General features: G+C 38.6%; 3 protein-coding genes and 1 pseudogene across 3 annotated transcripts; all 4 read right to left on the bottom strand.

Annotated features, from left to right (window-relative positions):
- Positions 1 to 808, bottom strand: part of LOC101393925 (vomeronasal type-1 receptor 4-like) — a 1,023-nt pseudogene extending 215 nt beyond the window's left edge.
- Positions 809 to 33,184: 32,376 nt separating this feature from the next.
- On the bottom strand, positions 33,185 to 34,210 carry LOC101400904 (vomeronasal type-1 receptor 4-like). The gene has a single exon (XM_004439034.2). The coding sequence runs from the start codon at positions 34,208 to 34,210 to the stop codon at positions 33,185 to 33,187; it is 1,026 nt and encodes a 341-aa protein (XP_004439091.2).
- Positions 34,211 to 45,528: 11,318 nt separating this feature from the next.
- Positions 45,529 to 46,547, bottom strand: LOC101401174 (vomeronasal type-1 receptor 4-like). The gene has a single exon (XM_004439035.3). The coding sequence runs from the start codon at positions 46,468 to 46,470 to the stop codon at positions 45,529 to 45,531; it is 942 nt and encodes a 313-aa protein (XP_004439092.2). The 5' UTR covers positions 46,471 to 46,547.
- Positions 46,548 to 69,740: 23,193 nt separating this feature from the next.
- On the bottom strand, positions 69,741 to 70,721 carry LOC147912785 (vomeronasal type-1 receptor 4-like). The gene is given in 1 exon segment (XM_087422084.1): positions 69,741 to 70,721. A coding segment is annotated over 1 exon segment (942 nt). The 5' UTR covers positions 70,683 to 70,721.
- Between the last annotated feature and the right edge of the window lie 1,368 nt (positions 70,722 to 72,089).

Genomic DNA, 72,089 nt, shown 5'->3' on the forward strand with positions numbered 1-72,089 from the left:
GGTGCTCACCAGGAGAAGGATGGTTTTGGTAGCTCTGGACTCAAGGGAGGATCTGGAGGAGATGTTGTTCCTATTAAGATGTTGGTCCCCCTGCTTGTGCCTGTGCAGGATGAAAACCATGGAGCCACTGGCTAAGAGCATAAGCCCTAAACAGAGAATATCAGGGAATGATAGCAATGCTGCATATAGTGAGTCTCCAGTTTTCTCATGATGAACAGCAAAACAATATCCAAAACTTTTTCTGTTTGTGATGTTTTTGTGGCTCCCATTGCTAGTCAGAAACAGGGTAAATGACATTTGTCAGCATTTGCAGGATCCAGCACAGGAAAATTCAAGGGACAATGCACTTGAGAGCTTTCACTTTAAGCTCTGCCCACCTGGAGTTCCTGGGGCTGATGGTGATGGCCTGGAAGACACTCAAGGGGCAGGTGGTGCCAATGGACATGACCTTGTTCACTCCTTGAACATAGGGAACAAATCTGCATCCAAAATCATTATGGACGTGATACCACCCAAAAGATGTTGATGTATAGTGGATTCCACTAGAGAACAAAACTAGTAAGTTGGCTAAATGCAGGTTCTTGACAATCAAATCTGTGGACCTTGTCCTACACCCACTGAAATAAAGGAAGAGATAATGGTAAAGAAGAGAGAAATTCCTCAGGATTCCAAATGTAGTCTATAATAAGAAGAGCATTGCTACTGCCAAATCCCTGACAGCAATCCTGTCAGTTCTCAAAGATTTATACTTGTCTTCTGAGCTGGAGGATCCAGCAGGGGAATAGGAGGTATGGGCCACACGTACCATGTCAACTAAAATCCAATATTCTCCCCTTACCAACAATTCCTACTTTGAAATAATTACTTAATGTTTTTCTGTCTTTTAAAGGCTTCCGAGAGTTGAAGAGTAATTATCAAAGAACACTTGCAGTTTATAAATCAGTGCTATAAAGGCCACACATGATAACTTTTTTATCCCTCACAAATTCATGAGGCAGGCACTGTTACATCCCTTATGAAGACGAGGACAACACAGGCACAGAGAGGTTAAGTGTCTCCTTTAAATTCACTCACTGGTTATTGGCAGAGTGTGGATCTGAACCTGGCTGGGCTGGTAATAAAGATAGTGCATTTAATCCATAATATATTAAAATACTAGTTAGCTGTGTTCTTCATATAAACCAGATCTAAATTTAGTTTTGGTTTTGCAGCTTGACATTTCAATTTAGATTGGTGGTATTTTATTTTAAAACTTCAGTAATGAAGAGTTTCCGGTTTTTATGAAGACTTATTCCACAGGCAAATATAACCTTTGAATAAGACTTTGGAGATTTTAATGAAATGTAGATGTCCCGGTGGCAGTATAAAACTGCAGGATTCTGCCCCATGAGAAGTTGTTTGTAATGAATGCAAGAATGCCTTGGCATTAGGATGGCAACAGAAAGACTCATTTGCTTTTATCCCAGGAACAAAAGTACAATGGCCTGAGTCAGGGGAACTATGAGACAGGAGACACTGATGCCTAAAGAACAGTGTATTAGTGAAAACAATTATTACTAATTTCAGATCACATACATGTCTATTTATTAATACCTGAGTTAAATAAAATTATTAACACTAAGGCAAGATTTGTGAAATATATAAAATACAAAACACATATGCAGCATGCAATGTTAAGTCAAAAACCTTGTGTATTGTATAAATGACATACTTTTTTTGGATTGGTATTATAATATTTAAAAGCAGCAGAAATACCACAAGATACATTTGAGCCTAAAAATATTGCCATAACTTAAAAAGTTATAATTTTCTTAAATGCTGCTTCCCTAACTTTAAGTGGGAGAAGTCTCTTCATAATCAATAGAGACACAATTATTAAATCTCTCAAGCACTTCATACCCCCAGAGTTAGAGAAGACATTTCTCCTCCAGCAACTGCTATTAGACAATTTGTTTCTGCAGAGGATCAGATGATTCCTGTAGGTTCATCCCACTCTTTATTACTAGCATGGAGGTATTATGAGTGCATCTCGAGAAATCAGAAAATTATATCTATGATTCTTGTAAAGTAGAATAAACAGCAGGTTGACTCCAGAACAACAGTCCTTAAGCACATTAAAAGTCTGATTTCATTATTACTCGGATTAACCACAACAATCAGTGTCAGTGGGGATTATATCACATAACATTAGGAGACATCAGGAACTGGTGGAAGGTCTAGGACCCCATCTCTCTTTACTATCTCAGCTCATGCCTCAGGATTTATTCCACCTCCCTATGTGTCTTTGGCACTGATCCAGGTTCATACACAGAAGCTTCCCTATGTCCAATATATTCATTTGCCTGGACTCCTGATACAACTCCTTTTCTTACAGTTTCCATCTTTCAGATGAACATAGAGAAAACCCATTGACTTTTCCTGCTGCCTTGATAGTGGGCTCAGCATGAAGGCTAAAGTAGTCAGCAGGCATGCAAGAGGGGTAGCTAGAACCTGAGATATGAGTTTGTGATTCTGTGACCTCACCTCCTCTCAGAACCGCGGTTATCATTTCACCTGCCGCAGCATTGGCAGTAACAGGTTTGGGAGCTGAGAATACTTTTGAAAACTTTTTTCCCAGTTGCTAATTACCAAAAACAACTACAAGTTTGTAGGTAGCATCTCTTAAAAGACTATTGGAGTGTTTGTGAGAGACTCTTACTTTTCCATGATCTCTGGAGGCTGACAGTGGCTCACATGGAGGAGAGCAGGAAATACTTAGATCTGACACGTGAGGGACTGGTGGCAAGTACTTGTGTCTCACTGGATGTTCTACTTCACCCAGAAGTTCTACCCAAAAGTGAGTTCTTTCCTAGTTTCATGCAATGGAGCTGCGCCATCAGTTAAGTTATAAGCAAAGAAATGGAATGAATCAAAAGATCTGAGAAAGGTTTAAAAACAGATACAAGTAACAAGAAGAACATGATGCCAATAACTACACTAGATATCATTGCACTCATTTGCACAACTCAATATCAATTAATATGTAAACTGTTAGGAAACTTTATCAAAACTGACCCTCACTAGTGATAGGAAGCAGAAGCAGATAATATCCATAAAATAAAGAGAGGATTCCAAAACAGTCCTTCACAAAGAAAGCACCAGGATCAGACGGTTTATCTGGGAGATTCCACCATATTTGTAACTAGCAGATAAGCCAATGCTACTTACTTAATTCAAGATCATTTAGTGGTTAACACAGTCCCCTACACTTATTTTTTGCTGAATTTTCAGTAAAGAGCAATGGCAGCTTTTGTAATTAATTAAGAGATATAAATTCCAAGTTGAATTTAATTCTTTAGTTTTTCCTCATTCATGATACAATCACCCCCAATTTTCAGTTCACTAGGAGCCATAATAGTGGTGGATAACCCATGTTATGAACACACCAACTAATTTACACACAGATGCAAACTCATGGTGCATGCACCCATACACTCTTGTATATATGCATATACAGTCATGCATTCACACTTTCAGTTGCACCCTCACAAATATTTATACAATCTCATGCAAACAAATTCATGCAAACTCACACTCACAGTCATGAACACTAATAATGACAATACATTCACAAAAACTTACAGTTGCAGTCTTTCATAAAATCTCACTCACACAGTCACCAGGCATGTATGAATCTCAATAACATGCTCTTACGCAGAAGAATAGTTGTGCCATAGACTTCTGGACATCTTTCAGACTTCTGAAAAGGAGAGGCTCTTTCTTTTCCATGATCCCTGGAAGCAAACAGAATCTCACATGCAGGAGGGAAGAAAATGCTCAAGTCTGACACATAAGGAACAGCAGTGAGGTTGTGTGTCTCACTGCAATCGTTGTTTCCATAGAAGTTTTTCTACCCAAAATCTAGTTCTTTCCAATTTTCATTCCACTGAGCCGAACCATCACTTACATGATTAGTAGGGAAATGGAATGACAAAATACTTGGTAAGGATTTTCAAAGAGATAGAAGGAAAGAAAAGAACATGATGCCAATAATTTATATTAGAAACAATTGAACTCATTTGCACAAATCAATAAATTAATTTGGATTCATTTGCACAATTCAATGCCATTAATAGCAAATTTTGTAGAAAAATATAATTTACGGTTATTGACCTCCATTAGTGATAGAAGGTAGAAGCAGAACAACATTCATAGAAAAAAAGTCAGAAGGTTCTCAAAGAGTCCCTCACAAAGGAAAGCACCAAGATCAGATGGTTGAACAGGCAGATTCTATCATTCACATAACTATCATACAAGCCAATGCTACTTACTTAACTCAAGAGCATCAGATGGTTGCCACATGCTCTCCATTTCCTTTTTGTTGAATTTTCAGTAACAAGCACTTGTTGCTTTGATAATTAAGAAATATAAATTAGGAACCGAAATGCATTGTTTGGTTTTTCCTACAAAAAAATCCACAACACGATCCAGTTCCAGTCTCCAATCACCCCCAAGTCAGGAGGTTGAGCCATAATGGTAGGTGATCCAGACTACACACTCATAAGAATTCATTTACACACTTAAACACAGATGCAAATATACATGTGCATGCACACTCACACCCAAATAGTCACAAACACATACTTATGCACATACACACTCACATACCCACAAACTTTAGTTGCACATTCACAAACATGCTCGCACACTTACCACATACAAACTCATGCTCATTCATAAGCAGTCATGACACACACACACTCACACAGTTACACATACTTTCATAAAATCAGCTTATGCAGTTACCATGCGTCTGGATGACGTGTTCATTTCTGAAATGATAATTGTACCTCTAGACCTCTGGATGCTAGAAAAGGGGGTCCTTTCCCTCCTTTGTAATACTTCCAACCCTGCAATAACCCACAAAAACAATATTTACAATATACAGCCTAAAAAACTGCGATAAGCATTACCTCCTTACATCGAGATCCTAGAGGAAAAGTGGGAGCATTTGCAGAATGACACTGTATGCGTGTGTATAGAGTGGGTTGAGAAAGAGACCACAGGGAAAGGGGGACATAGGGATAAGAAGTTGGTGTAGAGGGCCTGGAGGTGTGGAGGACCAGAGAGTGCAGGGGAAGAGACAGGGCAGAGGGATAAAAGGAAAAAGGGTGTCATATGTCACTTGAGGGGTTAAATAGCATTGCTGTGCTCGAGGGTTCACAGGGGCAAAGTGTGCAGGGAGATTAAGGATAGGAGGCATATTGGGTACTGGGGTAAGCGGTGCAGCGTTTCACTGAAATGAAAGAGAATATGAGGATCAGATGAGTCATTGGGCAAAAATGGTAATGGTCAGTGGTTGGTGAAAGCGACAGGAGACAATGTCTACGAGGGGTTAAAACCATTGCAAGGGAAGGGGAATATGTGTGGGTAGGCAGATCCTGGAAGCAGACAGTGTTCCAAGGCGACTAGAGAGTGTGGGAAGTGGAGACTGAGAGCAGGGGAGGTAAAGGGTATGGACAGTGAGGTAAATGGGCCCCAGACGGGAAGCAACTGGACAGGACGTGCGCATGAGTGAGGCATGGAGCCCAGGACAAAGGATCAGGGATACTAGGAGTTGGGGGGGCATTCTGAGACAACATCTGCACATGCGGAAGCACTCATGCACAGGGCGTAGTCGGGACAAGTTTGGAGACGCAGGATGGGGCTGGGCTGCCTCTGTGCGCAGGCGCATGAGCGCCTGTGCGCAGAGCCGGGGCGGGGCGCGTCTGGAGAGGCGGGTGGGGCAGGGCTACCTCAGAGGGCAGCCGTCCGCCTGGCCTTGGTCCTAGATTAGGTCATCTACCGGGTTCTCCGCGGCAGTTACCAGCTAAAGACTTCCAGCAAGAATGACAGGCAGGGTTAGAGCTGCGGATTCTCCTTCTGGGTGGTTAATTTTGAGGGAATCTGAGATGACCATCCCCTGTTAGGACCTCCGGACTCCAAAGAGGTAGGGTACAGCATACCAGGTGCAGTTCCTGAGTGCAGATGAGATCTGTGCTCACAGTTAGCGTCAGGCTGCACATGTGAGGCGGGAATCCTAGCATCATCTGTAGGGGGACCGTTTTGGAGTAAGTTCTGCTGCAGGGCTTGTCTTTGTTTACATTCAGAGTCCGGTCCCAGGACCTTGGTGCCGCCCTGGAGTACCTCTAGATTTTGGGAGGAGCTGCATCCAGGTCCCCAAAGGGGTGCCCTGAGTACTCTTTGTGAAGGATGCGTGAGAGTTTGGGCTGGAAGGAAGAGTTGGAATCGAATTATGCTAAGCAAAATAAGTCTGACAGAGAAAGACAAATACCATATTTCGCTCACATGTGGAAGATAAAAAAACAGATACAGAGAACAGATTGGTGGTTACCAGAGAGGGAGGCGGTGGAGGGAGGGCAAAAGGGGTAAAGAGGCACATAGGTATAGTGACAGAGGGAAACTAGACTTCTGGTGGTGAACATGATGCAGTCTATACAGAAGCAGAAAAATAATGATGTACACCTGAAATTTACATAATGTTGTAAAGCAATGTGACCTCACAAAATAAAAAAAGTCACATTATAAAAACAGTTGGGGGGCTGGCCCTGTGGGTAGCAGTTAAGTGCCTGCGCTCTGCTGCTGGTGGCCCGGGTTTGGATCCTGGGCGCCCACCGATGCACTGCTTGTCAGGCCATGCTGTGGCGGCGTCCCATATAAAGTGGAGGAAGATGGGCACAGATGTTAACCCAGGGCCAGTCTTCCTCAGCAAAAAGAGAAGGATTGGTGTGGATGTTAGCTCAGGGCTAATTTTCCTCACACACACACAAAAAGTTGGAATTGAGAGTGCTCTGAGACCCTTGGGGAGTGGGAGGGAAGTAGTCCAAGTGTTTAGAAGAATTGGTTTATGCTATAGATGCTGATTCCAAGTAGAGCTGAATTCTGAGCTCAGGGCTGTGGGCTCGCAGAGAAGCAGAATTCTGGATGGGTGGTCCGTGGGCCCAGGTTGGTGGAGGGATCAGTTTGCTGCTGCAGATTCTGGGCTGGGAGAGGATGACACATTCCAGGAGACCTTTGGGCACAGGTGTGGGTTTGGGTAAGGAGGCACCTCTAGTAAAATAGATGCTGTTAGGAGGGATTCCTGGCTGCAGTCTGGTTCTGTGAGGGGTGGAGCTATGCCAGTGACCTAGGTGCAGGTCTCAGTGTTGGCTGGGAGCAGGACATGTGGCCTGGAGCAAAGCACGCCACTTTTAGGACTCATCTTCCACGTAGCAAGCCCCAGCACTCAGGTCCAGCCACGACTGGAGGAGATACACCCTGACAGCCTGTGTGCAGATACTGGAACCTCCTCGCCCTGCCCCAAAGCCAGCCTCACTAGTGCTTGTCGTGTCTTCAGCTCCACCTGAGATCATGTCACCAGAGAGGCTCTGTCTCAATGTCAGAGGTCTTAGAACGATGACTGCACATTGACCAGTGATTTTCTCATAGTTTGTCATCCAGGATTATTCCAACACACCTTGAAGGTGTTTTCATCACAAATTTGTTTGAAAATGAACAGTGAAAATATTTTAAACAGGTAATGATAGAAGATGTTTGATAATTTATGAAGTTAACAGACTGAAACCTTTGACAACGTTATCCAGCTGCATATTTGATGAGATACAAAGGCATTTGTGACCCATGTTAAGCAACAAAGCTGGTTATAACAGAGCATTTAGAGATTGTGAGATAATTATTGTGGAAATTCATAAAAGAAACCTTAACTAAATTGGAGTCAAGTAGGCTGTAGGGGGAGCCCTCATGCCCTCTCATACATCATCAATTACACCAAACTGGAAGAGATGGATACTCACATCTTGAACAGGAAGTAAAACTACTTCACTACTGAAGGAAGACTTCTCTCCCCACCCAGCAACAGCCCAGCCAATGAGAAACGCAGCATCTCAGCCAATGAGAAACCATATCTGCCCTGAACTGCTACTTTCCCCCAGAAGACTTTCATTTAGAAAAGCCCCTCCCTAGTCCCCTTTTTATCTGTAAAAGCAGCTCTCCTCTCTTTTCCAGATTTGCCAGTGGTTTACCATAGCATGCACATCACAAATTGCAATTATTTTGGCTATTCCCAAATAACTCATTTTGAGATAAAATAACAGGAAAATTTGCTTTTTAAGTTGACATTATCATCTTTTGAATGCAAAACCTGTATCATAGGTGTGTCAGGCATAGAATATAATGTGTGAAGAGCACATATATGACCATCAAAAGCGTGGTTTTCGCCAAGTTATGGTACCACAGACTGTTTTTTTCTATTTATTTATAATTTCTTGGTTTTGTAAAGTATATTGGTTAAGATAAAGATTAAAAGTATGATCATTTCCCTTTTCTAGATATTTATAAGAACACTATCTCTTTCAAATGTTGCATCAAATAGTGTGTTTCATTCTCTTTATAGCATTGTAGCTGAATCAAAACAGTATAAGATTAAGGCAGGTTGACTGTTTGTGTGAGAAAATTAACACAATTTAATGCTTGTGTTCCAAAAATTTTTATTAAGTGATTTTCAGAAATCTTTGGCCTAAGATAATGATTCTCACTTGGGTGTGGTTTTGTCCCCCAGAGAACGTTTGGCATAATTTGGACACTTTAATTTTTTTCAGGGTGCTAAGAGGTGTAGGTTTCTACTGGCAACCAGTGAGCAGAGTCAAAGATGTTGGTAAATATCCTACTACGCACAGGACAGCCCCTCACAACAAAGAAATGTCTGGACCAAAATGTCAATTAGTGCCATGGTTGAGAAACACCGGTCTCAAGAGTCAGAGGATTTTTCCCTTATGAAATTTAAATTCTCATTCTTTCACATATTGATGGATTCAGCACATAAGTAAATGCATTTACTTTTTCTGTGTGAGAAGAAACACAGAAATATAGAACAAGGGAAGGAAAGGAAGAAACCTGTGAGGTTGGATTAGAACTGAAAATATCAGTATGAGGTCTTGGCTTTTATTTTTCTTTTTTATTTAAAGACTTTAATTTTTAAAGCAATTTTAGGTTCACAACAAAACTGAGAGGAAGGTACAGTGATTTCCCATATATCCCCTGCCCCCACACATACATATCCTCCCCCATTATCAACATCAGTCACCAGAATGGTACATTTTTCACCAAGGATAAACCTATATTGATACAGCATAATCATCCAAAGTCAACAGTTTACCTTAGGGTTCACTCTTGTATGTTGTACATGATGTGGGTCCCAACAAATGTATAATCATGTATATCCATCATTCTAATGTCATACAGAGTACTTTCACTGCCCTAAAAATCCTCTGTGCTCTGCCTATTCATCTCCAACACACTCACCTTTGAGAACCAGTGATCTTTTTAGTGTCCATAGTTTTGCCTTTTTCAGAATGGTATGTAGTTGAAATAAAATACTATGTAGACTTTGTAGATGGCTTCTTTCATGTAGTAATATGAATTTAAAATTCCTCCATGTCTTTTCATGGCTTGATAGCTCATTTCTTTTTAGCAGTGAATACTATTCCATTGTTCTGGATGTACAACAGTTTATCCATTCACCTACTGAAGGGTATTTTTGTTGCTTCCAAGTTTTGGCAATTCTGAACAAAGCTGCTATAAATATTGTGTGCAGGTATTTGTGTGGACATAAGTTTTCAACTTCTTTAGGTAAATATCAAAAAGAGCAGTTGCTGAATCACATGGTAAGACTATGTTTATTTCTGTAAGAAACCATCAAACATCCAGAGTGGCTGTACCGCTTTGCAGTCCCACCACTAAAGGTCACCCACACAGAGAATATGAGATGAGCTCCAGTAAAACTCTGGGCACAGGGCTTGCATGAGTCTCTGCGTTGTCAATATTCCATATTATCCCTTACTTCCCTCTCTTCAGGTTCTGTTCTCTGAGCTCCCAGGGCCACAGACCCTCTCCCTTTCTCTCTCCAAATATGCCATCTATGGACTAGTAAACACCTATTCATAAGAACCGGTTAGATCTCTATACCTAGAATAAGAGGAATGTTGAAGACATATGTAAAGTGAAAAATGTGTTGACACAAAATAACAAATAACCATTCTATAGGTAAGAGAGATAGGTGAGTTTTACTTGAGCCAGAGTTAGGATTATAACCCAGGGAGGCCATTTCCAGAAAGGAAGAAAGCATTCTGGAGAAGCATAGTTTTCAGCACAGTCTTACATACATTTTTAGAACAAAGAACATACATTAAATGTGCCCAGGATACATATTCATCAAAGTTTCAAAGAGATATTCAGTCATAAATTAGTAGGTAAACCTGACCCTGATGTTTATAAAGGGACTAATATTGACATTACCAATAGGGCATTACTAATAGGGCATAGGAGGGGAAGTATACACTCTTATCTCAAAAGGGTGCATTGTTTACTCTAACGGTTAAAGCAGATGTACAATTTATGTTTGATAGGCCATAAATCAGGCTTCTTTAGTTCAAGCTGAATTAGTTTTTTTAACTTGAATAGTTACCCCATACACCTCAATATGTGAAAATTTCTTGTGATTTTACCCCTCTGATCAATAATCTTTTGAGAGAAAGCATTGATGATCAAAATATTGTCCCTCAGGGCCAGGGTGGTTGCTGCCTGCCCTGAGTCCTTCATGTCCCTCAGTGCTAGTCTTATTTCATTGATTTTCCCAGTTATCCACATTGGGGGGAAATAGTCAGATATAGCGGACAAGCATAGAGGTACATATTAACAGGGTACACATTTCATAGGTTTTGTAACTTGTCGATTATTTTTAGATTATCACACAAACATAGTACATGTGCTTTTATATGAATTCCTATAGTTACATTATTTATAACAATTATAGAACAGATATTTCAATACTTGAAATGATTCGTTTAAAAATGAGTTCTTAGGCATAGTCTTTATCAGAAAAGGAAATTTGTGCAGGGTTGTAAGATCGATTGACCATCTCAAGTCACTGAGAAATCATTACTCTAGCCTGCATGATAGTCTTACAACACTGAGTAAAGAAAACAGTAATGAGTTTGAATATTATGACTAATACAAGAACTCCAAGGAGTAGTAGAAATAGGAATTGCAATCTAGATAGCAAACAGAAGCCTATACTGAAAGGGAGAAACTAAACAAATCAAGATTAGATGTAGGGTCTCTTAGGGCATTCACCTGCTTTTTCATGTGCTTTAGCAGAGATGACACATGGGAAGATTCAACAGGTATAAAAGCACAGCATTCAGTTTGAATGATTGTACATGTACCACCTTGGGCTGCAGTTAAAATATCTAAGGCCATTCTATTTTGAAGGACAGCCTTTCTCATTAAAGACATTTCAGTATTTAATAAGGGTATTCCTGCTTGACTATCATTAAGGGGCTGTTGAGTAAATTTATTCAGGGCTTCTATATGTGATATGACATCTTCTAGCCCCAAGGAAGGAACAAATATAGCCACTAGGAGGTCATACCATTGGAACACTGAATGAACCCATCTGGCCTTAAGGAGAGGAAGATTGGTAACAGATGTTAGCTCAAGCTGACTCCTTCCCTGCATCCCAGTGAAGCTCAGGGTGCAGCGTCCTAGCCATCCAGGTGGTAGCCAAGGCTAGAGGTTTGTTCCACAAATGACCATTGAGTTCCATTAAGAACCACCCAATAAATGCCTGGCTTTCAAGACCAGTCTGTTCCAAACCAATCACTTTCTTTAAGTATGATAATGTTCTTAAAAAACTTAAATAGAACAATTGTAAAATAAGTATATGGTTTAAACATTACAAGGGTTTAAATGAAGAGATACAAGGTTGGGAATACAGGCCTGGGCCAGAGTGTTGGGACAGCTGTCTAAAACAGATACCATCTTCTCCTCATCCTGGCTTGGAGGTATTTATCTTGGCCAGTGGAAGTCAGGATTTCAAACAAGAGTTGAAATCCACTCAGGTGGAGGAGTCTCTTTTTATGAGAAATGTGAATCCATGAGTCTATGCCCCTTAATTTGCAGCACATGAATTGATCAAAAGTACCCGTTATGGTTATTTCCAAAAGGGCTGCAGAGAGTCTTTCATTTGATGCCTCTCCCAATAAATAAAACCTGCATGTTGTAGTCTATGACCTTTAAGGTCTTTGTCTCCTGGGAGCTCTCTGTGAAAGTAATCATCTACCAACATTTCATTTCTTTTAAGCACCTCAATGAGACACCCACAAAAATGTAATGTATCTCCCTTAAACAAAGTTGGTTCATACCTTCCTTTATCTCATTGCATAGGCCATCCTGTTATTATTTCAAAAGGAGATGATCTATGTTTACCAAAAAGTGCAGGTATAAGATTGAGAAGTACTAGCAGAAGAGCGTATGGCCATGAGAGATTAAATGCTTCTGAAAGCTTTGCCAATTGAGTTTTGAACATGCCATTATTTAAAATATTGTATTATTGGCCAAATGTCACAAATAGGTTTAATTACTCATCTGGAGGAATGAATTCCCCAGTCACTGAATAACTCAGTAGGAATTTCTTAAACAGGAATTATCCTTTCCAATAATTTACCTACTACTAAAGCCATCACTCTTCTGCAGGGAAAGGCCTCAACCCAATGTGAGAACAGATAGATCATTACTAAGATATTTATATCCTTGAGATGGTGGCATCTGAACAAAGTTCAACTGTCATACCTCAAAGGGTCCCTTAGGAAGGGGAAAGTGACATTGCAATCCATGAAGTGTTTTCTCCGGATTATATTTAGGCCATATAGTACAATGAGCATATGCTGTATGAGCCACTGTGGGAGAAAGTTTCCAAAAATATTGTTTTCCTCACAAAATCATTTTTTCATTTGTGCAGTGGGTTAATTGATGTATATGCTGGAGCAGTGGCAATTGTGCTCAAATAGGCACTAGAGTTTGTTTTCAGGCCCAAACCACATCTTCATAACTGTGTCAAAAAAATCCCCCTTTTTGTTGCTGTCTTTCTCTTCTTCCGTGGTGATTTCCTGAGCCTGTAGAAGGAAGTATTTCACTGGGGCAGGCATGGTTAACAGAGAGCAGTGGACATTCTCATGGCTAGACAAGAAATCCAGCCCAGTAATGCCTCTGCTTTTCTTTTTTTTTTATTCATTTATTTATTTTTTTGTGAGGAAGATCAGCCCTGAGCTAACATCCATGCCAATCCTCCTCTTTTAGCTGAGGAAGACCAGCTCTGAGCTAACATCTATTGCCAATCCCCCTCCTTTTTTTCCCCAAAGCCCCAGTAGATAGCTGCATGTCATAGTTGCACACCCTTCTAGTTGCTGTATGTGAGACGCCACCTCAGCATGGCCAGAGAAGCAGTGTGTCAGTGCATGCCCGGGATCCGAACCTGGGCCGCCAGTAGCAGAGCGCGCACACTTAACCCCAAGCCACGGGGCCGGCCCCTCTGCTTTATCTTTTAAGTAAGACCCATCTGCAAACCAAATTAGATAATAAAATGCTGTTACAGTCATTTTTCTCCTGTGGTGCTGGTAGCAGGGTTAAGATAATGAATAACATATACCTATGCAATATAACCTAAGAAGGTTTTTCATCATTTACTTGACAATGCTTCTCCTGCAATCTAACATATCAAATAAGCCTCAATAGTTTAGTATCTCCCTCTTTATAGGAAGAGAGAACAAATTCTTTGACAAGTCCTAGGAAACTGTCCTTTTAAGAGCAAGAAAACCAAATGCTAACTTTGTACCAGCTTACTTTTGATAATAAAACTCATTTACTTAAGTTTACTGCAATCATAGACAACTTGACCATGCACAAAATTCTTTCCTCAGTGTTCCTCTTCCACAAACCTTCTATAGCTTTCTTTTTACATTCAGAATTTGTCCCATGACTTTTTTCCCCCTATAACTTTAGGGCAAATTTGTCTTTCTTAACAAAACGAAAAAAAAATATTTCCATTATTTGTACTTCTTTACCGAAAATGTACATTTTACTTTCTTTGATTACAAAGAGTTATTCCTTACTAAATTTTGGTAGCTTTAATCACATATACTAACTAGAATTCTTAACCCCTACAGACCTTAATTTTTAGTGGAAACTAAATAGAAAATCATAAATTGTCTTTTACATTAGCATTCTGTGCTTTGGCAAATTTATAAATACTTTTTATAATTTCTAGAAACATGCTACTTTACAGTACAGTCTTTTAATAAAATACAAGACATGTTTACTTATAGACCCAAACATCTTTTGGTTTTACTGTAATAAGAAGCCATAAGTAGAGAAGCCTATATTTAGTAATTAATGTCTAATATTTTATCTTATTTAGAAATGATCTAGATATTCAATGAATTTTCCATCATTTAATTTAATTGAGCAAAACTTCAAACTTGCAAGTTACCAAAGAGATTTTGGAAGTTATTTTAAACACTCATGCTGTAAAATATAATTATTGCTAAAATTTTATCTATAAACTCTTATCTCCCTTACATCTAAATCATTTGCTCCCAATAATTATGTTTAGATTACCCACAAAAACTTCATGATTAGACAAAATTAGCTTATCATTTTAAGTTGTTATTTTTGCTGACTAATTTTGTAACAGAGATAACATGAGCTTATTTGACTAATAAAGGCTGCATGTCTATATCTTATCTGATGTTGATAACTCTGAGAATATGCTTACTTCCATCAAACCAACAAACAAATAAGCTTTCATTTACCAAAGGTTAATTTATATCATGTTAGCTTGAAAAACATTTGAGTTAATTTCTATTACATTTAAGAATAATTTACATAAGCACTTAGTTTAAGCCAATTAAACAGAGCTCTTTTAGAAACTATACCATATAGAGGTAGAAAAATATCACATATATATAGACACACACATAAACACACCGACAGATGCAGCAGTTTTATAGCCTCCGTTTTTAAAATTTTCCCTAGATTTTTGGGCAAGGGTGCTTTCACAGCAATCTGCCTTTTCAAAAGCTTCTTTTCGTATTTTTTTTTCTTTCTTTCAGTCTTAGGAATCTGGTATCATCTAAATAATAGCTCCCAGAGAGGTCACAAGAGTTTTTTTTTTTTTTTTTTTTGAGATAAACAGGGGAGGTTAGTTACTTATCAAAGGACTGACACACCTATCCAATTACATTATCCTTAATTTGATTCTTTCCCTCTGAGTACCTAGTTTTACCTTAATTTAGGGAAGAAGGCCTAAAAAATTCCTATCGGGATTTGAATATAAGCTTCCAATTTGGCCAAATTTCTAATCATAAGTTACTAAATCCTTTCAAATATCTTGTCAGGTTTCAGCCAGGACAAGGAGTAACTATTCCTGGCATCATTAAACAACTCCATTACTTTTTAAATTTTAGTTTCCCTTTGGCTGTTTAAGGGGGGCAGTTTCCTAGAAAATCTCTCACAGTCTCATCAATCCTGGGAGGGGCTCATATTGGTTCCTCCTTTGAAGATAGTCATGACTTAGTAAGTGTGCTTCTTAAAAGATCTTATCTAATTGGCACATTCCTTCTAATGGCCAATGTATAAGTTTTGGAGGCTCAAGGGAGCCCCAAAGTGGTCACTGTAATTTTAAATTATCCCAGGTTATCCTGATCCAAAGATCCAGCCATTTACAGGTATCATCATTTTGTTAATCACTTGCACGTATCCACTCTGTATGTATTGTACATGAAGCCAGCCAGACTTCCAGGGGAGGCTGCTTGTTTGGGAGCTGGTCAGCTTTTAGAAGCATGATTTCCCATTTTCTTTTAGTTTTGTTTACTATAAAGTCTGAACAATCTCTAAGGACAGTGTAGTGGTTCAGAAGTGTGCTGCTTTTGAGTGTCACTCCCTAAAAAGGTTGTGAACATTCTCTTATGTGTCTTAGTTTCTCCTGTCAGACTACCATGGGGGCTCGAAGTGCATGGATGACCAACCCTCATGTGTGCATTCCCAGACGAGCCGTCAATTACTTAAAGTAAAAAACCACGGTGGAATTTCCTATGGGACCGCTGCAGGTCTTGATGCTCAACCTCAGACACTCTCACTAGGTTCTCAGTCACCTGAGACTATCTTCTGGCTGGGAGGAGCTGTTGTCCCTTCTCTTCAGAGCCGACCGAGTTTTCAGTCTCTCATTTTGCTATTAAACAATTTGTTCATAATTTATAGACAGAATTCTTTCCAATTTAAAGCCAAATTTAATAAGTCAGCCTGCCCATTCACTGCAAAGCTCCTCCTAGGCTCCCCTGGCCTAGGAAATTCCCCCTAGTTTTCTCTTACCTAGGAAATATACCAGTATCCCCTTGAGACACCTAGTCTTAAGACTTGAAACAGCTCAAGTAAAATTGAGGACCCATGACTTACATAAGGAGGTCTGGGTTTCAGGAGAAACTTACCAGGGGGCCTGAAGAGTGCAGTGAAGCTAGAGGGGCTCACTGGGCCCACGTGGTACCAAGCACTGGTTCAAAGTAGATTCCAGGTAGTCTCTGGTAGGTTTCCCTGAAATCCTGCTGACTATACAAAGAAATGTTGAGGCAAAATAGCCAATAACCATTCTATAGATAAGAGAGATAGGTGAATTGTACTTGAGCCAGAGTGAGGATTATAACCCAGGGAGGCCTTTTCCAGAAAGGAAGAAATCATTCTGGAGAAGCATGGGTTTCAGGACAGTCTTATACATTTTTAGAAGAAAGAACATACATTAAACATGCCCAGGATACATATTCATCAAAGTTTCAAAGAGGTATTCAATTGCAAACTAGTAAGGTCAACTTGACCCTGATGGCCAGAAAGGGACTATTACAGGCATTACCAATAGGGCATAGGAGGGGAAGTATGCATTCTTATCTTAAGAGAGTGCATTCTTTACTTTAATGGTTAAAGCAGATGTACAATTTATGTTTGACAGGCTATAAATCAGGCTTCTTTAGTTAAGACCGAATCAGCTTTTGAACCCAAGCAGTTGCCTCATATACCTCAATATGTGAAAATCTCTTATCAAATGAAAGTTGCAGACAGGAAGCTCCTGATATCTTCGATGGGAAGGATTATGTATGTGTGTATGTGTGTACATGTACATTTCTGTACAATAAAAGAACAGCTTCATAAGAATGCAAATAAAACTATAGCATTGCTTACCTTGGAGAGATGGTGGGAAGTGACAGAGTTAAGGGAAAAACTGGGTACTGTTGCTGTTAACCCTATTTTGTTTTTATTTTGTCAATCTGAATGCTTATAATAAACGTAATGCTTTTGTAAGTAAACCAAAGTTAAATAAGGTAAAAAGAGTCTCCACAAACTTATGATGTACCTTAAAAACATTAATCACCCTTTTGCTGCAAATATGCTATCTGTTAAATAATAGGTGTTTTTACTATTGTTCTGTGTATAAATCTACTTTCCCCATTCATATCCATTTCACTTTCCCTTCTTCTATCTTCTGTTACTTCTAAATTTATAAATTGCTCTCTCACCTAGGGGTTTGATAAATGGTTTTTTCTACCTTCTAATTTCATTGTGGTTTTTGGTTTTGTTTACTTTCATCCTTTTAACACATGTTGCATTTATTTAGGACTATAGTTTAGAGTGGAATTGAAAAAAACCCAGAAACACCCTCATTATGTATAATTTCATATGTGATAAAGACAGAATCACTGATGATTGGAGAGAAAGGTGTTATTCATGCAGTAGATCTGGACTGGTGGGCTAATATATGGGGAGAAAAAGTCTATTTAGACCCTTCTTCCTTCCTTTGGCTATCACACTGGTAACTCCTCTCTGTCACAGTCTTATTGCTCTGTGACTATGTCTACCTACACTGCCAGTGGATGCTTCTTAAATGGGTAATTAAAATGATTCTATTAGCAATTCCAATACATGAGTTTTTCCCCACACCATCAAGCAATTCTTTGACACTCATTGGGATATCCTTAATTCAACTCAATTCTGACGCTATCTACCTGGAGATAGCATCAGAACCCAGAGGTTAAGGGCTCAGTCCTACAAGACTGCTCCTTCCCCACTCACTTTAGACACCAATTGCCAATCCAGGTGGTCCCTGTGCTTCTGACCAACCAGTTATAAAATTGGAGGTTCTAACAGAGGTTGATTAATTTGCTAGAGCTGCTCAGAGAACTCAAAGAAACATTTTACAAACTGGATTACCTGTTTATTATAAAAGGATATAACTCAGGAACAGCCATATGGAAGAGATACATAGGGCAAGGTACGTGGAAAGGGCGAGGACCTTCCATGCCCTTTTCAAGTGCAACACTCTATCCAAATCTCCACACGTTCACCAACTCGGGAGCTCTCCAAATCCTGTATTTTGGGTTTTCTTATTGATGATTGATTCAATATCCAGCCTCTCTTCCTTCCCCAGAGGTCATGGGGTGTGACTGAAAGTTACAACTCTCTAATCACATGGTTGGTTATCTTAGCCAACAAACCCCATCCTTAGGTGGGATCCAAAAGTAACTTCAATGACACAACAAAAGATGCCTTTGTAACTATCATCATTTAGGAAATTTCAAGGGTTTTAGGACCTCTGAGTCTGAAGTAGGGTTGAAGATCAAATACATATTTCTTATTATAAATAAAAATATCAGAGCAATGTACAGCTGTAACTCATTCCTGGATCTATGCTGCTCTGTGCAGGCCTGGCACTGAGATACAGGCTCAAAAAATCCTTGTTGAATAAATGAACAAATTTGGAGGAGTAAACTATCTCTAATACAGGAGCCCCATTAAGATGAACACCTTGCAACACTTCTCACATATAAGGTATAGCAGTCTAGATAAGGGGTCAGCAAAATTTCTCTAAAGGACCAGTTAGTAAAAATATTAGGTTTTGTGAGCCATACTATCTCTGTCACAATTATTTAACTCTATCCTCATAGTGTGAAAGCAGCCATAGACAATAAGTACATAACTGGGAGTGTCTGTCTTCACATTAAACTTTATTTATAGACACTGAATTTTAAATTTCAGTAGTTTTCATGTGTCATGAGAATTGGTCACTCTTTTGATTTTTCCCTGCCATTAAGAAATGTTAAAATCACCCTTAGTTTTAGTTCATACCAAAAAGGCATCAGGAATATCAGCAGAAATGATGGAGTAAGGACCTCTGAAAATTTTCTCTGCCATGAAAACAACAAGAATACTGGCAAAAATATTCAGAAGCAAATTTCTCAGAACTTTGTGTATTAACCAAAGGCCTTCAGCAACCCAGGGATCATGAGGGATTGTGTCTTTGTCCCCCATCATCCTGAACCACCACCCAAGAAAAACATCTGGATCTCAGTAACACCAGAAAGCTTTATGGTGTTTAAAACTTGCTCTATTCCCATCTCCCTTCCCTGATCTGTGGTAAACTTGAAAACCAACGGTCCACAATCACAGTGAGAACCAGAAGCCTGGCAATGACTGGAGGGGAAATAACAGGGTTGGAGGTGACTCAAAGTCTCAGTCCGAGAGAACTGTCATTATTTGACCCGTCTAGTGGTTCCTGGGAAACTCTGCTTGAAAAGCTCTCTTTACTTGTCCTGACTAGGATTTCACCCAGTGTGAACAGCATTTTCCACAAGAGCATTTGTTGAATGAATGATGTTTTACCAATCAGAGAATATCAGTAAAGACATAGGAATTATTAAAAAAAAAACACATAAAAATTTTCACATTGAAATGTTTAGTAATAAACAAAAAAGTCACCAGAAAGACTCAACAGCCAATTTATAGGCAGAAGAAAGAATCACAGAACTTGAAAATACGTCAATTGAGATTATCCAGGATCCATTATTCTTTCTGAGGAACAGAAAGAAAAAAGAATGAAGAAAAATGACCAGAGTCTCAGAGATATATGGATACTATTAAACATACCCATATACACACAATGGGAGTCCCAGAAGGACAGGAGAGGAAGAACAGAACAGAAAAAAAATATTCAAAGAAATGATGACTTAAACTACCCAAATCTGATGAAAAACATTAATCTACACATCCAAGAAGATCCAAAATTTCTAAGAAGGAGAAATGCAAAGTGAACCACACACAGACACATCATAGTAAAAACCCTGAAAGCAAAAATAAGGAGAAAAATCTTGAAAGAAGCAAGAGAAAATTGCCTCATTCCTTACAAGGGAACCAACCCCAGTAAAATCAACAGCTGATTTTTTATCAGAAACAATGGAAGTAGAGGTGGGTGCATAATATGCTCAAAGGGGGGAAAAACCCTGTCAACCAAGAATTCTATATCCAGCAAAACAATCTTGCAAAATGAAGACAAAATAAAGACATTCCCAGGGAAATAAAAACCAAGAGAATTCATTGCTGTCAGCCTCTATTTAAAGAAATACTACAGCAAGTTCTTCAAGCTGAAAGCAAGTGACCCCAGAGAGTAATTCAAATTTGTGCAAAACATAAGAATCTGGTAATATTAATTATTCAATTATAAAAGACAGAACAGATGCATATTTATTCTCCTTTCTAGTCTTACATGACCTAAAAATAAATTGTATAAAACTATATGTATACAATTGAGTTGTTAGGCATATCATGTATAGAAATGTAACATATTTGCCAATAGCAGCACAAAGGAGGTGGGTGGAAGTAAAGCTGTATTGGGCTATGGGAATGAAATCAGGCATAACATAAATCTACAGGAACAAATGAACAGAACCAGAAATTATGAACAAGAAGGTTAATACAACAAAAGCTATAAACACATATTTACTCTCCTTCCCTCTCAACTTCTTTACAAGACAAAAAATTATATAAAGTTATAAAGACAACAATGTATTGTTGGATTTCTGATATTTGTAGATGTAGATGTGTATAACAATAATATAACAAAGGGCAAAAAAGAGAATAGAGCGATGTAGGAGTAACATTTCTATATCCCACCAGAATTGTTAGAATGAATCCTTTGTAGCTTCTGATAAGTTAAGCTGTACATGGTAAGCACTAGAGCAACCAGGACAGAAACAACTCACAGAAATATAGTGAAAAATTATTAAAGAAATTAAAATGCTACATCAAAAATATTCACTTAATGCAAAAGGAAGAAGTAAAAGGAATAGAGCAACAAAGAAAATCAAATATATGGAAAACAAAATAAAATGGCAGAGATAAATCCAATTATATTTCTACCTATTCTACATATTAATGAATTAAACAATCCCATCGAAGGCAAAGATTGTCAAATTAGCTTTTTTTTTTAAGATCCAAATATATATTGTCTACAGGAGACAAACTTTATATTCAAAGATACAAAGAGATTGAAATTAAAAAGATGGAAAAAAGATATATCATGCAAACAGCAACCACAACAAAGCTGAGTGCCTAGACTAACACTGGACAAAATGGACTTTAAAACAAATGTGAGTAGAGATAAAGTGGGATGCTTGCGATCATAAAGGATAAATCCTTCATGAAGAAATAACACTTATAAATATATATACACCTGACAAAAGAGCAACAAAATATATGAAGGGAAAACTGTCCCAAATGAGGGGAGAAAAAGACAATTCAACCATAATAATTGGTGCCTTCAATACCTCACTTTCATCGTGAGCAGGACAATGAGGGAGAATATCAATAAGGAAGTGGAAGACAGGGACAACACAATGAAATTCTAGACTGTAAGATGTCCACAAATCACTCCATCCAACAACAGCAGATGTTATTTTTCAATCATAAAGAAACAACAGCTGATGTACATGTTCTTTTCAAGTTCTCATGGAAATTCTCCAGGATACACCACAGCCAGGACCATCAAAGAAACCTTAATAAATTGTAAAGAATCAGAATAACACAAAACGTCTTCTCCAAATGCAATATAATGGATTTAGGAATCAATAACAGGAAGAATTGGAAAGCCCACAAATACGCGGAAATTGAAAAATACACTCTTAATGGTCTAAAAATAAATGACAAAGGAATTTAGTTAATACTTTGAGATCAATGAAAATGAAAACAGAACATCCAAAAATTTATAGGACATGGGCTAAAGCAATGCTTAGAGGGAAATTTATTGCTGTAAATGCCTATATTTAAAAAGAAGAACAATATCAAATCAATAACCTAGCTATCCCCTATACAACACTGAAAAAAAAAAAAGGAGCAAACTAAACTTCATGCAAGCAGAAGGAAGGAAATAATAAATATTTCAGTGGAAGTTAATTGGATACAGAATAGAGAAAAAAATGAAGTCAAAAGTTGGTTCTTTGAAAAGATCAACAAAAAGGACCAGTTTGAAGCCAGCCTGACCAAGAAAAATGAGAAATGACTCAAATTAATAAAATCAGATGAAAGAAGGGACATTACTATCAACCATAAAGAAACAAAAAGCGTAGTCAGGGGAATAATACTCCCCCACAAATGTATCAATGTTGGTTAACCGCTGGTCTCAGTAAGTAGGTTTGTAATTATAAAATGGAATTTTCTCCTCTCCTCCTCTCCACAAAATAATGCTTGCTATATGTTTCCAGTGCGTTTTAGAAGAAGATTTTCTACTGATTTCTAGCTTCATTGCATTATAGTGAGAGAATATATCTGGTATTATTTTAACACTTTGATAATTGCTAAGACATACTTATAGGCCCAGGACGTGCTCAAAGTTTATAAATTTCTTGGTGTTATTGACTAGAATCTGTGATCCTCAGACATTGTAAAGAACATTCTACATGTGTCCAGAAGATCAAGTTTTAAGATTGTGATGGGCACATCTGGTATTTGTTTCTAAATTAATTCTCCTTTTAAAAAATTAATACTAAGGAAATTGTGCTAAATTCTCCCATTAGAACTGTAGAATTGCATGAGTTTTCTTTTTGTCACAGGCTGGGTGGCTAAAACAACAAAATTTATTTATTTATAATCTCACAATTCGGGAGTCTAGATGTCCACGATCAAGGGATCAGCAGTGTTGATTTCTTCTGAGGACACTCTCCTTGGCTTGCAAACAGCTGTCTTTTCCCTGTGTCTTTACAAGGTATTCTCTGAGTGTGTATCTGTGTCCTAATCCCTTCTTATAAGGACACTAATCATATTGGATTAAGGCCCATCTTTATAACCTCACTTTAACTTAGTTACCTCTTGAAAGACCCCATCTGCAAGAGCAGTCATATTCTGAGGTACTGGGAGTTAGTATATGAACATATGAATTTTGATGGGAAGGGGACATAATTCAGCCCATAACATAACAGAGTCCATGTTCATAGATGCATAAAAATGAGAAATTTTTATATCTTGGTGAATTCAATCTTTTATCATTATGAAATTATTTTCTTTGCATCAAGAAATAACTTTTTTCCTTCAAGTCTTGTTTATCTGACATTTATATGCACCAGCTTTCTTTTGATTAGTGTTTATATGGTCTGCTTTCTCATCCTATTACATTTAACCTTTCGGAATCCATAGGATTTAGATATATCACTTGTAAATGGCATATCTTTTGAAAATCTTTGACATTCTTTGTTTTTAACTCATCTTTAGTTCCAATTATATTTCATGTAATTACTAACCTATTTGGGCTTAAATTTATACCTCATGTATGCTGTCTATTTCTTCTGCCCTTCTGTGTATCTTTTTTCTCATTGCTCTTTGTGGATTAACTCAGCATTCACTTTCAATTTCTCCCCCATTCTTAGTTTGGAATTTACAGACTGTTTTTATTCTTTACTGGTTCCCCTGAAACACTATTTCTCAACCTCAGCACTATTGATATGTTTAGCCAGATAATTCCTTGTGGTGAGGGCTGTGCTGTACATTGTAAGATGTTTATCAGCATCCTGGGCCTCCATTCACTAGATACCAGTAGGATCCCCCACACCCAGCTGTGACATCTAAAACTGTCCCCAAACATTGCCATATGACCTTGGGAAGCAAATTGTCTCCCAGATGAGAACCACTCTTCTAGAAATTACGATATGTATAATCAACATATCAATGTCTAACAGTGATCAAAACGTTTAGCCTCCTCATGATTAATGCAAGGAGGTTAGAATCTTGATAGAGTGCAGTCATCACAGCGACAGGCTTGACATTCTCCAGGAGCTCGTTAGAAACCCAGAATCTCAGGCTGCAGCCCAGACCTAATGAATCAGAACCTTCATTTTAACAAGATCGCCAGGTGATTCACCAGCACACTAAAATTTGAGAAATTCTGCCTTCAACACAAACTCAGTCATCCTCTCTTTGGAGTGATTTTAATGGTGTCTGGGGCTTAAGCTAAGAATGTAATATGGCTCTGAGAGGGTGTCTAGAATTGGGTGTGCGTGTTGATAAGGCTCATGGATTTTTTGAAGCTTCAGAATTGGGTGAGTGATGGAATGGGAAATGCAAATCAAAACCACAATGAGATATCACTTCACATCTGCTAGGATAGATATTATAAAAAAAGATAACAAGTGTTGTCAAGCATGTGGAGAAAAGGGAACCCTGCAACACTGCTGGTAGAAATGTAAATTGGTGCAGCCACTGTTGAGAAGAGTATGGAAGTTTAAAAAATGAAAAATAGAACTCTCATATCATTCAGCAATACCTTGTCTGGGTATACATGCTAAGGAATTGAAGTTAGAATCTCATAGAAATATCTGCTCTTCTATATTTGTTACAACATTATTCACAATAGCCAAGATATGTAGACAAACCTACATGTCCCTTAACAGATGAATGGATAAAAATGCTGTGATATATACATACAATGGAATATTATTCATTCTTGAAAAGGAAGAACATCCTGCCATTTCCAAAATCATGGATGAACCTGGAGGACACTATTGCAAAGTGAAATAAGGCAGAAAAAGAGGGACAAACAATACATGATACCACTTATATAAGGAATCTAAAAATGTCAAACTCATGGAAGCAGAGAGTAGAATGGTGGTTGCCAGGGGCTGGAGAGAGAGGGAAACAGGGAGGTATTAGTCAAAGAATACTAAGTTTCAGCTGTGCAAGACAAATAAGTTCTAGAGATGATAAAGCATAGTGCCTATAGTTATCAATGCTGTATTGTATACTTAAAAATTTGCCAAGAGAGTAGGTCATAAGTGTCCTTATCGCCACCAAAAATATATGATAATAAAAAAAAGGGGGAATCTTTGGAGGAGATGGATGTGTTTTGGGTATAGACAGTGGTGGTGGTTTCATGGATGTATACTTATCCTCAAATTTATTAAGTTGTACACATTAAATGTGTACAGATTCTTAATGTCAATCATACACCAACACAGTGGTTTTTAAAAACAATTAAGTCTCCTGCAAGAGAATGGCAGTGCTGTGCCTGGGAAGTTCCCTTCTGGTGGAAGGCACAAGGGTCACTTTTGAAAGACAGAGATCATTAATACTCTCCCTCTGTGTACCTATTGGGGTCTAAGGTGATCCTTTCCCGGGTTCTGAATGTTGCTCTTCCTCCTATATCTTCACATAATCAGAATGTCCCATTCTGATTACCTATAATTTCAAATTCTTGGCCATCATCCCATATTTTCACCTAGAAATTTTATCTGGAAGAACCAGGTGCAAGAGATCAAGTGTGTTTATACAAAACTTTACCAGAAATGATTTTGAATCACATGGGCAGATGGTGAGATCCAGGTTTCTCACTGTTGGAGAGAGAGGTTACAGATGAGCAAGGGCAAGAAGCTAGAATGATCCATGTGGAATGGATTAGAATCAGAGACATCAGTATGAACTACTGTGAGCTTAGTATAGATATAGATGACTACAATATAGACATATTTAAAGATATGTGTGTACGGATGGTTTAGTATACACATATATATTTTCTTGTGTTTTGAGCTGAGAGAGCATAGAAACAATGACACCCCAGTAGCAATGATAACACCTACTGTCTATATCTTGGTTCACAACACCATTCTTAAAGAAAAGAAAGCAGGACTTCCTGGAGAAATGCCTGAATCTAGGACAAGGACAAGACATATATAAAATAAGCTTGGAGAATCCTGTAGTTCTCTTATGTGAGGAAATGCTAAAAATTAATAAAAGATACAAAATGATGGGCTATGTCAAAGTGACACAGGAGTCACATAAAAAGTCTTCCAATGACCATGCTGGAAAATTTTGAGTAAATAAAACAAGTCGTCTTGGGGTATAACTCAAATTATAAAATGAATATCCATGAATCTATACTGATATAAGTAAAATATTGATCATAAATAAATGAGAAAATAGATAAATCAAGCTTTCAGAAGAATTCCAAATAATTTTGCAGATATTCTATCCTCAATGAGGTTGAACATAACTTTCCACTGCTTAAGTGTGGGTGGCACATAGGAACTTTTTTTCCAAGACTACAGCTGACAACAATAATAACTTTTCAATGGATAAATTTGACAGACACTACCTCCTATAGGTGAATACCACAGGAGTAAGTGATGTTGGTTATATATACCTTCAATAGGATGTGATGAAAATGGTAGTTTACCCCTGTAGTCATCCTTTTCAAAACACATAAGCCCAGTCTAATCATGAGAAAAATATCAAGCAAATCTCAGTTGAGTGATAATCTATGAAATCTACTCCTCAAAACCGTCAAGATTATCAAAAACAGGGAAAGTCTGAAAACTTGTCATAACCAAGAGGAGCCTAAGGAGACATGAGTAGTAAATGTAATTTGGTATCTGAATGGCATATTGGAACATAGAAAGGACAAGAGGTAAAAATAAGCAATCTGAATAAAGTATGCACTTCAGTTAATAAAAATATATAAATTTTGGTTCATTAATTATAACAAATGTACATAATACAAGATGTTAATAATCTGTGAAATTGGGTGTGGGACATATGAATACTGTACAATCTTTGCAATTTTGGTAAATCTAAAGTTGTTCTAAAATAAAACGTATCTTTAAAAACATTATCCAGAATGAAGAGTGAATCCTATAGTCTACTTTTGTTCTGCTATGTCGCTCAGAATATGGACAACCATGATGGCTTGTGGTTTCTGTTAGGGAAAAGAAAGACACATCCTCCAGGAAACGGTCAGTGCAGACCTTGAATTTTGAAAATATGTTCACATAATCTTCCATACCCCTTATCTCCATCGTTATCCTAGAAGAAGCTGAGAGGAGATACCGCATTTGGGAATGGACACATTTAATCATCAAAGGCTTTAATCAAGATATACAGAATTGTAGGATATAAGAGAGATTGTGTCAGCCTTCTGGACCACATTTTTTGTACCTGTTGCAATATAAGGAACCCTCATGATCAGAGTGCAAATGGTCCTCAATGTTTAAAACATGACACAAACTATATTCAAGACTCACAACGGTGTAATGGAAATGTTCATCTGAAAGTGTCAATAGGTGAAGTACAGCTTTAGCATTAAAAGGAAAGGCAATGGTCTGGTAAACAGGTCATGGCTTCCCCAATCTTGGAACAAAATAGTCAACTTCCATCAAGAGTTACAAGTTTGCCAGAGAATAAAAAAGTAATTTCCAGGGGTTGGAGGTGGAGGAAATAGGGAGAGGTTGGTAAAAGGGTACAAAATTTCAGCTATAAGATGAATAGGTCTGAGGATCTATTGTATAACATGATGACTATAGTGGATAAGACTGGACTGTATAATTGAAATTTGCTAAGAGAGTAGAACTGAATGTTCTCGACAAAAAACAAAAAAGATAAATATATGAAATGATGAATGTGTCAACTAACCAGATAGGGAAATTCTTTAACGATGTATATGTATATCAAATCATCACGATGTGCACTTTAAATCTCTTACATTTTTATTTGTCAGTTATACCTCAATAAACCTGAAACGAGAGTCCCTGTTTGCCTTGCATATGTAGCCTCTGCATCAGACACAGGCTCAATCAGCAGCTTGATTCTAGGTAGTCTCTTCCAAGAACTGGCCCTTACAAGCGGCATCTAAATGAGTGATCCAGGCAATTATTTCAGAACTCACATTTGTTTCTACAGTTCACAGTCCAAAAGAGGGGTGTCATTTATCTGGCAGTCCACAGTTTTCCATAAATAAACAGCTACACCGCTGGAAGCAGTCCAGGCTATGGAGATCTGACCAAGGAAGGGAAGAATTGCATCTGCTTTTGATTCAGCAGAGCTCACACTGAGGCTAAATAACCACAGTGGCTAAGAGGACACCATTACGTTTCAGCTTAGCTAAACCATCACTGAACCAGGGCCATGCGTTTAGAGGGACCTCAGAAGATTGAGGTTTCCTACTGCCAATAGCTTTAGCTGCAGAAGGGAGCTTAAAATTTCCTCCAAAGAGATAGGTATCACTTATTCTTGTAAAGCTGTAATATCACTAGGACCAATTGGCCTTCATTCTTGAATACACACTTTTCAGGAGACTCAGGACTTTTGGGATTCTTCCTACCTTGTTAGAAGGGGAGTCCGAGCTGACTCATAGCCAAATTAAAATATCAACCCAGAGAGTCACAAGGTTTCTAAGAGTCAGGCCTCAGTTTTAAGGAGAACTCTCTAGTAAGCTAATTACTGCCATCAAAGACTGTACCTGTTAGATGTGTTTGGGTGGCCCCAAGTTTATATTCTAAGGGGAGTTTCTAGGTGTAGTTTGTCCCACAAACAATTTTCTAACTGCACCTCACTCTGATTGGCATATTCACCTCCGGCACTTATGGGATGGAAAACTACAAGCATATAATGTAACAATTCATATTTTATTTTGCTATAGAAAAATTAACAGGACATTGAATGCTTCCAAAGGTACCCAACTACATCATCAAGTTACTTTCCTTTTAATACTATGACAATGAACAATGGCTATTGATTATACAGCTTAGTCACTATCTCATCCTCATTGCCAAGTGAGAAAAGTAAAGGGTGTAAGATTTTAACCCATTTACAAACCAACAAGTTAGCCTGCCAGTTTCATGGATGGAGTTGTAGATGTGAAACTTCTAGGGCTCAGACAAAAGACACTGTTTTTCATGTTGGAACAGGAAGCAAGTGCTTCTGTTCCCATTGACCCCACAAGCCCCGCAGGTGCCATGCAAAAAGGTCAAGGTGGATGCCACACACAAAGTAGGTTTGTGTCACAGCTGGAGAATATTAAGCTTAAGAAACCCAAATCTTTTGACGTGAGTAGAAGTATACCTGACATTATCTTTGGTATATTTGTCAGGTAATTAACGTGTCCTTGCCTCCAACACAGACACTATTGCCATTTTCCAAGGCTGTTATACAAAACTCCTTGAAAGATACTCCAGAACAGAAGCTGATATAAACTATGAAAAAAATTTCTGAGGCCCATGGAGAACTGTCTCCCAATAGAATGTAGTTTTCTCTTTAAAATTGACAAATAACTGACCAAGTAAGAAGATCCATTGAAGATTTTTGACACCAAGAATGACCTTGGTTGTGTGGTGCTGTGTGGTTGCCAAAGATTGAAGGAGGCAGGAAGAGACAGATTTCTCAGGAAACTTCATGGGAAAGACAGATCCTGGAAAGAGGTGATGTTAACCTAGGTGAGCAATGAGAGATGAAAGCAAAGGAAAAGAAAGAATAATATCACATATTCTGAATTAATTGAAATTTGCTAGCTTATTAAAAAAAACATAATATCTATCCACACATACAACAAATCATTCTACATGGATTGCCAAGCTAAATTTTAAAGATCTATAAATTTAAAGAAAAAAAAGAGAACATCCCTATAATCTTACAATAGGAAAATATTTCCTAAATAGAATAATAAACCATACCTTTAAAGGAGGAAATATCAAGTTACGTTAAAATTAAGAATTTCACCTCATCAAGACACACAAACACACTCAGAGACACAGAGAAAGACAGAAAGAGAATTAGAGAAAGAGAGAGAACCAAGAAAGGAAATATATCCAGCTCCTATATAGAACTACTACAAATATGCAAGAAAAAGACAACACGATAGAAAAAATGACAAAATAAATTAACACATAGTTCAAAAAGAGGTTGCCCAATGCATAATAAAAATGTGAAAATATGCTCAACTTCTGTAATAATCAAGAAAATGCAACTAAAATTACTACTTGGTAAACCCCACACCAACCAGAAGTCTAAAAAAATGAAAAGAAATTAGAGTGTTGGCTATGATGTGGACAAACCAAGAATCTCCTAGATTGCTGGTGAGTGTGGAACTTGGTACAAACATTTTCCAAACCTCTTTAGCGCTATCTCCTAAAGCTAAAGAGATGTAAACCTGGGCCGGCCCCGTGGCTTAGCGGTTAAGTGCTCATGCTCCGCTGCTGGCGGCCCGGGTTCGGATCCCGGGCGCGCACCGACGCACCGCTTCTCCGGCCATTGTGAGGCCGCGTCCCACATACAGCAACTAGAAGGATGTGCAGCTATGACCTACAGCTATCTACTGGGGCTTTGGGGGGAAAATTAATAAATAAAAATTTAAAAAAAAAAAAAAAAAAAAAAAAAAAAAGAGATGTAAACCTGTCAGCCAACAATCCCACTCTTACATACATAGGCAACAGAAATTGGTATGTGTCATAAAACATGTCCTAAATTTACTTACCAGCAGTATTCCTAATAGTCTCAAACTGAAAACCACCCATATGCCAATTCACAGTGAAATAATTAAATTAATTGTTAATATATTCACACTATAGACTTGTATACGGCAATGCAAATGAATAATCAATAACATCATGTAGCAATTAATTCATAAACAATATAAGGAATGACAAGACAAATACAAAAGAGCTCATGCTCTATGATTTCCTTTTTTATAAAAGGCGAAACAGGCTAACATGACCTGTGCTGGTGCATGTCAGAGCAGTGGTTTCCCTGAAGAGTAGTGACTGGGAGGGAGCACAGGGCGCTTCAGCTGGTCTGACAATATTCTCTTTATCGAGCTAGGTTCTGATTTTAGAAATGTGTTCACTTTGCAAACTTTCATTGAGCTATGCACTTATGACCTGTGCATGTGTCTTTAAAATTTTAAAATGAATATCACAAATCAAACAGGGGGGATAAGATGAATAGATTAGCGTTGTAATGTCTTTATATTGAAAAGATAGTGTTTAATTATCTTAAATACAATGACACTGTGAGTAACTTTAAATGTATGCTGAAATTTCTATGTAAAAATTTACAAGTAACAAGTTTACAATTTTCTTTTTCTGTTTTTTTTCCCTGTGTGAGGAAGATCAGCCCTGTGCTAACATCTGCCAATCGTCCTTTTGTTGTTGTTGTTGTTGAGGAAGACTGGCCCTGTGCTAACATCCGTGCATATCTTCCTCCACTTTATATGGAACGCCGCCACAGCATGGCTTGCCAAGCAGTGCCTCGGTGCGCACCCGGGATCCGAACGGACGAACCCCAGCCGCCACAGCGGAGCGCATGCACTTAGCCACTTGCGCCACTGGGCCGGCCCCACTTTACAACTTTCAAAGTAAAGGGGCCAATTATACAGTAGAATTGTGAAGTAGAAATAGATTTAAAAGACAATAGGAAAGAAGTTAACATAGGTAAAATAGGAAAATAAAATATATTGATATCCAAATGTATCAATTATTGTATTAAACATAAGCAGACTAATTACTTCCCTAAAATTGAACACTTTTTACTTTTTCATTGCATGTTTTTCAAGAGATATGGTCAAATAATAGAATTAAGTAGGAAAAGGAGAAATACATTTTATGGAATTTTAACAATTACACAACTAGCATGGCAATATACATTGGATAACATACATTTAATATTAGTCTTTATTGTAATTAGCACTATCTAAATTTTTCTTAATGTAAAATTTTCCAGTATATTAACTGAGGGATAACAATCATAACTGACTTTATATGTGTATGTATATATACATATATACAAACAGACCACACACACAGACTTATATATTAAACAATTCTAGATATGTGTGTATACATATTTGTTTTTTCCTTCTTGCTTTGTCAACTAATTTGTGGTAAATATTTAGTGTCTCATGTTACTAAAAATGTGGGTTTATCTCTGTGGTACAAGGTGTAATATATACATACATTAGGCCAAAATAATTTTTTTCTTTTTCAAATCATTGAATTCTCAATACTTTGCATCAGCTTCAGAATGTAAATACAGAGAAAATTACATAAAAATTTCTCCTAAAATTGAGGAGATATTTAGCTTGCTCCTTGAAAATTAGGAGTCACAAACTCCACATAAACAGAATGGGTTCATGTCTTTCCCTTCAAAATGGCTCTTCCTACAGTGTACCATACTTAATGAAATTCTCCGTCATCAACTAATTTTATCACCTTAGAGACAGGAGTGTGCACCTCCAAACCTCTTTCTTGTCAACTTGCCCATAATCATCTTTACAAAAGAGAGCGAAATCTGCCTCTACAGATCCCAATTCCATGTCATTCACATCTTTAAAATTGTCACACTCACCTGATGTTCTTTAAAAGCCAGCTAAGGGCCGGCCCCGTGGCTTGGTGGTTAAGTGAGCGCGCTCCACTGCTGGCGACCCGGGTTCGGATCCCGGGCTCGCACCGATGTGCTGCTTCTCCGGCCATGCTGAGGCCGCGTCCCACATACAGCAACTAGAAGGATGTGCAGCTATGACACACAACTATCTACTGGGGCTTTGGGGGGAAAAAATAAATAAATAAAATCTTTAAAAGCCAGCTAATATGTAATTTTATGCTCTGCTTTGCCCTGCACCAGTTCAATCTGGCCATTTCTACCTGAAAATATTTGAACATGCTCATCTCCCTCCACAACATCATATTTGAAATAAATGACTATCGCTCTCCATAGATGTAAAGTATAAAAATTATAACTGGCTCCCAAGGCTTTCCTCTCTGACTGAATTTCCCCTCAGTGCCATTGTCTTCAGTATCACTAATGACTTGCCACCTGCTGTTCAATTTTCATGTACCTTTTCTTAAAATTCTACTCCCAGCTCATTTTTGGGAAATTTTCTGTGATAGATTTAAATTACATACTTGAACACATTTCCATAATATTCAGATTGTTTCAGGACCTGGACTTTATTATTGCATAAATTCTGAATTCCTACACAAGCATTACTAAAACTACTGTTGTACAATTACATAACTATTTACATGATTATATAATATTTCATTAAAATTACTATTATGACACTGTTTACTTTGAAGAAGAGGCTCAGCATGTCTTCTTTATATTCTCTGGTCAGCCACTCATAAGTATATTAAAAACTCTGAGGGGAATGAGTCAATTACCAAATGAACACTGTGCAAATACATGCAATTCACATTTTTCTCATAAGATTAGGGGATTTTGTGTTCCTTATCCAGACAAAGCAGGGTCCGGATACATTGGAGTCATGGCTCATGAGCAGAAAGGGGCTAACAGTTGGGAAACACATAGTGATTATTGTACTGGCGTTGAAGATAAACGAGTCAGGATTGTTGAAAAGAGCCATACACACGTGAACGATGGAGGAAAGTGTGTAAAAACAGACAAAGGTGCTTACAAGGAGAAGGATGGTTTCGGTAGCTCTGGACTCAGGGGAGGATCTGGAGGGCACACTGGTCCTATGGATGTGTTGAACCCTCTGCTTGTGCCTGTACAGGATGAAAACCATAGAGACACTGGCCCAGAGCATGAGCACCAAACAGAAAACATCAGGGATTGATAGCAATGCTGCATATAATGAGTCTCTGGTTTTGTCATGACGAACAGCAGAACAGTATTCAAAACTTTTTCTGTTTGTGATGTTTTTGTTGCTCCAATTGCTAGTCAGAAACATAGGATACATGACATTTATCAGCATGTGCAGGATCCAGCACAGGAAAATTGAAGGGGCAATGCACTTGAGAGGTTTCACTTCAAGCCCTGCCCACCTGGAGTTCCTGGGGCTGATCATGATGGCCTGGAAGACACTCAAAAGGCAGGTGGTGCTGATGGACACACCTCTGCCCACTCCAGGAACATAGGAAAAATAACGGCATCCAAAATCATTGAAGATCTGATACCACCCGAAAGATGACATTGCATCAGGGATCCCCCTAGAGAACAGGACCAAGAAGTTGGCTACAATCAGGTTCTTGACTATCAAATCTGTGGGCATTAGCCCGCACCCAGTGAAATAAAGGAGGAGACAGTGGTAAAGAAGAGAGAAATTCCCCAGGATTCCAAGTATAGTCTGTAATAAGATGATCATTCCTACTGTCAAATTCCCAGTGGCCATCCTGTCAGTTATCATTGACTGATATTTGTCTTCTGAGATAGAGGACTCTGCATGGAAATATGAGGCAAGGACCACATGCGTCATGTCAACTGAAATCCAATATTCTCCACTTACCAAGGGTTTCTTCTTTGAAATAATTACTTAAAGTTTCTCTGTCATTTAGAGGCTCCCAAGAGTTAAATGTAAAGCCATTAAATTATACTAGCAATGTATGATTCACTGCTATGCAGGCCACACATGCGGTAACTTCTTTATTCCTCAGAACTTCACGAGACAGACACTATAACATTCCTTAATCAGATGAGGACTATATTGGTACAGAGAAGTTAAGTGTTTCCTCTAAATTCATTCACCAGTTAGTGGCAAAGGAGGTATTTGAAGGTGGCTGAGCTGGTAACAGAGATAGTGCATTTACTCCATATTAAAGTAAAATACTGGTTAGCTGTGTTCTTCAAACAAACTAGATGAAAGTTAGTTTTGTTTTTGCACCTTGCCATTTCAGGTTAGAATGGCAGTATTTTATTTTAAATTTTGGTAATAACAAGTTTTCACTTAGTTATGAAGATGTATTCCATAGGCAAATATAAACTTTGAATAAAGCTTCAGAGACCTTAAAATGTAGATGCTCTGGTTGCAGTATAAAACTGCAGGATCCTGCCCCAGGACAATTGGGTTTAATCAATGCAAGAATGGCTCAATATTAGGATGGCAACAGAAACACTTGCTTTTATCCCAGGAACATAAGTAAAATCGCCTTAGTTACAGGAACTATGAGAAGAAACACTGAACCTGACAAACAGTGTGTGGTAGAAACAAATTATTACAAATTTCAGATCACACACATGTTCATTTATTAATGACTGAGTTAAAAAAAATATTCACAATAAGGCAAGATTTCTCAAAGGTGTTAAAATTCAAGACACATATGCAACATGCAATGTTAGGGCAAAAATCTTGTTTTTTTATATAAATGACATACGTTTTTTAGATTGGTATTATAATACCTAAAAGTAGCAGAAATATCACAAGGTACACTTGAGCCTAGAAATGTTATCTGAAACTTATAAAGTTATGTTTTTCTTCAATGCTGCTTCCCTAACTTTAAGTGGGAAATCTCTCTATAATCAATAGAGACATAATTATTAAATCTATTGAGTATTTCATACTCCCAGAGTTAGAGAAAACATTTCTACTCCAGCAACTGCTATTAGACACACTGTTTCTGCATAGGATCAGAGGATTCCTGTAGGTTCATCCTACTCTTTATGACAAGCATGGAGGTATTGTGGGTGCACCTCCAGAAACCTGAAAATCATGTCTATGATTTCCGTAAAGTAGGCTGAACAGAGGATTGACTCCGGAACTACAGTCATTAAGCACATTAAGTTTCAGATTTTACTGTTTCTTGGATAAACCACAACAATAACTGTCAGTGAGGATTACATTACATTTGGAACCATCAGGGATCTGTGGAAAGTCTAGGACATCATCTGTCTCTACTATCTCAGCTCATGCCTCAGGATGCATTTCACCTTCCTACATGGCTTTGGCACTGGACAAGTTTCATACACAAAAGATGCCCTTTGTCCAATACATTCACTTGCCCGGACTCCTGATACACGTCCTTCCTTTACAGATTCTGCCTCTCAGAGGAATATGGAGAAAACCCACTGACTTTTTCCTGCTGCCTGGATGGTGGGCTCAGGGTGAAGGTCAAAGCAGTCAGTATGTTTGTGACAGAGGTAGCTAGACAATGAGATATGTGTTTGTGATTCTGTGACCTCACCTCCCCTCAGAACTGCAATTATCATTTCACCTGTAGCAGCAGTGGCAATAACAGGTTTGGGAGCTGAGAATGTTTTTAAAAACTTTTTTCCCAGTTGCTAATTGCCAAGAACAGCTACAAGTTTGTAGCTAGCATCTCTTGAGAGACTATTGGAGTGTTTGTGAGAGACTCTTACTTTTCCATGATCCCTGGAGGCAGACAATGGCTACAAGGAGGAGACCAGGAAATACTTTGGTCTGATACGTGGGGGACTGGCAGCAAGTATGTGTGTCTCAGTGGATGTGTACTTCATCCAGAAGTTCTACCCAAAAGTGAGTTCTTTCCTAATTTTATGGAATGGTGCTGCACCATCAATTAAATTATGAGCAAAGAAATGGAATGAGTCAATATATCTGAGAAAGATTTAAAAAGAGATACAAGTAATGAGAAGAACATGATGCCAATAATTTTTATTAGATATCATTGCCCTTATTTGCACAACTCAGTATCAATTAATACATAAATTGTTTAGAAACTATGCTTTACCAATATTGACTCACTAGTGATAGAAAGCAGAAGCAGACTAATATGCCAAAGAAACCACAGAAAAAAGAAAGAAGGTTCTGAAACAGTCCCTCAGAAAGAAAGCACCATGTTCAGATGGTTTAACAGGTAGATTTTAACATTCTTGTAATTATCAGATAAGCCAATGCTACTTACTTAATTCAAGACCATCAAATGGTAAATGCAGTCTTCTATACTTACTTTTTTGCAAGATTTTCAGTAAGGGTCTATGATTGCTTTTTTAATTGTGTAACGTATTTCTGATAGATCAAGGAAAATAATAGAAATTATAAGTTGAATTTAATTCTTTAGATTTTCCTACACGCAAATCAACTCTTTGATCCAGGCTCCCTATTCTCCCACCTCCAACTGTTAAATCAGTTATTAGGCCATAATGTCAGACAAGTGATCCTACACACACAAAAAAACTAATTTATACACAGATGCAAACACACACATGCATGCACACTCACAGTCCCACATATAGTCACACTCATTCACATTCTTATATACGTACACAGACACTCACATGGTCACACTATTTAAATTGCACACTCACAAGCAAAAATGCACACACTGAATACATGAAAATTTACACTCATGTATGTAAATACTCATGAATACACACACTCACATAAACTCACGATTACGCTCTTTCATAAAAGCACAGTCATCATGTATGTGTGTATCTTAATAACATGATCTTACACAGAAGAATATTTGTATCTCCAGATGTCCAGATACCTGAAAAGGGGAGGCTTCCCACCCTTCACAGTCCTTCTAACCCTGAAACAGTCACAAAGGCAATATTTATTAGAATGCACAGCCCTTCAAATGCGCTGTGAGCATTGCCACCTTATGATGAGACACATGCCGGAAAACTTCAAGTGTTTGGGAGAGTGACAGTGGGTGTGTGATAGAGTGGATAAGAATAGGCCACAAGACAAAGGAGACATAAGACTAAGACGGTGGTGCAGAGAGCCTGGGGGCTTGGGGTTATAGAGAGTGCAGGGGAAGAGAATGAACAGAGAGAGAAAAGGCAAAACATTTTTAATGTTGGTGAAGTATTACAGTGCAATGCTGAGGATGAAAATGCACATGGGCAAAGTGTGAAAGGAAGTGAAGGTAGAAGGAATATTGGAATCTGGATCCCTAAGGGGCACAGAAAGTCACAGGAACCAAAGTGCTAATGGGGACTGAAATATAATGAACAAAATGAAGAAAGGCCAGTGGTGGGTGGGTTTAAAAACCACGGTGTGTGGAGAAAGTGAATTGAGATGGGGTGGGCAGATCATGGTAGACGATAACGGTCCAGGTTGGCTAGAGTATGGGAAAGGAGATGGCACTTGGGGAAACCATGGGCATGGGCAGGAAGGCCAAGGGGCAGAGGAAAATGAAACAGCTGGAGAGGACAGTGGGCATCTGTGAGCTAAGGAGCCCAGGAGAAAGAGTCAGGAATTATAGGGTTAGATGTAATGGGTGCAGGGTGTGGATTGGGATCCTGGGGGCGTTGATCATGCCTATGAGTTGAAGGCTAGGATGAATGAGTGTGGAGGGGTTTAGAAGTCACAGGGCATGGGATGAGATATTGGAATCGGGTGTAGATAGAAGGCAAGAAGGAGGAGGGTATGGATGATGGACTTTGCAGATGTGACAAAGGCTGAGGAAGGTTAAGCTGAAGGCCCTAGAAGAGTGTTCACAGAGGGTTGGTAGTGAAAAGGTCACAAGACAGAGGTGAAAAGTGGAATATTGAAGTCAAAGGGTTTGGATTGAGGTGAGAGCGCATGGAGTTTTACTGGATGTCTAAAGTTAACAGGTGGACAGATAAAGGATGTAGCAGGGGAGGAGACGTAGAGTGAGAGGAGGGATGAGTCTATGGGTTATGGGGGTGCCAGAGGGCAGAAAGGAGGCCACTAATTAATTCCCCCATTCATCTAGTCCCTCATTTATGATCAAATCACAACAATCACGTGTGATTTCTTTTTTTAATTGAAAAATATTTGACAGATAACATTGTATAAATTCAAGGTGTACATCATGTTGATTTGATACATTTATATATTATAAAATGATTACCACTGTAGTGATAGCACTTCTATCACCTCACCTAATCATTTCTTTATGTGGTTAGAATAATGAAGATCTAGACTCTTAGCAAGTTGATGACTATAATACAACATTGTTGTGTATATTCACTATACTATGCATTAGATCTCCAGGACCTATTTGCCTACTAGTTCCAAGTTTGTACCCTTAAACAACTCTTCTATATCCCTACCCCCTTGCCCCTGGAAACCACCATTTTACTCTCTGATTGATGAGTTTGATTTGCTTTGATTCCACATATAATTTAGATGATGCAGCATTTTTCTTTTTCTATCTGACATCTCACTTAGCATAATGTCCTCAAGGTCCATCCTCTTTGTCCCAAATGGCAGGATTTCCATCTTTCTCATGACTGAATAATATTCCTTTATATACATATTTATGTCACATCTTTATCCATTCATCCATTGATGGACACATAGCTTGTTTCCATATCTTGGCTATTGTAAACAATGCTGCAATGAACGTGGGATTGCAGGTATATCTTCAATAACCTGTTTTTATTTCCTATAATTTCTAATTTCAGCTCATGGCCAAAAATCTTGCTCATATACCATGCTCCTGAATACCTCATAAATTGAATGTACAGTAGAGGAGAACAGATAAAATTTAGGGTGAACAACACTCAACAGTGTTTTCTCTTTTCTTTTGTGATACTGTGTATAGGATCAAACACAGCAAGTCTAACAGGAGAGGCTGTTTACTAGTAGCCAGTGTTCAGTATTGGAAAGTGATGCCAGGCCATCTCTTTGAAAGGCCTGCTTACAGATTGAAACACTTTAGTACCATAATAATGTTTATGTCCCAAGACTGACATGACGAAAACAGCTTTTTTTATTGTGCTATTTCTAAAATATAACACTTTATTTTAACCTTTATGTGCTCTTATAAGCTTATATTTTAAGCTTTACCATAAAAAAATAGAACATAATAAGACAACAACTAAATTTTTTAAGGGCATATTTCCCTTCTGTCATATAAGAAACCTTCACAAGGGGTAAACTGTGGAAATAGGTAAGTGGATATATTGGTAGTTTAAATATAATGTTTTTTATTGCAACAAATTTTCTAGTCTCATAATATTATAGGCAAATCTCCAACTGTGTGTGTAATGTAAGCTAGGTAGTTATGTTCAGTACATGGTAAAGGAATTTTGTAGTTAAAATTAAGGTTACAAATCAGCTGAACTCAAAATAGTTAGATTGTCCCTCCAGTATCTGGTGGACCCAATGTATTAGAAGAGCTCTTCATGAGTAAAGAGAAGGCAGAGAGATGGGATACAAGAGGAGGTCAGAGATTTGAAACATGAAAGGGATTCTATATGTTATTGCTGGCTTTGGGGATGAGATGAAGATGCAGACATGACGAAACTATAAGAAAGAAATGGATTCTGTCAGGAATTTAAGATCCTGGAAGTGGATTCTCTCAGAGTTTTGAGAATAGAGCCCAGGCTGCTGATTTAGGCTTGTGACACAGTAATCAGAATGGTCAACTAAGTCTCCCAGATTTCCAATTTAAGAAACGTAAGAAAATAAAATGGGTGTTGTGTTAGGCTGCTAAACTTGTGGTAATTTATTATGTTAGTAAAGTTAAAGTAATATACATGAGAACAAATTTAAGAGTAAAATATTTCAACAACAAAATAAAGTCAAAGTCTTCATGAATTGCCCGTGACCATTACTATTTTGATCTCCAGATGTAACAGTTTTCCACTGAGATGCATGCTACATCTTATGAAGTTTCAGAATATATCTGAAATTTTATCTGAAATTTTACTATTCACAAACAAACGCACACACAACTAACATATTTTGTTCTTGGCTCAATATCTCAGAGATAATGAAGGAAAGGTTTTCAAGTTATAAAAACATGGCATTTTAGGGGGAAGAGAGAACACAGCATGTGACCTGGGACTCAATGTTTGCCTGAGAAAGACATTTTCCCTCATCTTTTCTCTTCTCTTCTCTAGGTCTCTTTCTCATTATCTTGAAAAACCGCATTTTGGGAATATGCTTCTTTTGTGGCATCAACATACCCCTTCTGTGAAGGGTTGCATTGTGTTCCCTTAAAATTAATGTGTTGAAGTATTAACCCCAATACCTCAGAATGTGTCCTTATTTGGAAACAGAGTCATTGCAGGAATAATTTGTTAGATGAGATCATACTGGATTAGGGTGTGCCCCTAATGCAAGTGACTATTATCCCTATGAAAAAAGAAGAAATTTGGAGACAAACATGTACAGAGGTAGACTGTCATGTGAAGATTGCCATATGAAGATTGACATATGTTGCCACAAGCCAAAGAACTAGAAGTGGGGAGAGTGGCCTGGAACTGATTGTCCCCTAGGAATTTCAAAGGGAGCATGGCAGCTGACACCTTGATCTTGGACTTCTAGCCTCCAGAACTGTGATACAATAAATTTCTTTTGTCTAAGCCCCTCAGATCGTGGTCCTTGTTATGGCAGCCCTATAAAATAAATGCAATTTTCCTTACACCTCCAGCCCCATAGGCAGAGAGGCCTTGAAATGCACAAAGGGCTGCCCTTCCCAGTCCTTTACCACAGGAGGGATTCAAGGACAAACAGCTCTGATCTGAAGCTCATAGTGAGTTTCATCTTCTCTGTCTTCTGGGACATTCTCCTTCTAGAAACATCACAAATCCTGCTCCAGCATTGTGGATGTGACTGGACTAAGATCCCCCTACAAACCAATGCAGAGTAGACCTCTGTTACCTCTCTATGTGTCAATACTTGGGCTTCAATGACAGAAATGTGTCCTGAATGCTTGACAACTGAGATAATGGAAATGAGGGAGATGGGAGAGCACAGGAGACAATGTTTCTTGAAACTCCCAGATGATCCTAAATGGGAAATCAGTATGCAGGACCTTTTAGTTAGACATTACTTCTCAAATTGTAATGAGCGTATGAATCGTGTAGGGATCCTGTTGAAGCAGGTTCTTTGGGATATCGCTCTCTAAGAAGTTAGGGTTCAGCAGGTTTGCCTTGGCACCTACGAATTTTCATTTTTAGCATGATCCCCTGTGGTGCTGCAGCTGCTCTCCCCAGTCACCTCTTCAACAGCTCTAAGGAAGGGAAAGAAGCACAGCACACCTGAGCCCTAAACACTACCATCGTGTCTCAACACAAATACTGTTGGTTCCCGGCATTTAACGATGTGGTCGGGAAGGAAAGGGAACCTGGATGTGTAATCCATGTGTCTAGGGAGGAGGCCCCTATTAGTGAAGGTCTGAGGACCACATGATGTGATGTAGGATTTGCGGTTACAAGAGCAGATTCCAAGGGGGGACAGCCACAGATGCCATCTACACAAGAACTCGCTTTGGAGGGACTATTCAGTGTAGGCAGGGTAAGGTGGGGCTGACTGTGCACATGCGTTCATTTGAGTGCTGGATAAGCTGCCTCTTCACATTCTCTGCAGCGGTTATTGGCCTAAGGATGCCCAGCAGTGATGAGAGAGAGGGTTGAAGCTGTGATTCTCCACCCAGGCAGTTAATTTGGAGAGAATGACGCTCTGTTAGGGCCTCTACACCCTAAAGAGGCAGAGGGACCATGCACTCAGTGCGCAGTCTGGATGCAGTTCAGACTTCTAATTTAAAAAAAAATAAAAAACAGGTCGGCCCGGTGGTGTGGCGGTGAAGGTCGCACGCTCTGCTTGGGCGGCCTGGGGTTCGCAGGTTTGGATCCTGGGCGCGGACGGACACACCATAGGGAATTGTCTCCTAATAAGGTGCATATTTCTCTTGAAAATAGGGGAAAAATTGATCCTTTAAGTAAAAAAGTCCATTGAAGATTTTGGTACAAAGACTGGCCTTGGTTGTGTGGTGCTGCGGGATTGTTAAAGACTGAAGGAGGCAGGAAGAGATGAAGACTTACCAGGAGACTCCATTTTAAAGACAGATCCAAGGGAGAGGTGATGGTAACCTAGGTGAGTCATGAGAGGGGAGAGCAAATGAAAGGAAAGAATAATATCAAATGCTCTGAATGAACTGAAATTTGTTAGCTTATTTGAAAAAAACATAATAGCTATCCACACATACAACAAATCATTTTGCATGGATTGATGATGTAAATTTTGAAGCTCTATGAAGTTTAAAAAAGAAAAAAGAAAACATTTCTGTAGGCTTACAATAGGAAAATATTTCTTAAAGAGAACAATAAATATTATCTATAAAGGATGAAATATTTAGTTATGTTAAAATTAAGAATTACTCCTTATCAAGAGACACACACACACAGAGAAAGAAGAGACAGAGAGAGAATGAGAGAAAGAGAGGGGACCAAGAAAGAAAACATGTCCAGCTGATATATAGAGCTACTACAAATATGTAAGAAAAAGGAAACACAATAGAAAAAATGGACAAAATAATGCATACCTCAAAAAGATGTTGCCCAATGAATAATAAGTATGTGGAAATATGTTCAACTTACATAATAATAAAGGAAATGCAACTAAAATCACTGCTTGGTACCATCACACACCAACCAGAAGTATAAAAATAACAGTGAAAAAAATTAAAAGTGTTGACTAGGATGTGGATAAACCAAGAATCTCCTACACTACTGATGGGTGTGGAAATTGGTACAAAAATTATCCAAACCTCTTTGGCGCTATCTCCTAAAGCTAAAGAGATGTAAACCTGTCACCAACAATTCCACTATTACATATACAGCCAACAGAAATTGGTATGTGTGTCATCAAATCATGTCATAAATTTACATACCAGTAGTATCTCTAATATTCTCAAACTGAAAACCAACCATATGCCTATTAACAGTGGAATGATTAAATTAATTGTTATATATTCACACAATAGAAGTGTATACAGCAATGCAAATGAATGATCACTAACATCATGCACGAATAAATTCATGAACAACATGAGGAAAGACTAAAGCCAAATACAAAAGAGTTAAGGCTCTATTATTTTTTCATATAAAATGCAAAGCAGGCTAAGGTGACTTGTAGTGTTAGAAGATGGAGCAGTGTCTCCCTGAGGAGCAGTGACTGAGAGGGAGCACAGGGGCTTCTGGGGGTCAGACAATATTCTCTTGGTTGATCTAGGTACTGAGTGCAGAAATGTGTTCACTTTCTGAACTTTCATTGAGCTATGCACTTATGACCTGTGCATATGTCTTTAAATATTTAAAATATATATCACCAATCAAACAGGTGGAGTATGGTGACTTGATTAGTGCTGCAATGTTCTTACATTAAAAAGATGGGGTTTAATAGTATTAAATACAGTGACACTGTGGTTAGCTTTTAAATGTATGCTGAAATTTCTAGGTAAAAACTAACAATCAGTATACAACTTTCAAAGAAAAGGCGTCAATTATATTGTAGAATTATAACGTATAAGAATATTTTAAAAATAATAGAAAAAAGTTAACATTGATAAAATAAGAAAATAAACTCTATTGATACCCAAATGTATCAATTGTTACCTTAAACTTAGACTAATTACTTCTAAAATCAAAAATTTTTTACTTTCTTCATCGGATGTTTTATCAGGAGATACGGCCAAATAGTAGAAGTAAAGTAGGAAAATGAGAAATCCGCTTTATGAAATGTTAACGATTTCACAACTGGCGTGACAATATACACATCAGATAGCACACATTTTAAGATTTGTCATTATTGTAATTAGTACTATTTAAATTTTTCTTAATGTATAAGATTCCAATATATTGACTAATGGATAATAAACATGATTGACTTTGTATGTATATGTATATATACATATATACACATAGATCACACATGGACATATAAATATATTTATATACACAAATGAAAGTATGTGTGTTTCTACATATTTCTATTTTCCCTTCTTCTTGCTTTGTGATCTAATTTCTGGTAAATATATGTGTCTCTTTTGAGTTATAAATGTGGGTTTCTCTTTGTGGTACAAGGTTGAATATACATATCCATTAGGTCAAAATAATTCTTTTGTTTTTTAAATTGTTGAGTTTTCAATAATTTGCATCAGCTTCAGAATGTAAACATAGAGAAAACTATATAAAAATCTCTCCTAAGATTAAGGAAATATCCACTTTACTCCTTGAAAATCAAAGAGCCACAGACTCCACATAAACAAAATGGATTCACATCTTTCCCTTTAAAATGGCTCTCCCTGCAGTGCTCCAAATTTAACGGAAGTTTCCACCATAAACTAATCTCATCACTTTAGAGACAGGAGTGTGCGCCTCCAAACCTCTTTGTTGCCAACATGCTCAAATCTTCTTCACAAAAAAAGAGAAAAGTCTGCCTTCTACAGATCCCCATTCCTTGCAACTCATATCTGTTAAAATTGTCACACTCACCTGATGTTTAAAAATCAGATAAAATGTAATTTTATGTTCTCTTTTGCCCCACTCCAGTTCAAATGACCATTTCTACCTGGAAGTATTTAAACATGCTCGTCTCCCTTCATAACATCATATTTCATATAAATGACAACTGCTTGCCTAAGGATGTAATGTATGAAACTCATAACTGGATCCTGAAAGCGTTACTCATTGACTGAATTTCCCCTCCAGCACTATTGTCTTCTGTTTCAGTAATGACCCGACACATGCCGTTCCATTTTCATGCTCCTTTTCTTAAAATTCCATCACTAGTTCAATTCTAGGAAATTTACTGTAAGAGATTTAACAAATGCACTCAAAAAATCTCCATAATATCCAGATTGTTTCAGGACCTGGGGTTTATTATTGCATAATTTCTGTACTCCTCCACAGAAAGCATTAATATTCAATAACATAAGTTTTACATGATAATTGTATAATATTGTATCACAATTTCTATTATACCTTATTGTTTACTTTAAAGAAGATACTCAGCATGTCCTGTTTACAGTCTCTGGTCAGCTACTCATAATTGTACTTAGAAATCTGAGGGGGATGAGTGAATTACCAAATGAACACTGTACAAATTCATAGAATTCACAGATTTCTCATTAGATTAGAGGATTTTGTATTCCTTATCCAGGCAAAGCAGAACCTGGATACACTGGAGTCACGGCTCATGAGCAGAAAGGGGCTGACAGTTGGGAAACACAGAGTAATTACTGAATTAATCTTCACGAGAAACCAATTAGGATTGTTAAAAACAGCCAAACATACGTGAAAGAGTGAGGAAATGGTGTAAAAATAGACAAAAGTGCTCGCCAGGAGAAGGATGGTTTTGGTAGCTCTGGACTCAGGGGAGGATCTGGAGGAGATGTTGGTCCTATGAATGTGTTGGACCCTTTGCTTGTGCCTGTACAGGATGAAAACCATAGCGACGCTGGCCCAGAGCATAAGCACCAAACAGAAAACATCAGGGATTGACAGCAATGCTGCATATAATGAGTCTCTGGTTTTGTCATGACGAACAGAAGAACACTCTCCAATTGCTTTGTGGTTTGTGGTGTTTGTGCTGCTCCAATTGCTTGTCAGAAACATAGGAAAAATGACATTTACCAGCATGTACAGGATCCAGCACAGGAAAATTGAAGGGACAATGCACTTGAGAGCTTTCACTTTAAGCTCTGCCCACCTGGAGTTTCTGGGGCTGATCATGATGGCCTGGAAGACACTCAAGAGACAGCTGGTACCAATGGACACACCTCTGCCCACTGCACGAACATAGAAAAAAAATCTGCACCCAAAATCATTGAAGACCTGATACAACCCAAAAGATGACATTGTATAGGGGATTCCACTAGAGAATAGAACCAACAAGTTGGCTATAATCAGGTTCTTTACAATCAAATCTGTTGATCTTAGCCTAGACTCACCGAAATAAAGGAAGAGATAAAAGCAAAGAAGAGAGAAATTCCCCAGGATTCCAAATGTAGTCTGTAATGAGAAGATCGTTCCTAGTACCAAATCTCTAGTGGCCATCCTGTGAGTTCTCAACGACTGATATTTGTCTTCTGAGCTAGAGGATCCTGAAGAAGAACGGAGGCATGGACCACATGTATCACGTCAACTGAAATCCAATATTTGCTATTTACTGAGTCCCTACTTTGATAAAATTGCTTACAGTTTTTCTGTCATTTGCAAGCTTCCAAGAGTTGAAAGCATAATCATTAAAAAACACTTGCAATGTATGAATTATTGCCAGGAAGGCCACACATGCAGTAATTTCTTTATTCTTCACTAAATCATGACGCAGTCACTATTACATTCCTTATAAAATGAGGACAACATTGACATTGAGAGGTTAAGTGTTTCCTTTAAACTCACTCACTGGTTAGGGGCAGACTAGGGGTTTCAACCTGGCTGGGCTGGCAACAGTGATAGTGCATTTAATCCACGATATACTAAAATACCATTTGGCTGTGTTCTTCAAATAAAGCAGATCTAAATTTAGTTCTGTTTTTGCACCTTGTCATTTCAATTTCGGTTGGTGATATGTTACTTTATAAATTTGGTAATGACAAGTTTTCTCTTATTTATAAAGACATTCCACAGGCAAATATAAACTTTGCATAAAGCTTTAGAGATCTTAATAAAATGTAGATGCCCTGTTTGCAGTATAAAACTGCAGGATGCCGCCCCACGACAAGTTGGATTTAATGAATGCAAAAATGCCTCAACATTAGGACGACAACAGAAACATTTGCTTTTATCCCAGGAACATAAGTAAAATGGCCTGAGTCACAGGAACTATGAGACAAAACACTAATGCCTGATCAACACTTCATAATAGAAACCAATTATCACTAATTTCAGATCATTTACAGATCTGTTTATTAATACCTGAGTTAAATAAAATTATTAGCACTAAGGCAAGTTTTGAGAAAGGTATTAAAATACAAGACACGTGCAAAGCGCAAAAGTAAGGCAAAAACCCTGTGTATTGTATTAATGACATACATTTTTTGAATTAGTATTATAATATTTAAAGGTATCAGAAATTCACAATACATTTGAGCCCAAAAATGTTGTCTGAAACTTATAAAACTATATTTTTCTTAAATGCTGCTTCCTTGACTTTAAGTGGGAAGAGTCTCTTCATAATCAACAGAGACACAATCCTGAAATCTGTCAAGCACTTCACACACCCAGAGTTAGAGAAAATATTTCTCCTCCAGCAACTGCTATTAGACACACTGTTTCTGCACAGGATCAGATGATTCTGTAGGTTCATCCTATTCTTTATTCCAATCATGGAGAAATTATGGGTGCACCAACAGAAACCTGAAAAATATGTCTATGATTTCTGTAGAGTAGGTTGAACAGCAGATTGACTCCGGAACACTCCTTAAGCACATTAATAATCCGATTTCATTCTCCCTTGGATTAAATCACAACAATCACTGTCAGTAAGGACTACAAAATGTTACATTAGGAGCCATTAGGGATTTCTGGAAGGTGTAGGACCCCGTCTCTCTTTATTCTCAGCTCATGCCTCAGGATTTCTTCCAACTTCCTGAGTTGCTTTAGTGCTACAACAGGTTCATATGCAGAAGATTCCCTTTGTCCAAATGTTCACGTAACCAGACTCCTGATACAACTACTTTCCTTACAGATTCTAGCTCTCAGATGAATATAGAGAAAACTTACCACCTTTTCCCTGCTGCCTGGATGGTGGGCTCAGTGTGAAGTTCAAAGCAGTCAGCACATGTGTGAGAGTGTAGCTAGACTCTGAGATATGAGTTTGTGATCCTGTGACCTCAGCTCCCCTTAGAACTGCAATTATCATTTCACCTGTAGCAGCATTGGCAGTAATAGGTTTGGGAGCTGAGAATGTTTTTGAAAAGTTTTTTCACAGGTGCTAATTACGAACAACAACTACAAGTTTGTAGCTAGCATCTCTTAAGAGACTATCAGGATGTATGTCAGAAAGTCTTACTTTTCCATGATCTCTGGAGGCAGACAGTGGCTCACATGAAGGAGAGCAGGAAATACTTAAGTTTAACATGTGAGGGACTGGTGGTAAGTATGTTTTTCCCACAGAATGTTTTGCTTCACTGAGAAGTTCTACCTAAAAGTGGTTCTATGCTAACATCATATAACTGAGCTACACCATAAATTAAATAAAGAGCAAAGAAGTGGGATGAGTCAAAATATGTGAGAAGGATTTAAGAAGAGATACAAGTAACAGGAAGAACGTGATGCCAAAAATTTACATTAGATATCTTTGCACTTATTTGTACAACTCAAAATCAATTAATATGTAAATTATTAGGAAACTATACTTTATCAACATTGACCCTCACTAGTGATAGGAAGCAGAAGCAGACTAATCTCCATAGAAGAAAAGGACAAGATCTAAAACAGTCCTTCACAAAGAAAGCACCAGCATCACATGTTTTAACATGGAGATTTCACCATTCCTGTAACTATGGGAGAAGCAAAGCTCCTTACTTGAGTCAAGACCATCTAATGGTCAAAACAGTCCTCTACACTTTTTTGCAATATTTTCAGTAAGTGACTATGACTGCTTTTTAATTAAGAAATAGATTTCTAGTGGCTCAAGAGAGAAAATATATAAATTATAAGGTGAATTAATTCTTTAGATATTTCTACACGCAAATCAACTCTTTGATCCAGGTTCACTATGCTATTACCCCCAATTGTCAAGTCAGTTGTTACAATCATAATAGTGGACAACCAATCCTACACACATGCACAAACTCATTTACACACAGATGCAAACGCACACATGCATACACACTCACAGACTCACACACATAGTCACACACATTCACATACATTTACACATATAGTAACTTACATCCTCACACTATTTCAACTGCATACTCAGAAACACTACTACACACATTAAGCATGTGAAAATTCACACTTCCATATGGAAATGCTCATCAATACACAGTCACCTAAAATCGTGATTACATGCTTTCCTAAAATCACCGTGCATGTGTGTATCTCAGTAACATGATCTTATACAGAAGAAAAGTTGTATCTCCAGACTTCTGAATGCCTGAAAGGGGGGACTTTCCTATCCTTTCTAGTCCTCCTAAACCTGCAACAGTCAGAAAGGCAATATTTATTATAAAGCACAACACTTCAAATGTGCTGTGAGCATTGCCACCTTACATTGAGACACACGCTAGGAAACTTGGAGTGTTTGGGGGAGAGACACTGTGTGGGTATATGATAGGGTGGAGCAAGAATAGGCCTCAGGACAAAGGAGACATAAGGAGAACACGGGGGTGCAGAGAGCCTGGAGGCTTGGTGTTTTAGGGGGTGCAGTGGAAGAGAGTGGGCAGAGAGAGAAAAGGCAAAGGGTTTCTAATGTTGGTGAAGTATTAAAGTGGAATGTCGGGAATAAAAGAGCAAGTGTGCAAGGAAGTGAAGGTAGGGGGGATATTGGGATCTGGGGACCTAAAGAGAGGAGAGGGTCCCAGGAACAGAAATGCTAATGGGGATGGGAAGTTAACGGGTAAAACTGAGGAAAGGCCAGTTACTGTTGGGTTTACAAAACATGGTATGGGGAGAAAGTGAATTCAGATGGGGTAGGCAGATCTGGGTAGAAGATAACAATCCAAGTTGGATGGAATGTAGGAAAAGGAGATGGCACAAGGGGAAACTATGGACATGGACAGGAAGGCCAAATGGGCAGAAGACCATGAGACAGCTGGAGAGGACAGTGGATTTAGTGAGCCAAAGAACCCAGAAGAAAGGGTCAAGGATTACAGAGTTGGGTGTATTGGCTGCAGAATGCGGATTAGGTTCCTGGGGAATTGATGATGCCTGGGAGTTGAGGGCTAGGACAAATGACAGTGCATGGGCATAGAATTCAGAGGGCATGGGATGAGATTCTGGAATTGGGTGTAGGTCAAAGGCAAGAGGAAGGAGGGCATGGACAATGGACTTTGCAGAGGTGATGAAGGCCGAGGAGGGATAGACTGAGGTCCCTAGAATAGGGGTCACAGAGGGTTCAAGGTGAAAAAGGTCACAAGATGGAGATGGAGAGTATAATATTGAAGGGAAAGGGCTTGGATGGAGGTGAGAGCACATGGAGTTTTAGTGGATGTCTAAAGGTCAAAGGTGGACAGATGAAGACTGTAGCAGAGGAACAGAGGTAGAGTGAGAGGATGATGGGTCTAGGGGAGATGGAGGTGGCAGAGGGCAGAAGGGAGGCCACTAATTGATTCCCCCTTCATCTAGTCCCTCATTTATGATCAAGTCACAACAGCCACACATGGTTGCTTTTTACTGAAACATATTGGACATATAATATTTTGTAAATTCAATGTGTACATCATGTTGATTTGACTCTTTTATTTCTTGTAATATGATGACCATTGTAGCAATAGCACCTCTACACATCACCTCATTATCATTACTTTTTTATTGTTGGAATAATTAAGATCTACACTCAGCAAGTTTGATGAGCATAATACAACCATGTTGTGTATATTCACTATACTGTGCATTAGATAGATCTCCAGGACTTATTTGTCTACTAGTTTCAAGTTTTTACCCTTAAAGAATAACTCTCCTATTCTGCTACAACCCCACCCCTAGAAACCACCATTTTACTCTGTTTTTATGAGTTTGGGTTTTTTATATTCCACATATAATTGAGATCATACAGTATTTGTCTTTCCCTGTCTGACTTCTCTCACTTAGCAAAATGTCCTCAGGGTCCATCCATGTTGTCAGAAATGGCAGGATTTCCTTCTTTCTCATGACTGAATAATATTCCATTGTGTACATATATATCACATCTTCTTCATCCATTCATCAACTGACAGACACTTAGGTTGTTTCCTTATCTTGACTATTGTAAGAATGCCAATGCTGCAATGAATAGGGGATTGCAGACATCACTTTGATAACCCATTTTTATTCCCTATGAGAACATTTTCAAATTCACTTCAGGGGCAAAAATCTTACTCATGTAAGATGCTCCTGAATATCCCTTAAATTGAATCTACAGTAGAGGAGAGTACTTAAAATTTTGGGTGAACAACACTCCACAGTATGGTCTCTTTTCTTTTGTGGTACCGTGTAGAGGATCAAACACAGCGGGTCTAATAGGAGGACCTGTACATTAGAATCCAGAGTTCAGTGTTGGAAAGAAGGGACAGACCATCCCTTTGAAAGGCCTGCTTACAGATTCAAAATCTTTAGTGCCACAAGAATATTTATGTCCCAAGACTGACATGATGAAAATATCTCTCTTTATTGTAGTATTTCTAAAATATAAAACTTTATTTTAACCTTTATGTGCTCTTAAAAGTTTATACTTGTAAGCCTTACAGTAAAAAGTAAAACATAATAAAATAACAAAAAATTTTAAGGACATATTCCTCTTTGCATCTTTCATATAAAATACCATCTCAAAGAGTACTCTGTGTAATAGTTTTGTAGCCATATTGATAGTTTAAAAATAATATTTTTCATTGCAACAAATTTACTGGTCTCATAATACTCCAAGGAAATCTCTACCCATGAACGTAACATAACCTAGGTGGTTATGTTATGTTACACGGTAAAGGAATTTTGCAGTGAAAATTAAGGTTACTAATCAGCCGAACTTAAAATAGATAGTCCTCAATTATCTGGTGGACCCAACATATTACAAGAGCTCTTGAAGCAGAAAGAGAAGGCAGAGAGATGGGTACAAGAAGAGGGCAGAGATTTGAAATGTGAGAAGGATTTAACACACCATTGCTGGCTTTAAAGTTGGGGTTTAGGTGGGCGCACGTGGGAACTATAAGAAGAAAATGAATTCTGCCAAGAATTTGAGATCTTGGAAGTGGATTTTTCCTCACGGTTTTGAGAATAGAGTCCAGGATGGCTGATTAATGCTTGTGACACCCTAATCAGAATATTCAGCCAGTCTCCCAGGTTTCCAGTTTAAAAAATATAAGAAATTAAAATGGATGTTGCGTTAGGCTGCTGAAATTGTGGTAATTTATTACGTCAGTAAAATAAAAGTAATATACATGGGAACAAATTTAAGAGTAAACTATTTAAGCAACACAACAAAGTCAAAGTCTTCATGAATTACCCATAACCAATACTATTTTGATCTCCAAATGTAACAGTTTTCATCACTGAGGTATATCCTACTTCTTATGGAGTTTGAGAATATATCTAAAATTGTATATGAAATTGTACTATACACCCACAAACATACTCGCACACAATTAACATATTCTATTCTTGGCTCAATATCTGAGCTAGAGAAGGAAAAGTTATCAAGGTATAAAAACATGACAATTCTGGAGGCAGAGAGGACAAAGCCTATGACCTGGGACTCCATGTTGCCTGAGAAAGATATTTTCCCTCCTCTTCTTTTCTCTTCTCTTCTCTAGGTCTCTTTCTCATTATCTTGAAAAACCACATTTTGGGAATATGCCTTTCTATGGCATCAACATACCCCTTCCATTCTGGGTTGCGTTGTGCTCCCTCAAAATTACTGTGTTTAAGTCTTAACCCTCAGAGCCTCAGAATGTGTCGTTATCTGGAAATAGGGTCATTGCAGATATGATTTTTTAAAATGAGATCCTACTGGAGTAGGGTGTGCCCCTAATTCAAATGACTGTTATCCTTATAAACAAAGAAGAAATTTGGAGGCAAACATGTACAGAGGTAGAATGTCACGTGAAGATTGGAGTTATGTGGCCACAAGCCAAAGAACTAGAAGTGGGGAGAGTGGACTGGAAACATTCTTCCCAGGTCCTTCAAAGGATACATGGCCCTGCTGACTCCTTGATGTTGGACTTCCAGTCTCCAGAACTGTGAGACAATAAATTTCTGTTGCTTAAGCCCCTCACTTCATGGTCCTTGTTATGACATCCCTAGCAAATGAATACACCTTCCCCTGCTACCTCCATACTTATAGGCAGAAGGACTATGAAATGCCAAAAAGGCTGCCCTTCCTAGTCCTTGGCCACAGTAGGGATTCAAGGATAACATCTCTGATATGAAGGTGATAATGTGAGTTTTTCCTCACATTCCCCTGTCCTTAGGGACATTCCCCTTCTAGAAACATCCCAAATCCTGCTACAGCATTGGGGATATGATTGGACTGAGATCTCCCTTCAAATTCCACACAGAGTAGATGACTGTTATCTCCCCATGGGTCAGAGCTTGGGATCTACTCTCAAAAACGTGTCCTGAAGCCTTAAAAACTGAAAAATGAAGTGGGGGAGATGAGAGAGCACAGATGATGGTGTTTCTTGACACTCCCCGGATGATCCTAAATTGGAAACCAGTATTGAGGACCATTTAGTTCAACATTACTTCTCAAATTTTAATGAGCATACAAATCATCTGTGGATCCTGTTGAAGCAGATATATTGGGATCTGTTACTCTAACAAGTTCAGCAGGTTTGTGGTGGGGCCACAGATTTCTATTTTAATATGGTTCCTGGTGGTGCATGGTTGCCCTCCCCAGACCCCTATTTCAGTAGCTCTAAGGAAGAGAAAGAAGCACAGCACACCTGAGCCCTACGTACTGCTACACATCTACACAAATATTGTGGGTTCCTGGCATTTAGCAATACGGTAGGGAAGGGAAGGGAACCTGGATGCATAATCCATGTGGAAAGGGAGAGGGCTGCTATTAGGGAAGGTCTGTGGACCTCAAGACGTGATGCAGGGTTTGGACTTGCAAGAGAAGAATCTGGGTGGTGCGGGGGCATATATAGGTACCATCTGGGCAAGAAGTAGCATGGGAGGGGCCAGTCAGAGTAGATGGGGTAGGGTGGGCTGAATCTGTGCACATACCTTCATCTGGGTGCATGACAAGGTGCCTCTCCACAGTCTCTGCAGCAGTTACTGGCCTAAGGATGCCAGCAGGGATGAGAGGCAGAGTTAGAGCTGTGGATTCTCAACCTGGCAGTTAATTTTGAGAGAATGATATTCTGTTGGGGCCTCCAGATTCCAAAGAGGTAGAGAGACCATATACCCGGTGAAGATTTTGTACGTAGCTCAGCTCTGTGATCTAAAAATAGAAACAACAGGCACATAGAATTGCTTGTGCTAGGGTCATATCACCAAACTGAAACCAAATAGCTAACCTAATTGCAGTTTCAACCTTCCCCAGAATGCAATCTTAGACAATCAGTCTGTAATTTTCTAGTCAGCACCAATGAGGCAATCTGCCACATAGACCCACTCCATCCCACAAAGGAAGATGAGGTAATCTGCTGTCTCCTTACCCCTTCTCACCTCTGCCTAAAAAAGCCTTCCGTTTTGTACAACTTCTCAGGGCTCTTCCTTACATTTTGGATGGGATGCTGCGCAATTCATGAATCATTTAATAAAGTCAATTAGATCTTTGAAATTTACTCAGTTGAACTTTTGTTATTTAACAGATTTGGGGCTGGCTCTGTGGCTTAGCGGTTAAGTGCGCGCTCCGCTACTGGCAGCCAGGGTTCGGATCCCGGGAGCGCACTGATGCACCGCTTCTCCAGCCATGCTGAGGCCGCGTCCCACATACAGCAACTAGAAGGATGTGCAGCTACGACATACAACTATCTACTGGGGCTTGGGGGAGAAAAGGAGGAGGATTGGCAATAGATGTTAGCTCAGAGCTGGTTTTCCTCAGCAAAAAGAGGAGGATTAGCATGGATGTTAGCTCAGGGCTGATCTTCCTCACACACACACACACACACACAAAGTTAAAATTAACAGATTTGGCTGCAATGAACACAGGGGTGCATGTACCTTTGCAAATTGGTGTTTTCAAGTTCTTTGGATAAATAACCAACTGTGGTGATGGGTTGTAATTAGTATTTTGGTGGTGAACATGATGTAGTCCATGCAGAAATAGAAGTACAATGATGTACACCTGAAATTTTTGCAATGTTATAAACCAATGTTACTGCAATAAAAAAAAAAAATAAATAAAAAAATAAAATAAAATAAAATTAACAGATTTGGTGGCAGCTACTGATATGAAGAGAACTTCTGAAGGCATTCAGGGACAACCAGAAACACAGGTGTGGTACCAGCAGACACTTTTTGAGATCTCTGTCTTTCTCACTGTTTCTGAGGGCCATGAGTAAGTTCCTCTCAGTTCTGAGCTCTACTCTCTTTGCACTGAGCTCTGGATCTAATTGGCTTGCTGGTCCTAGATTCCCTTTTGTTTGGAATCCCAGTTCAGTTCTCAGTCCTCATTTTTGGAGTCTGCTAGCTTCAGTCCTTTTCCCCAATCCCCAGATATAGCTTAGGAATTGCTGGTGGTGCACACAGACCTTTTATTGGCCAGTCCACAGGGACATCTCTGGGTTGCTGCTGGTATGTTAAGCTGCATATGTTTGTCTTGTTTCCTGTAGTGGAAACTATTGGGGATCTCAAAAGCCAAAAGGCCACAAAAATAAGTGGGCAGGGGTCAAGCACTTAAAAGCTGCTAGAGTGCTTGCCATGTTATTCGAAGACCCCCAAGTCAGGATAAGTTGATCACAAAATGTGTTAGATAGACACTAAGTCACCTTCCAATGTTAAGAAAATTTCTGTACAACGAGGTACACTGTAAAACACTGCACAATCCCCAACCCCACAATATGTCCCTCTTAGGCATTAATCTGACTCTAAGAGACTCAAAGTCTAGTTAAAAGAGCTGGGATCTTTAATTCCTAAAGAGCCAAGCGTTGGTGGTTTAGTGGTGAGCATAGCTGCCTTGGAAAGAGTCAAATGCACCATATGCCGGCATACTTCCTTATTTCCTGTCTGAGAATTATGGTCCCAGAAGCTGTAGAGATCTAGCAAAATGGCAAAATCTTACTAAAAACAGCCTAGAATTACAATGGCCATTGAAGAAAATGTTCCAATTAGACAGGATCATTTATTTAAGATGTGCTCGTGAAAGCAAGTGTTCCTGAATTAAACAAACCGAATGAGATACCTATTTTAATTGGTACGCTGAAGCTTCCAAAGGCTGAAAGATTCCAAAATAGCTTCATTAAAAATCTCATAACTAAAGGCTAATGAAAAATTAAAGAAACAAGGGGCACCTAGAACAAAAGACAAGAGGACTGATGTGACTCCTGATGCTGCCCTCAGTCCTTCTTCACCTGAGCACTCACGGTTACTGATTCTCTGTCTGAACTGACTTTCCACTTTGAAGAGACAATTACACAGGTGCCTTTTAATATAAAAATACCCAATTTTGCAGGCAAACCTTTTCAGGCATCTTTTACACCTTGTCAAAGACCAAACTAAGGGCCATAGTTAAAGAATTTCCTAAACCCAGGGAGGAGGATCCTTAAAAGTTCTTTTAAGAAGTTAAAGTCATTATTGGGGCCTATGACCACAGGCTACCAGATCTTTATCAGCCTGTGCACATATGGTAGGACCTGGTGAAGCCCAAAAATGGACACAGGAAGCAAAATGGCAAAACCACGAGGATGATACTCAAGATCCTTGATCTTCAATACGTTCGCATATTAGACAAGAAAGGGCTTGCAAAAGAGCAACCGTACATTTACAAGTCATTCCTAGAGTCTTCCCTGCCTGCACTGATTGGGCTGTTATGCAAACATGCAAACAAAAAGCAAGATGAATCTGTAGCTGACTTTAAAGCCCATTTAGAAGTCCTCTTCCTACGGCTTTCTAGTTTCATACAATAAACAAGGTCACCCAACCTGCTCCTGCTACCCTATTTCTAAGTGGATTATCTCTTGAGATTAGTGGATTGATAAAAAGGCAGAAAGTAGGATGGGAATCCACTGATACAACCAAAATCATGACTATAGCTGAGCACTTCGAAAGGACCCTGGAGCAAGACGACAAAAAACTGTCAGGCCTTTGGTAATACAGCTACAAGAGCTCCAAGGCCAGAGACCTAAAATAACACCTGGGCCTCTTGCATTGCAGCCTCCTAGGAGGCCAATAAAAAAAAAAACAAAACAGCACCTAGAAGGATGTGCAACTATGACATACAACTATCTACTGGGGCTTTGGGGAAAAAGAAAGAAATAAATAAAATTATACAACTATCTACTGGGGCTTTGGGGGGAAAAATAAATAAATAAATAAATAAATAAATAAATAAATAAATAAATAAACAACAACAAAAAAAAAGACAAAAAAACAAAAACCTGGCCCAGAGATCTATGTCTCAATGGTAATCAATTGGGACGTTAGAAAAAAGCTTGCCCTCAAAGGTCCTATGCAAATTCTTCAGCATCAACACCAGTGCCCTTGGGGGTACCGTATAGTGAAGGTACTATACGGCCCTCTTCCAGAATTGACTAGACTCTGAGGGGTTCTCTTGTAAACTGCTATCAGGAATTCCTTTAAACAGCCAATGGGAAACTAATATTAAAATTAATGGGAAACCTTGCCAAATACTAGTTGATACCAGAGCTATGCTTTCTCCTTTAAACTCCACTCTCATGAGACAATAAATCCCTCAGAGTGAAAAAAAGTTTTGGTAGTGGGGTTATCAATAAAGTTGACAGAGAATTTCTATCTCAATCAGTACAAATGACTCTGGGATCTCTTGCTGAAAATCTTCCTTTTGTGCTGTGTGATACAGCCCCAGTCACTCTATTAGACAGAGATCTCCTTTCTAAATTAAAAGGGCTAATACATTTTGCTTCCAATGGACACCTCATCTTAGAGTTTCCTGACCAACCTGAACCTGATCTTTTATGCTCTTTACAATCTGCCCTTGACGCAGAAGAGGAAGACTTCGAACAAAAGTTCTCCAATATAATTGAGGTGCCTGAAAACATGGGGGCAACTTTTAATACTCACATTGAGAGACTAAAAAGTGCAGTGTCTATGAAGATCCAGATAGACCTGCCTAAACTTCTTAAATTGACTCATTATCCATTAAAGCCTGAGGCCATACAAGACCTCACATCCACAGTAGAAGACCTACTCATCCAGGGGCTAATCATTCCCTGTACCAGCCCCTGTGAAACACTGATCTTGCCAGGTTCAGAATCCTAATGGGAGGGGATGGCGATTTGTCCAGGATTTGAGAGCTACTAACAAGGTAGTTACTCCCTGCTTCCCATTTGACCCAAACGTGAACACTGACATCAGGAGAGCACTGAAGTGGGAATGTGGAACTGAGATCCCACCCTAGAGCGAAGAGCTCCCTGGCCCTGAAAAATAGCTCAAAACCTCATAAGGAAGAAAATCTATTCCTGCCACAAAAAGGGCAAGATCTGCCAAAAGTTAAACTCAAAAAGAAGGTGAGATATATGTATCAGTGTCTTCACCCCGGAAAACTAATACCTGAAAATTTTTTTGCAAAAACCCAAGTCAGAGTCAGCCTCTGACAAAGTCCAAATCTACGTAAAATCAGAGCTTTCATCACGCACAGTATAGACTCTGGAACTCAGGAGAGCAAGACAATCCTCGGCCCACTTCTAGGGAAGAAACTGTGGTTTTAGTATGTACTGCAAATATGGGAGGAGAGTCAGCTCAAGGAATGATTCCAACCCAGACAATGCCCATGAATGTATATTTTAGTGACTATATGACTTCGTCATACCTCAAGCAAAGAAAGTGATGAGCGCTACATCCAGCATCCAAAAAGTCACCTCTGAGAGCCAGAGATTTCTCTTTCTCTATGGATTCTCTCTCCTCTTTCTTCTTCCTTCCTGCTCTCCCTCCCTGCCTCCCTCCCTCTCTGTCATGTCAACCCAAGCCTTCATTAGGCTCCTGGATTCCACAGGCCAGTCTTGGAATGGAGATGCAGGAAAGAGACGAATGGGTGGAGGAGTTTTGAAAAAGAGAAAGAAGTTCCAATGGTAACTCAGGTTTTATCTGACTAACTCTCCAAGATGAGAACTAGGAGACTGATTTACATGTGGTGAAATTAGGAGTAAGGGATTTATAGGAATGTTTGAAGAGTGTCCTTTTTGGCTAGAGTCTGGTAATTTTAGATTCTGAGATCATCAGGAATTAGGATACAAGGTCAAAAGTTCTATGAGTATATTATAAGGGCTCACGCATGTGCATTGCTTTATATTTACCAAGTGCTGTCACAGGCAGAATCCTCTGTAGGGCTCACAATATCCCTGTCAGCAATGCAGGCAACTTGCCATCTCATCAGAAGATTCTGAGATTTAAGGAAATTACCAGTGTGTCCAAAGTCAGGACCAGAAAGTTTTGCTTCCAAAACCAGCCCCTACTCCTCCCACTACATCACAACTTTCCCCTAGTAGAGAAAACCCTTTTCTGACTCCATTTTCCTTTAATTCCCATGGATGGACAGACCACAGAATGGGAGAAGTGTCCCAGGTTATGCTTCTTTCCTATGACCCCCCTCTAAGGGGTCTGCTATCTGAAAGTGTCACTTGGAACCCCATAGAAAGCAGAGATTAAGGGGTACCCTTGGGGGTCCCAGAATTGAACAGATAGACCCTTACCATTCATATTAGTTTTCCAGGGCTGCCATAACAAAATACAATAGCCTGGGTGGCTTAAAAAATAGACATTTATTTTTTCACACATCTGGAGGCTAGAAGTCCAAGATCAAGGTGTCAGTAGGTTTGGTTTTTGTAAAAGCTCCTCCGGGGCTTGCCAAGGGCCACCTTCTCAGTGTGTCTTCACATGGTGTTTCTTCTGTATGCACATAGATCTAGTGTCTCACTTCTGTTCAAATTTCCTCTTATAATTACACCAGTCAGGGTGGATCAAGACCCACTCTAATGGACTCATTTTACCTTAATCACCTCCTTAAAATCCCTATCTCTCAATATAGTCATCTTCTGAGATACTGAGTCTTAGGGCTTCAATCTACCATTTTGGTATGACCCAATTCAGCACCTAACACTCAGTCTTCTGTACCCTCCAAATTCATGCCCTTCTCACCTTCAAAATACATTTGCCCCCCCACTCCAACAGCCTAAACACCTTAACCCATTCTCATATCAATTCTAAGTCCCAAATCTTACCTAAATATCAGCAAAGTCAAGTGTGGTTGAGACTCCAGATATGATTCATCCTGAGACAAAGTCCTCTCCAGCTGCAAACTTGTGAAAGTGGAAGTTATCTGCTTCCAAAATACAGTGATTGGACAGGCATGGGATAAACAGTTCCATTCTAAAAGTGAGAAACTGAGAAGAAGAAAGAGTCACCTGTCCCAAGCAAGGAAAAATCTAGGAGGACAAATTCCATTAGATTTTAATGCTTGAGAATTACTCTCTTTGGCTGGATGTTCTGTCCTCTGAGCCCACTGGGGTGTGATTCCCCTTCTGTACCCCCGGAGCAGCATTGACAAGAGTGGCTTTTCAAAGACAAAGCTCATTAATCCTCTCTTCCCCATACATTCTGCTGGCTAACATGTTCCATCCCAGGTGTCTAGTTGTTCCTCTTCCTCTACTTCCACAAAATCAGAACGTCCCATTACAATACATACAATTTCAACTTTATGGCACACATTCCATAATTTCATTCAGACATTTTGTGTAGAAGAACCAGCTGCAAGAGTACAAGTGTGTTTATACAAAACTTAACCACAAATGAGTTTGAATCACATGAGCAGATGGTGAGATCCAGGTTTCTCACTGTTGGAGAGAGAGGTTACACAAGAGCAAGGGCAAGAAGCTAGAATGATCCTTGTGTGATGGCTTAGCATCAGAGAGATCAGTATGAACTAATGTTAGCTTAATGTAGATTTGGATGATTCCATATAGACATATTTATAGATATGTGCATATGAGTGATGAAGTATACACATAGATATGTTCTTACTCTTTGAGCTGAGAGGCCATAGGAACAATAACACCCCAGTATCCATGAGAACACCTACTGTCCATACCTTGGTTCATAACACCATTCTCCAAGGAAAGAAACCAGGACTCCTTGGAGAAATGGCTGAATCTAGGACTAGGACAGGACATATATAATCATGGAGAATCATGTAGTACTACGAAGTGAGAAAATGCTAAAAATTGAAAAATAACAATCATGTGCTATGTCAAAGAGACAGAGGAGTTACCTGATAGAGCTCTCCATGGTCAAGTTGGAACAAAGTAATTAAAAAAAAGCAACTTGGATTGTAACTCAAAGTATAAAATAAATGTGCATGATTCTAAACTGATATAAATAAATGATTGAAGAAATAATTAATTCATAGAAATTACACAGATGTCCTTTTCAGAAGAATTCCATATAATTTATGTCGAAACTTTATCTTTAAGGAGGTGAAAGATAACATCCCACTCAGCAATGTGGGCTGTGCATAGTGACTTCCTTCCAAAGAGTACAGTACGAAAAGGGGACAGCAGTCACTTTCAGTGAGGAAACCTGACCCACACTGTCTCATCCAGGGATCTAGGTTAATATCAACAGTGACAAGTCATCTTGTCACTTGGTTGAATGTTGGTTGATATGATGTAATGAAAATGACACTTCATACCCCTGCAGTCTTCCTCCCCCAAACACAGAACCTCAGTATAATCATGAGAAGCATATCACATTAATCCCAACTGAGGGACATTCTACAAAATACCTGGCTAGTACTCCTCAAAACTGTCAAGATCATCAAAAGTGAGGAAGTCTGACAAATTGTCTCAGCAAAAAGAAGCCTAAGGAGATGTGATTCCTAAATGTGACTTGGTATCTGGATGGGTTCTTGCAACAGAAAAAGGATATTACGTCAAAATTAAGAAAATCTCAATAAAGTATTGATTTTAGTTAATAAAAGTGTATCAATATTGGTTCATTATTATAATGAACACATATAAAAATGTAAGATGTTAATAATAGTGATCTTGAGTGTGGGATATATAGAAACTCTGAATAATCTTTGCAATTTTTGCAAATGTAAAACAGTTCTAAAATAAAGATTATTTTAACAGCACACTTAACCAGAATAATAATTCTCGACACATAATTGAATGAATCAAATAGGCTTCTTTGTTCTGGGATGCCCCTCACAACAAGAAACAACCAGGATGGTCTGTGGTTGCTGTTAGGGGAAGGAAAGACACATCCTCCCAAGAAATGGTCAGTGCACACCTTGGATTTTAACAATATGTTTGTATAACCTCCCACTCCCATCATTCTGATTATCTAAGAAGCTGATAGGAGACAATGTATTTCTGGGGAAAGACAGATTTAATCATCAAAGTTTCTAATCAAGACATATGGAGGTTACGGAGGCAGTTTCAGACTTCTGACTCATTTTTTTTCTATACTTTTTATAGTAAAATGCACAAATGCTCAGAGTGCAAATGGTCTAGAAAGTTTAAAACCTGACATACATTATTTTCAAGAGCCAAAATGGTGTGGTTGGTGTCAGCTGAGAGGTATATCGAAAGCATCATCAATGGTAAGTCATTCTTCGGTTTTTGGATGGAATTCTCTGTATATATCTACTAGGTCCATCTGTTCTAGTGTGTCATTTAAGGCCAATACAATGTTATAAACCAATGTTACTGCAATAAACAAAAAATTAAAAAAAAATTCAAAAAACAAGAAACAATGGTAAGTCATGATGTTAGTCTGAGAGGAGAGTCAGGGGTCCCATGAACAGCTCAAGGCCTCACCAGTCATGAGACAGAAGTGTCGACTTTTACCAGTAGTCCCATGTTGGCCATGCAGAGGTAGCTGCTGCATCAGAAACAGGCTGAATTGGCAGATTGATTCTGGTCAGTCTCTTCAAAGAACAGGTCCTTACCATGGGCATCTAAATGAGTGACCCAGACAATGATTTCAGCACTGTCATTTGTTTCCACAGTTCACAGCCCAAAAGAAGGGTGTCCTTAATCTGTCAGTTTATAGCTTCCCAAGTGGTGTACTAAAGAATTAGACTCCTGGCAGCACTCTAGGAATCTGAGATCAGACCATGAAGGGAACATCACATCTGATTTTGGTTCTGCAGAGCTGGCACTGAGACTAAACAACCACAGTGGCCCAGGGGACGCCATTAGGTTTCAGCTTAGCTAAACCATCAGTGAACCAGGGCCATGCATTTAGGGGAATCTCAGAGGATTTAGGGATCCTAGTGCCAATGGCTTTGCTTACAGTGTACAGCTTAAAATGTCCTCCAAAGAGATAGATACCATTTATTTTTGTAAAGCTGAAGTGTCACTGGGGCAGGTCTGCCTTCATTCTCGATTACACACTTTTCAGGAGACTCAGGACTTTTAGAGTGCTTCCTACCTTGTTAGTGGAGTCCAAGTGTACTCATCCCCAAATTAGAATATGAACCCGGAGAGTCACAAGGTTTCTAAGACTCAGGCCTCAGTTTTGAGGAGAGCTCGCTAGCAAGTTAATTACTGCTTTCAAAAGAGTGTACCTGTTAGTTTTGTCATGGTGATCCTGATTTCATACACCAAGAGGGTGCTTCCAGGTGGAGGTTGTCTCCCTTTACCAGAGACTCTAAATGACAAAATCATCACTCACAGCACCTTGAGCCATCTCCCATACCCCAGGAGTCCTGTAAGGCCTAGGCTTTCTTTCAGTTGATGAGGAGCCAAAGAGACAACTGTTTTTCCTTCACTGTTAGAAAGACTGAGGATTATAAACCTGCCCGTAGAGTCCCAATAAACTTTCATTGGGAAAACAGGGCTCTAAATTTGGTCAGGTTTTCTCAGCCACCTCCACCGACAGGGAGGTGATGATACCTTAGACAGAGCTATTGAAACTGAGGCCTCTAAATTGCCAGAAACACACAGAACCTCATTTACATCATGAAAACTATGTACATTAAGAGGTTAGTGTCACTTGACCTAAATCCTTACCCACCCTCTGGTGGCAAATAAAAGGGTAGTTTGTCCCACTAACACCTCTCTGCCTGCACCTCACCATGATTGGGATACTCACTTCTGGCACTTATGGGATGGAAAAGTACAAGCATATAACACAACAATTCCTGTTATATTTTCATACAGAAACAATAACAAGACATTGTATTCTTCAAAAGAGTCTCAATTACCTCATCAAGTTAGCTTTCTTCTGATACTATGACAATGCAAAAAGGCTACTGGTTGTGTGGCTCAGTAACTATCCCATCCTCATTGCCAAGACTGCCAAGAAACGGAAAGGGTATAAAACTTTACTCCGTTTTGAAACCAAAGAGTTAGCCTGCCAGTTTCAGGGATGCTGGCACAAGACATGAGACTCCTGGGACTGAGACAAAAGACACTGTTATACATGGCACAGGAGGAAAAAGTGCTTCATGTTCTCATCTGTCACCACGGCTCTCATATGCCCCAAGGGGGCCGTAAAAAGATGTCCACGTGGATGCCACATACATGGTAGGTTTCTGTCACAGCTTAACACTAAGCTTAAGAAATACAATTTTTTTTTGTCTTTATTGTTCACATTTCAAGACGTCCCGAGGGTGTGTTTGTAATTCATTCTTTTTTATTTATTTATTTTTTTTTGTGAGGAAGGTCAACCCTGAGCTAACATCCATGCCAATCCTCCTCATTTTTGCTGAGGAAGACCCGCCCTGAGCTAACATCTATTGCCAATCCTCCTCCTTTTTCTCCCCAAAGCCCCAGTAGACAGTTGTTTGTCATAGTTGCACATCCTTCTAGTTGCTGTATGTGGGATGCCGCCACAGCATGGCCGGACAAGCGATGCGCCGGTGCACACCCGGGATCCCAACCCAGGCCGCCACTAGTGGAGCGCGCACACTTAACCACTAAGCCACGGGGCTGGCCCCAAGAAATACAAATCTTTTAACGTAGGTATAAGTACACATGCCCAAATTTGCCTCTGAGGAAGGTATTATCTTTATTAATAACAAATTATTTATTTAATTTAATCAATCAAACTAAAAATTAGTTTAATATAATTATTGAATCAGGTAATTATTCAGCCCTTGCCCCCAAGACAAACACTGTTGCTGTCTTCCCAGTCTGTTATGCAAAAATCCTTGCAAGGTAGTCCAGAACAGAAGGGATACAAGATGTGAAAAAGGTTGAGATTTTCATGGAATATTGCCTTCCACAGGATACACCTTTCCCTTTAAAATTTAGGAATAACTGATTGAGTAAAAAGATCCATTGATGATTTTTGATACCTAGACTGACCTTGGTTGTGTGGTGCTCTGGAGTTGTTAAAGACTGAAGGAGGCAGGAAGAGACACAGATTTACCAGGGGACTTTACGGGAAAGACAGATCCATGAAATAGGTAATGTTCACCTAAGTGAGCAAAGAGAGGTAAGGACAAATGAAAAGAAAGAATAATATGATATATTCTTGGTGAAATGAAATTTGTCAGTTTATAAGAAAAAAATATAATTCACTATCCACACAAGCACACAACATATAATACTGGATGGATTCCAATTTAATTTGTATACCTATATAACGTTTTTAGAATAAAACAAAAAAAGAATATCTCTCTAGTCTTAAAATAGGAAAGTAATTCTTAAACAAAATAATAAACATTATCTATAAAGAAGGAAATATGAAATTATTTTAAAATTAAGACTTTCTCCTCATCAAGACGCACACACACACACACAGAGACACAGAGAGAGATAAAGATCATGAGAGAGATCACAGAGAGATCATGAGAGAAAGAGAGAGAAACAGGAAATATATCCAGCTGATAGACAGAACTACTATAAATATGTAAGAAAAAATGGACATAATAAACTAACACATGCTTCAAAAAAAGGTTGCTGAATGTCTAATAAATATGTGAAAATATGCTCAACTTCCATGATGATAATAAAAAAGCAACTAAAATCACTACTTGATACCATTACACACCAACCAGAAGTCGAAAAACAAAAATGAAAAAAAAATTAAAAGTGGTGTCAAGGATGTGGATAAGCCAAAAATCTCCTACACTGCTGATGGGTGTGGAAATTGGTAGAAACATTTTCCAAAGCTCTTTGGCACTATCTCTTAAAGCTAAAGAAATGTAAACCTCTCACCCTACAAGTCCTCTATTATATATACAGCCAAAAGAAATTGGTATGTGTGCCACCAAAATATGTCCTAAATGTACATCTCAGCACTACTGCTAATAGTCTCAAACTGAAAACCACCCGCATGCCCAGTAACAATGGAATGATTAAATTAATGGTTCATGTTCACACAGTTGAATCCTATACAGCAATGTGAACGCACGATCAACAACAACATGGAGCAATTAATTCACAAACAACATAAGCAATGACAAAAGCCAAATACAAAAGAGTTGATGCCCTATGATTTCCTTTCTATGAAATGCAAAACAGGCTAAAGTGACCTGTGCTGTTACCTGTCAGACCAGGGGTTCCCCTGAGGAGTAGTGACTGGGAGGGAGCACAAGTGACTTCTGGCGGTCTGACAATATTCTCTTTTTTTTTTTTTTTTTTTAATTTTTTGTTTATTGCAGTAACATTGGTTTATAACATTGTAAAAATTTCAGGTGTACATCATTATACTTCTATTTTTTTTATTTCTATTTATTTATTTGTTTTTGAGGAAGACTGGCCCTGAGCTAACATCTGTTGTCAATGTTCCTCTTTTTCTTTTTTCTCCCCAAAGCCCCAGGACATCGTTGTATATCCTAGTTGTATGTCCTTCTGGTTCCTCTGTGTGGGAGGCCACCTCAGCATGGCTCACTGAGTGGTGAGTAGATCCGTGCCCAGGATACAAACCAGCAAACCCTGGGACACCGAAGCGGAATGCGCAAACTTAACTGCTATGCCACCAGGCCAGCCCCTGACAATATTGTCTCTATTGATCTAGGTAGTGAGTACAAAATGTGTTCACTGTGTGAACTGTCATTGAGCTATGCACTTATGACCTGTGCATGTGTCTTTACATTTTAAAAATACATATCACTAATCACAAGGTGGGATATGGCAAATAGATTAGTGTTGTAATGTCCTTATATCCTAAACATGGGATTTAAAGTATTACATACAATGACGCTGTGATTAGCTTTAAATGTATGCTGAAACTTCTAGGTAGAAACTAACAAATAATGATATACAACTTTCAAAGAAAAGCGTCGATTATAATTTATAAGTGTATTTAAAAATAATAGAAAAGAAGTTAACACAGATAAATAATAAAAAATTCTATTGACCAAAATGTATCAATTATATTAAACTTAAATAGACTAATTACTCCTTTTTAAAATCAAACATTTTTTTTACTTCATTGAATATTTTTTTTCTCAAGAGGTATGGCCAAATAATACAATTAAAGTGGGAAAATGAGAAACATGTTTTATGGAATTTTAACAATTAGACAGGGCCGGCCCCGTGGCTTGGCGGTTAAGTGCGCGCGCTCTGCTGCTGGCGGCCCGGGTTCGGATCCCGGGCGCGCACCGACGTGCTGCTTCTCCGGCCATGTTGGGGCCGCATCCCACATACAGCAAATGGAAGGATGTGCAGCTATGACATACAACTATCTACTGGGGCTTTGGGGGAAAAAATAAATAAATAAAATTAAAAAAAAAAAACAATTAGACAACTAGCATGGTAATATACATATCAGATAACATATACTTTAAGATTTGTCAATATTGTAATTAGTACTCTTTTAAACTTGTTTTAATGTATAACTTTCATATATTGATTGATGGATAACAAGAATGATTGTATTATAGGCATGTTTTATATACATATACACTCACAGATCGCATGTAGAAAGAGATATACATGTATTTATACATATGTAATTGTAGGTATGTGTGTCCATCTATTTTTTTCTTGTTGTTTTTTAAATTAATTTGTGGTAAATACAGAAGAGACTTTGTGAGCCAAAATGGGGGTATCTCATTGTGGTACAAGGTTCAATGTATACATCTTTTATGTCAAAATAATTCTTATTTTTAATCAAATTGTTGAATTCTCAATACTTTGCATCAGTTTAAGAATGTAAATACATAGAAAACTATACAAAAATCTTTCCTAAAATTGAGGAAATATCCACTTTGTACATTGAAAATCGAAGGGACAGAAATGCCACATAAACAGAATGGATTTATGTCTTCCCCTTTCAAATGGAGCTCCACACATTGCTCCAAATTTAATGGAAGTCTAAACCATAAACTAATTTCAAAACTTAAGAGACAGGACTGAGAAACTACAAACTTCTTTCTTGCCGTATGTCCATATCATCTTCACAAAGACAAAACTCTGCCTTCTACAGATCCCAATTCTATGCAATTCACATCTTTAAAATTATCACACTCACCTGATGTTGCTTACTAATCAGCTAAAATGTAATTTTTGCTCTCTTTTGACCCACTACAGATCAATCTGGTCATTTTACCTGAAAAGGTTTAAACATGCTCATCTCCCTTCATAAAACTCTATTTCAAGTAAATGACTACCACCTCTCTAAGAACATAATGTACAAAACTCATAACAGGCTCCCAAAGGCTTTGCTCACTGATTGAATTTCCCCTCTAGCGCTATTGTCTTCAGATTCAGTGATGACCTGCTATATGCTGTTCCATTTCCATGCACCTTTTAACAATGTTACGCCTAGTTCATACCTGGCAATTTATTGTGATGGATTAAAGCTACACACTCAAAGACTTCTCCATAATATCCAGAATGTTTCAGTACCTGCTGCTTATTATGACATGAATTCTCAACTCCTCCACTGCAGGGATTAGACAAACTTCAACCACATAAGTATTTAAGTGATAGTTATATATTATTACATTACAATTACTGTTTTAACGTATTTGTCACTCTGAAGGAGATGTTCTGCATGTTCTGTTTACATTCTCTGAACAGCCACTCATAATTTTACTTAGAACTCTGAGAGCAATGAATGAATTGCTAAATGATCATTGTTCAAATAGAAACAATTCATTATTCACGATAGCCAAGACTTGGAAGCAACCTAAGTGCCCATCAAGGGACGAATGGATAAAGAAGCTGTGGTATATATACACAATGGACTACTACTCAGCCATAAGAAACGACGAAATCCAGCCATTTGTGACAACATGGATGGACATTGAGGGTATAATGCAAAGTGAAATAAGTCAGAGGGAGAAGGTCAAATACCGTATGATTTCCTTCGTTAAGTAGTAGATAATAACAACAATAAACAAACACATAGGGACAGAGATTGGATTGGTGGTTACCAGAGGGGAAGGGGGGAGGGAGGAGGGTGAAAGGGATAATTTGGTACATGTGTGTGGTGATGGGTTGTAATTAGTATTTTGGTCGTGAACATGATGTGGTCCATGCAGAAATAGAAGTACAATGATGTACACCTGAAATTTTTACAATGTTATAAACCAACGTTACCGCAATAAACAAAAAATTAAAAAAAAAAAAAGAAACAATTCACATATTTCTGATCAAATTAGGGCATTTTGCATTCCTTATAAAGACAAAGCAGAGCCTGGATGCATTGGAGTCACGGCTCATGAACAGAATGGGGCTGACAGTTGGGAAACACATATCGATTATTGCAGTGATGTTCAAAAGAAACCAGTTAGGATTGTTAAAAAGAGCCATACACACATGAACAATGGAGGAAATGGTGTAAAAACAGACAAAGGTGCTCACCAGGAGAAGGATGGTTTTGGTAGCTCTGGACTTAGGGGAGGATCTGGAGGACATGCTGGTCCTATGAATGTGTTGGACCCTCTGCTTGTGCCTGTACGGGATGAAAACCATGGAGCCGCTGGCCCAGAGCATGAAGAACAAATAGAAAACATCAGGGAATGATAGCAATGCTGCATATAATAAGTCTCTGGTTTTGTCATGACGAACAGAAGAACAGTGTCCAAAACTTTTTCTGTTTGTGAGGTTTTTGTGGCTCCAATTACTACTCACAAACATAGGAAAAATGACATTTATCAGCATGTGCAAGATCTAGCACAGGAAAATTGAAGGGACAATGCACTTGAGAACTTTCACTTTAAGATCTGCCCACCTGGAGTTCCTGGGGCTGATCATGGTGGCCTGGAAGACACTCAAGAGGCAGGTGGTGCCAATGGACACAACCCTGCCCACTGCACGAACATAGGGGAAAAATCTGCATCCAAAATCATTGAAGACCTGATACCACCCAAAACGTGACATTGTATCATGGAATCCGCTAGAGAACAGGACCAAGGAGTTGGCTACAGTCAGGTTCTTGACAAGCAAATCTGTGGACCTTAGCCTACACTCAGTGAAATAAAGGAAGAGATAGCAGTAAAGAAGAGAGAAATTCCCCAGGATTCCAAATAGAGTCTGTAGTAAGATGATCGTTCCTACTGTCAAATTCCTAGTGGTCATCCTGTCAGTTCTCAGTGACTGATATTCGTCTTCTGAGCTAGAGGCTCTTGTATGGGAATAGGTGTGGCAAGATCTATTATTTCAGAAATCTACCACTCTCCACTTAACAACAGTTTCTACTTTGAAATAACTAAAGTTTTTCTGTCTTTAGAGACTTCCAAGAGTTGAAATTATAATCGTTAAAATATGCTAGCAATGTACGAATCACTGCTGTGAAAGCCACACATGTGGTAACTTCTTTACCCCTCACAAATTCGCGGAGCAGGCACTGTTACTACAGTCCGTACAAAGATGAGGACAAGACAAGAACAGAGAGGTCAAATGTTTCCTCTAAATTCACTCTGTGGTTAGGGGCAGCGTGGGGATCTGAGCCTGGCTGGGCTCATGACACGATAGTGCATTTAATCCATAATATACTAAAACACCAGTTAGTTGTGCTCTTCAAATAAACTGGATATAAATTTAGTTTTGTTTTGCATCTTGTCATTTCAATGTATATAGTTGGTATTTTATTTTAAAATTCTGGTTATGACGAGTTTCTACTTATTTATGAAGATTTATTCTATAGGTGTATATAAACTTTGATTGAAGTTTTAGAGACTTGAATATAATTTAGATGCCCTAGTTGCAGTGAAAAACTGTAGGTCATGCCCCAGCACAAGTTGGCTTTAATGAATGCGAGAATATCTCAACATTAGGATGGCAAGAAAAAGACTCATTTGCTTTTATCGCAGGAGCAATATCACAATGGTCTGAGTCACAGGAACTAGGAGACAGAAACCCTGATGCCCGATAAACAGTGTCTGATAGAAACATATTATGACTATTTTCAGATCAAGTACTTGTCTATTGATTAATGCCTGAGTTAAATAAAATGATCAGCAGTAAGGCAAGCTTTAAGAAAGATAATGAATACAAAACACATGTGAAACATGCAATGTAAAGGAAAAAACTTGTATATTGTATTAATGACATACATTTTTTGGATTAGTATTACAATATTTAAAAGCAGCAGAAATATCGCAAGATACATTTGACTCAAAAAATATTGTCTGAAACTTATCAAGTTATATTTTTCTTCAAAGCTGCTTCCCTGACTTTAAGTGGGAAAAGTGTCTCCATAACCAATAGAGATACAATTATTAAATCTCTCAAGCACTTCATGCACCCAGAGTTAGAGAAAACTTTTCTACTCCAGCAACTGCTGTTAGACTCACTGTTTCTGCACAGGATCAGATGATTCATGTAGGCTTATCCAATCTTTATTTCAATCATGGAGGTATTATGGTGCACTTCTAGGAACCTGAAATTTATGTCTGTGATTCCTGTAAAGTAGGCTGAACAGCAGAATGACTCCAGAACTAAAGTCCTTAAGCACATTAACAATTAGATTTCATCATCACTTGG

This window comes from Ceratotherium simum, chromosome 33, assembly GCF_057802395.1.
Source record: "Ceratotherium simum simum isolate JZ-2026a chromosome 33, ASM5780239v1, whole genome shotgun sequence".
Lineage (NCBI taxonomy): Eukaryota > Metazoa > Chordata > Mammalia > Perissodactyla > Rhinocerotidae > Ceratotherium > Ceratotherium simum.

Coding starts and splice junctions, on each gene's coding strand:
- LOC101400904 (XM_004439034.2), bottom strand. CDS start 34,210: ATGACGCATGTGGTCCTTGCCTCATATTTCCATGCAGAGTCCTCTATC.
- LOC101401174 (XM_004439035.3), bottom strand. CDS start 46,470: ATGGCCACTAGAGATTTGGTACTAGGAACGATCTTCTCATTACAGACT.